The sequence below is a fragment of the Nipponia nippon genome, unplaced genomic scaffold (assembly GCF_047370975.1).
Source record: "Nipponia nippon isolate SJK-2023a ecotype South Korea unplaced genomic scaffold, ASM4737097v1 scaffold_85, whole genome shotgun sequence".
Classification (NCBI taxonomy): domain Eukaryota; kingdom Metazoa; phylum Chordata; class Aves; order Pelecaniformes; family Threskiornithidae; genus Nipponia; species Nipponia nippon.
Window position 1 is genome coordinate 1 of NW_028262408.1, and position 70,872 is coordinate 70,872.

Sequence of the window (70,872 nt, forward strand, 5' to 3'; positions counted from 1 at the left end):
TAAGCAGATAGACCAGCATGGATATAATTCTTTGGGGTGAGCAAAAAATGGGAGATGCATAAAAAGAGGAGGCTGCAGTTTTTAGAGCAGGCAGTAACTTGCTAAGTTTCATACGATGTGGTAGTAGGCAGGAGAGGATAGCAAGGGATGGAGCCCGGAGATTTTGCACGGCAATGGAACAAAGGTAGTTTGATTTATGAGATAACAACAGATAACTGAATATAATAAACTTGTAGAGCTTTCTTACACTGGAAGGTCTGATCAGAAGTGCTGTAGCATCCCCTTATTCAACGCCGTTAGAAAAGTCATGCTTCCCTGGCTAAGTGTTAGTAATTACCGTCGCGCTTTAACCCCAGCAGAACCTAGTGAGGATCTAAAAAGAGCAGTGCTAGCCCATTGCTGTGAGTCTTTGAAGTTCCCTAATCAGACAGGCTCTTCCTTCAGAGGCTGCAAATTCCCACCCAGCTACCGTTAGGATTCCGTATCTTGAGGGAAAAGTGATTTACTGAGTCGTGAATTCAGAGGAGGGGTTTATAACCCTGTGGGAGGTAGTCCTGAAAACTTCGGGGAGCTTTCCTAAGGTGATTTGTGTGCTGCTTGAGTAGGCTTTTACGTGGTAAAGAAGATCTAGTGCCACCTGTGCCTATCTGCGCATCCCTAAAAGCGTAATGTAAAGTTGCCGAAAATCTCCCCTTCCCCCAGGAGCTTGCGGGGAGAGGGGTTTGCCCTGGAGTATGTCTCCACCTCTGGTGTTCACTTTGTTTTCACCTGGCAGTTGGTGAATTTTAAGAGGATTTTTTTTAAAATAAAAAAACTGAACTGACCTTCTAGATCTCAAGCCCCAGGCTGATGCTCTGCTACTGTTCCCTGCCTTCCCGCCTACATCCTCTACATGTGCATCAGACACGCGGATTACATCAACGACGACCAGAAAGTGCACTCCTTGCTCACCTCCACCATCAACGCAGCATTAAGAAAGTGCTGAAGGTAGGCGTCCGCTTTCTCTTGTGATGGGGTTGAGATGGTGTAAGATGGTTATAACCACGTCAAAGTGTGTGATATTCAACACTTGCAGTGATTTTCAAACCCAATCACTCTTACAGTTTCCGCTTTTTAGAAGAACAAGGAGAGATTATGGTATTAGCAGTAAAATTGTTTGCATTTACAGATAAAAAACGTTTGCAGGTTTCAAATGGCTAATACTGCCCGTCTGCAGAGAGGGAGCTTCCTGATCTAGGTAAGGGGCAGCTCCCAAATCACTTTATTCCTGCTGTGCCAGCTTCCCTTGCCACCTGAAGGAGGGGTCTCACGTGTTTTAATTTTGCTCCTCCAGAAACACAACGATGATTTTCAGATGACGTCGTTTTGGCTGGCAAATACCTGTCGCCTCCTGCACTGTTTAAAGCGATACAGTGGAGATGCGAGTAAGAAACTTCGTTGCTGATCTTGAGTACGTTGGCCTTCCTCCAGGAAGGGTCTTCAGGCCTCTCCTGGAGCCTGGTGGCTTCCCTCTGGCTATGACATGGGGTCATCTCTGACGTTCCTCCTTCACGTTCATTTGGATATAACATGAGGCAGCTCCTCCCAGAGGTTCAGCTGGGGCGTTGCACCCGAGACAAAGACATTTGAGAGCTGAAAAGGGCTTCCAGGACCCTTGCAGCACAACGTGCCACAGAGATATTTTTGAATTTCGTAAGCCAACCATGCACTTTGATTTGCCTGAACGAGGGATTTCCTTCTGGTAGGCTGTTTTGAAGGCTGTTCCCCTGGTTTTAGTAGGTCCCACAGCTTTTCATTAAGCGAGATTTTTAGATGGGGAAAACTGTTCCAAATCTTGAGATTTTTATTCTGAATGTTTCTACTGATTTTTTTCCTATTCTGTTCAACTAGTTCAGAATAACCCACGCTTTGCAGAGAGCAAAAATGCATACTCATAATGTAAGATTTCAGAAGGAATTCCTCTCATTTCTTGCCACCTCAGTAATATTTCATAACTTGAAGTAAGTTCTGGCATTATAGCTTATCCCCTCTGACAAAAAAGTTCAGATCCATCTTACAGTCCTCTTAGTACATTACATGCTGCCATCCTTACAGTCATATGTTCTGGGTATTAAAAATGTTCAACAGAAATAAATCTCTATGTTGTTTCTCATTTAGTCATTGTAATTTGTGTTAGAGTATGATTGTGCAAATCAAGCTTGTAAGAATAAATAAAAATTTCCATGGAATCAAATTAACCATTCAAGGTCATTCACAGGATAATGACCCTGGATACTTGGTAAAACCTCAGTGTTGGACTTTCAAAGATTTTAAATGAGAAAAGAAAAAAGAAAAATAATTTAGATACTGCTTACTAATAGTTATGCTCCTGTTTGCCCTCTTCTGCATTTAAAAAAATCACTCCCCAGAGAAAACCGGCAGGGTAAAAAAAAAAAAAAAAACAAACTTAAATTTCACATTCTTTGCCATGATTTAGCTGTGTTAAAGGAACACAGCTATTTGCAAATTCAGTTGATCATTTGATGCAGAAAAACAGAGGGGAAAAATCATTCTGAGCAGTTTCCATTATCTTCAGTTTAAAATCTCAACCCTGTTTTTAAGAAAAGAGGTTTAAAAAGAAAAAAAAAACAAACCAACAAAATTAAATGCAGTCTTGCAGTGGAAAGAGCAATTTCGACCCTTTTTTCATTAGTCAGGAAAAATGAGAAATTCTGACGTCAACTCAAACTGTACATGTTGTATTTTTGCATTTTTGCTAGTCAGCAAACAACAAAAAAAAAGTTGCATCGTTCTCATTTTGACGCCAAATTGATAAGACCGTATGAACAGGCAATTAAGGCATCTGTGTTAATTACAAAATTAAGCTAGATCACATTTTCTTCTGCCAGCAAGACTGGCAATGATGTCTGAGCCCAGAACTCAGGGCTTACAGCATCCGTTTGCAGGATCAGAGATCAGCTGCTTCTTCAGCAAAAGGCAGGGAATAAATTCAATTACTTGGAGAGAATTCCAAACTTCAGATCAGTTTAAAATGTTGTCAGAGGATAGAGCATGTGGTTATCTTATTTTTTTTCCATTTTCTAATATCTTAATCTCAAAATATTTGGTTTCCCGTAAATAATTGCAACTCGCGAGGATAAACAAATAGCTAAAAAAAGTTTCTCAGGGACTGAAATGTCGTTTTCTAGTTCATATCTATATTGCAATTAATGCAAATGTTGCTCCTTGCTAAAGCTAAAATGAAAAACTTACTGCGTAGCGATGCTTTTCTTCAAAAAGCAGCCCTCTAGTAATAATTTACGAACAAATGGCTGAGTAAATCGAAGGTGATTCATGCATCTTGATCCTTTCTATAATAAAAATGTACTTTGGTAACATCTGCATATATTGTACTCTAAGGGTGGGGTTTTTTTTTAATACAGTGATTTTACTGGACTATAAATAGGTGGAATAATGAAACCAGGTGTTTTAATCTCCTCCTGTTCAGGGTTTCATGACACAAAACACGCCTAAGCAGAACGAGCACTGTCTGAAGAACTTTGACCTGACCGAGTACCGCCAGGTGCTGAGCCACCTCTCCATCCAGATCTACCAGCAGCTCATTAAGATAGCAGAGGGCATACTCCAACCCATGATCGGTAAGTTCACAGACCTTTAGCTTTTAGGAGGGTGGTTTTTTTGCTGTAGTTATCTACTCTTGAGTGTTTTTCAGACCTTTGTACGGTGCTAGCGTGACTTCTCCCCCAAAGGAAAAGCCTGCAGGTGGTGGAGAGGCATGTTTTACACAAAAAAAGTCTTGGTTTGGAGCAGGTCCTCGTGTTGGCAGTGACCTGGAGTTAGGGAGGCAGACCTGGAAGAGTTTTTATATTCCCCCATGATAGAAACTAATAGGGATGAGGTTTTTTTCCCCCCCATAATAGAAGATACCTCCTTCCTTTCTGTTGGGGAGGTAGCGACAGAGGCGAGGTGGTGCTGGTGGGTCCGTAGGAACAGCGTTCCCCTCCAGACCAGGTTCACGGTTAAGCTTTTTATGGGTGAAAAGGCGCATTATGAGGGAGGAGAGAATGGAGAAGAAGAGACTAATAAAGAACTTGCTTTGCAAAAGTGAGTCAGCACGAGAAGAGTGACCTCCTCGGCTAAATCTGTCCTCCTTGCTAAGCTAACTGAGGGTTGTTCTCAGTGCTTTATAATTTCTAGCTGCCAGTATTTTCCTTGAGCTCCCAGCGTGGACTCCTCTGTATCTGGAACTCTTTCCCTTTATCCTCCAAATGCCATTGCACAAATTCTGGCTGCATCCGACGGCATCACCTCCTGCTCCTTGCAGAAAGTTGTCCTGTTCCTCTATCAGTTAGTCAGGCTGTAAGAATTTTATTACTTTTAATCTATCTTCATTTATCCCAATCCTTTGAGCCAATTAATCACTTCAACTGCAAAATTTAAGGCTCTGTGGTGGGTATAGAGGGAGAATTGATTACAGCTCAAAGGAGAGGTGTTCCCAGTTTCTGCAGCATGGTGAATGATTTCTGTGTAGTAACACCAAGCGGAAAAAGAAGTGTGAACTTGCAGATATTCTATATGCATATCCTATCTAACTAATGTTAGCACGAGCAATTCATGGATCTGTGCTCCTTTTCAGACCTCCCACCATCCATCGCCTTGCATCACTTTGACACTGCTGCATGTTTATGGCTGCCCAAGAAGGAGCATTTCTTACCTCCAGTGACTAACAGGTGGATGCAGGCTTTTTTAGCTCATTTTTTCCCCCTTTTTCAGTGTCTGCGGTGCTGGAAAATGAGAGCATCCAGGGGCTTTCTGGTGTCAAACCGATGGGCTACAGGAATCGCTCCTCCAGCATGGCAGACGGCGACAGCTCCTACAGCTTAGAAGCAATCATTCGCCAGCTGAACGCGTTCCACAGCATCATGTGTGACCAGGGTCTGGACCCAGAGATCGTGCAGCAGGTCTTCAAGCAGCTCTTCTACATGATCAACGCGGTCGCCCTGAACAACCTCCTGCTGAGGAAGGATGTCTGCTCGTGGAGCACGGGCATGCAGCTGAGGTGGGATGGGGGCTTGGGGCAGGGATGTGCTTAAGGAAGTTTTGTTCCTTTTATAGGGTGGTGGAAAATAGGAAAATGAAATGCAGTGGTGTAAGTAAGGGGAGAAATAGTTTGGATTCAGCAGGAGACCGATACAGTGGCAGTTAAAGCTGACCCCCATTGAGTAATGCCTGTGCAACGCAGTTTGCTGTGCTGTTTGTGAATTAAATGCGCCTTGCAGTAATTCTCTCTGGGGTGGGCTTTCTCCGCCCTTGCCTCACCCGCCCTGAGCAGGAAGGCTGCGCAGCCCAAAGATTACACCAGCTGATGTAGGATGGATTGAACGTCGGGATGGAGACGTCTCCGTGGTTCCCTCCTCCTGCCGTGTCTGCTGGTAGTAACGTAACAAGTGGTGTAGTGTCGAAGGCTCTGATTCTGCAGGTGGATCTTAAAGACAAACCCCTGGTGCTGTGTGAAGCGCCTCTGGTGAGCTGCAGGCAAGCGGCGGCACGGATGTCTGCTGGGCTGGGGTCAGGGGCCCACGTGCCCCGTCGCTGTCTTAGCGTAGTGTTGTAATAAGGATTGAAATTTGAAAGGACAGCTAGTGCAAACCTGCCGGAAAGGGGTGATGGCTATTTATCAGCCCTGGCATAAAACTATCAACTTATTTCTTGGTGTAAATGATTTAAACCTTCCTTTTGCTACCCTCTCCCCTTCCCGTGGTGGATCCTTTGCGTGTTCCCCTTGAGCCTGGGAGCGGGGCACAGGCAAAGGCATTTTTTGTGTAGATATTTTCAAAGCTACGCAGGTGCCTTGCAGGATTTTGTTAGCATTTAAAAGCTTGTTAAAAGCTTAATTTTAATTGACTTTTGAAACTTGAACGTATCGGAATGCTGTAGAAAAGCACATCCCTTGTGCTGTTCAGCTGTTACACGGCTCATCTATTTCTAAGGTACACGGAGTATAAATTTTGCTTTGAGTTGTTGAGTATTAAGCTTTGGTCTGGTTGTCTCTTGCCATGTGTATCACAAATATGCATCACAAAAAGCCACGTACACCAGCACTGCAACATACCTTGAGTCTCGTAGAGGATTTTTTTGAGATGCTACGTCTTATCTCGCGGCTCTCAGCGCACGTCTTATCTTGGCTGCTTACCCAGGTTTAACATAAGCCAGCTGGAGGGAATGGCTGCGTGGGAAAAATCTGCAGCAGAGTGGAGCGGCACAAACTTTGGAGCCCTTGATTCAGGCGGCACAGCTTCTGCAGCTGAAAAAGAAAACCTCAGAAGATGCGGAGGCCATCTGCTCCTTGTGCACGTCGCTCACGACGCAGCAGGTAGGGAGCAGGGCAGAGATTTACACCAGAGGGTACTCATAATTAAAGGAGTGGGAAAGGGTGGTCTCCCGGTGGCAGCTCTTCTGTGCCCAGACTCAGTGTGCCGTTCCCATGGTGGGGACAACTCGTCCTTTTCAGGACTGACGTTTGGTATTGACCCCTGTCAGAGGCGGTCGTCGTGGCCGCTCCTCTTACAGTGCTGCTGATGGTGCTGGAGCTCCAGCAGAAACGTTCAAAGGTGAAACCCAGCCCTGAGGAGTTCATGGTATAAGTCAGACACTTGGGATTTTCATAGAATCATAGAATCACAGAATTGTTAAGGTTGGAAAAGACCCTTAACATCATTGAGACCAACCGTTAACCCAGCACTGCCAAGGCCACCACTAAACCATGTCGTCAAGCACATCTCCCCGGCTTTTAAATACCTCCAGGGATGGGGACTCAGCCCCTGCCCTGGGCAGCCTGGGCCAGGGCCTGACAGCCCTTTGGGTGAAGAAGTTTTTCCTACCATCCAACCTAAAACCTCCCCTGAGCGCAGCTTGAGGGCATTTCCTCTTGTCCTAAATTTTAAATTTTAAACCCACCTGTTGTCTTTTGCCAGGGTCTAACCTGGCTAGGTCTGCAGGATGCCCAGCAAGGACTCCTATTTGGGGCAGGAGGTTGAGAACTGCCCACCTAGGCTGGCTGGATCCGACCTTGAACTTTGAAACTCTGCTCCAGGAGGATATAAACCCATGTTCTTTGCTGCTGGATTGCCTGGCCTTAATTTGATGATGTCATAGCAAGGGAGAAGCAAGAGGTGTGAGCTGGTCTCCAGTGATTCTTGAGGATCCCTTCTCCTCTATCTCCATCTCCCCGTCTAGAACGTGTTCTTGAGGGGTGGTAGGGGAGGAGCAGGAGTGAGGTAGCATGAGGAGCAGTGTTGTAGAGGTGACGTCAGAAGTACTGGGAAGTGGTCAGCCATGTCACCATGTGCCAACCAAGCGGAGTCCCAGTACAAATTTGATGTTCGAGTCTATTCCCAGTTTACAAATGTTGCCGTAAGTGGCTTTGACAGGTCCATAGATGTTTACCATACCTTACAGCAGGCAAAGGAACACCAGGATGATATTGGTGCCACTTCTGCTTCTCAGTAGCGTCACAGGAGACTTGTAGCCATATCAAGACAAAACGTTAGCGGTGCTTTGCATTCTGGAGAAGTCTGGCTTGTCGTGACTGTCTGCAATCCTGTTTTGTTTTCAACAGATTGTAAAGATACTTAATCTCTACACTCCTGTGAATGAGTTTGAAGAACGTGTGACAGTAGCTTTCATAAGAGACATACAGGTAAATTAAAGGGCTGTAAAGTGGAGGAAAGTACTAATGACATCTGTATTAAATCATTACTAACCCAGGCATTTTTGTAATAGGCATGCTGCTGCATGTTGTCCTGAATTCAGTGCTCTGCGTGTGCACACGCTTGCTTGCGGCGTGCAGCTGCAGAGATAACCGGGCTGTTCATCGCAAAGAGCAAGAAGCCGCTAAGTTCCCAGCTCAGCTAACGCAACGCTCTTTAGTAGCAACGCGGCTCCAAAGTAAGGTTGCAGGAGTCAGCGAAGCATCGGTGAAATGGAGTTAACTTCTGAGGTGCGAGGCAGAAATTGGCAACTAAAGGAAAAATTAAATAAATGAAAACCCAAACTTCTTTTAATGCTCGCAAGGAGGAGGCAGGAAATGGAAACAGAAAGGTGTTCAACTGCTCCTAGAATGCGTCCCCATCACTGAGCAGCTGAATCAAAAGTGGTCTGCCGGTATCATGCAGTGCTGCTTTTGCCATGCAAGGGGGTCATGTTGTTTCCGAGTCCTGTGTCTTGCTTCGTGGTCATGTAGAAAATGTAGCCAGGTTTTTCTGAAGCAGTGTTTCCTAGAGTCTGTTTAGAAGTTCCTGTAAATATTTGCTCAGAGGAAGGCTGCTGCAATAGAGAACAAAATAGTTCTCACCGCTTTTTGCAATATCTCTAAAACTGCGTACATTCTCAAACCTTTGATGATGATAAACGTGAGAAATGCAAAGGAAAGGCAACAACTGATAGTGAATTTGTTTTCTTCTCCCGCACCTCACAGACGCACTTGCAAGAGCGAAATGACCCTCCGCAGCTGCTGTTAGACTTCAAGCACATGTTCCCGGTTTTGTTTCCGTTCAACCCCTCCTCCATAACCATGGACTCGATTCATCTCCCTGCTTCTCTCAACTTGGAATTCCTCAATAAAGTCTGAAGAAAGTATAATTGAGCCCACCGCTCCTACCCAGAGACCTCCAGCGAAGAAAGAAAAATCACAAAAGGAATTTAAGGAGCTCTTTAAATATGGACCAAACAGGTTTATGGAAGAACCAACACACAGTAATAAATGGATGCTAAACTGTACAGTAAAAAAGAGACTGATCTGTATGTGATTTTTTTGTTAATTTGCAGCTCAGAATAAGGATACTTGAAATGTAGATTTATTTTTTACTGCTTGATTTTACGTTGACGTAGTTCAAAGCCCATAATCATCTCCAAAAGCCACTAACAAAAAAAGAATGGTGAGTGGGAGACAACTTACTCCGATCTTCATAGGTGTCCATGAAGAAATGAGAGTTAAAAACAAAATCTGAGACACTTACGCTGCCTTGAAGGACATGTAATTTGTCTAGTAGCTAGGTGGTTTTGTATGTATTAACAACGGGAGATGCCATTCTGCCTCTTGTTCTTGCTAGCAGCTGTCACGATAGCGAGTTCAGAAAGTAAATTGCAGAAGGTGCAATACGGATTTATCGTGCCGGTTAAGGTAACGGGCTTGGACGCTGCCTGTTTCCACTGATGTGGAATTTGCCACAAACTCTGTGTTTGAGAAATGCTCTTGCTCCTCCTAACTACATCCAGTTCATCTGCTTCATGGGAATTCAAATAAATTGGCAGTTTGGGCTTTCTTCCATTACCAAATTTACATTATAGCGACTTGCAAAGGTTTTGTCCTAGCGAAATAATCTCGAGACAAGGGACTGCCTTAGGCCTCCCGCTTCTAGTATAGACGAGCATCGTCCTCATCCCTACTGTTGGCTTTCCCTGTGCTTTTAAAAGTCAAAAACTTCCATGCAGTGGCTATCGAGGTTCTTCTGACCTCTTACGTGGCCTGTATCAGAATCTCACGCAGAGATAAGACGTGCTAAGGCAGCCCAGTTTAATCATCGGGTCCCCAGTCCTACTTACATTCAGTGGGTTAGTCCTAGCAGTCCATGGAAAAATTCTCTTCAGTTCAATAGCCATCCGAAATTTTACCGGTCGTGCAAATACAGGGCTTAGACAAATGAAGAATACTTTAAAAAAAAGAAAAAAAAAAAAAAGAAAAAAAAAGTTTAAAACAAAAGGGAATGGATAAGGAAGGAAATGTTTTAACACAAAAAAACGGTAAGATAGCATGTGAGTAACGTAAGCCATTTCTTTAAGAGTGAACGCAAACTCTTTCTCTACAACAACCTTAAACGAATAATTGCAATCAATTCAAATTCTGTTAGGATTTTTTTTTTTTTTACCTAACTTATAAATTAAAACAAACCAACCCTCTGACCTCACCAGGTAGATGTTGAAAGGGGCCAGCCACTTCCAAAAGCGGCCATTGACTTTTCTCGGCTGCTCTCCTTGCTGAGAAAGGGAAAAGGTGGGTTCCCGAGGCTGAGCCGTGCAACGATCCCGGCGGTGATCGCTCTGCAAACCGTTCGGAGCGGCGACGCTTCTGCCGTAGCTCAGCGTGCCGAAACGCGGCGAGGACGTTTGGCAGCAGCGAAAGCCTCGCTCATCCTAGCGCCGTCAGCGTTGTTTTGGCCTTTCCGCTTCCCTAACGGTCTTGTCTACGTCGATCTTAACCTGCTTTTGCGGTCGCGGTTCCTGAAGTCTCAACAATTCCGTGATGCTTTCCGAAAACCTCTCTGCATCTGACTCCTTTGAGTGGGTGTAAATCATACCCAAACAGCAAATTTATCATCAGGTACCCTGGCTGCTCAGAGGATTGAAATAGAATGCGAAGCCTCTTAAAGATACACTAAATCCCGCCATGCTGCAGTCACCTTTTTAGATAAGGAGTGTGTTTTGATCTACACATCCTGTATATAATCTGTGTATATACAAACTGTATTAGTCCTGTATGTACTATATATGTATATTACTATCCAAAAGCACATTTTTAAAGGAAAAGTTGAGTGCTGTGAAGAATTATATTGGTCTGTGCCGGTGGGTAAATACCTTGTTTCAAACGGACGATGGTTTAGTACGGCTGTTACCAGCGGAGGACAGACTTAAGGCCATTCCCTAGGGAGAATTTCTCTTTTCCTCTAACCGTCACCTAACTAATTAGAGAAGAAAATGCATTGCTTGTATAGTACCGGCGCTGCCTCCAAACTACAGTCCTTGAGCATTTGCATCTACTGCGTATATTCAGTAGTGCCTTCATCTCCCCTTCGTATACGCTGAGGGTAACGCCGCCATTTTGCTGTCTCTGCCCAGCAAGCTCTTCTGTCACCTGCTCATCTACAATATTTTTATTTATTGTACCTACCTCTTGTCACGTTTTGCGACTGAATGTTTTTGCAGTGCTCGGAATTAAATTTTTTAATTGTATCTTATCCCCTTTTTTCCACGCTATATAGGAGTCATCGCAGTTTAAAAATAAAAAAATGATTCCAAGCGGAAATCAGTCTTTCTGTAAGGCGGTTTTAACATAGAGCTATTCCTCAGAATTCGTCTTAGGGCAGCGGTTTCCTCTCAGGCTCTTCAGGTCTCTACCTCTCTCTGATGTAAATTATTCAGAGTACAATTCCCAACAGATCGATCGAACCAACGCTTATCGTTCAGGCTAAGTGACAGGTTGCTGCAGACTCCTCTTCCGCAACGGTTTTGTTGCCGATCGCGATGATAAAACGTGGTTAACGGTCTTCTAGGGGATAATGGTCTTTCACTGGCATTTTCAGGGTCATAATTTATACGTACAACAAAGACTTTCTTAAAAACTCTTGGCATGTATAGATGGGAACTGGGATTTAATGTCTCAATCTGTGGTAATGTAGTTTATCCACTAAAATCCATCTGGAAGAGGACTCTGTATGAAATATCTTTAATATGTGTTATCTTTTCTGTTAGCAATTTTTTAAAATTTGGTTTTAAATGTTGATTTTGTTAAACGGCTGTGCTCAAGCATGCCTTTCTTTCCTCAGATTGGCACTTCTTTATTTAGAAAGCAAATTGAACACAAAGCATGGCTTTGAGAAAGCTGGCTCTTTTCCAGATCTGTCTTTATTTTTAAATATTGATTATTAAGTTGCGCATTATCCTACTGCGTGCCTTTAGCTGTTACTAAGGTAACTGACTTCTCAACCGCTGTTCCTCTGAAACAAGCGTTAAAACGTGGGAATATTTTTATTGTTCTGTCATAAAAAGTTGTCTGTAGATTTGTAAGTCTGCTTATAAAATCTCACTCTGAGGTCTGCAAAAACACTTTGAAATTCCTAGGTAAAAACCAATACTAACCCATACTGATTTTTGCATGTATAATGTATCTCAGAAAAGCACTATTGGGAATAAAAAAAAAACCAAACCAAAAATACCCCCCCCCCCCCCAAAAACAACCAAATCACACAAACCAACACTTCAAACGCGAGTTCAGGCATATGCTGACCTACGAAAAGCATCCAGGACAACGTACCCGCTTCATTTTCACCAAAAACTTGCTTCTTTTTTTTTCTTCTTTTTTCTTTTATTGGCATTTTGTAGCTGAGGTTGCTTATCTTTTGGCTGGTAAAGCTGTTGTAGTAGTTGCCTGTAGAAAAGAACATTAGACCTCAAGGCTGAATTTATGCAATCCTACATCGTAAACATTTTTTTGCTCATACAACTTATTCCGCTGTTATCTAAAAGGATTTCTTGTGTGAGTGAAAGAGTAACGCGATGCGGGCGTGTTGCGGAATTTAAGCGTTCATAGTGGCTACCTTTCCCGACACCGCAACTTCAACACCGAAATCACAACGCTACTTAAAGTCTTTGCAAGATATGACCCTCCATTTTGTGCGAGTTGCAAAAGATACCCGTGACAAAGACGCGCTTGAAACAACAGGTCCTTTTCCTCCATTTTCCACAGTAAATGACCAAAACTGTACAAACTTACTCTTTCAGACCATATTTAACTGAAAAATTAGCATTTTGCCATTGCATATAACCTCATTGAAATGAATTGCATGAACTGCCATGAACCATTTCCTCCAACTTTATTGATGCACATATATTACAGACATAAATTGATTTATTTTTTTCCTGAAAGAAGCTGCAGCGATGTAGATGTTAAGTAAAACAAACCAGAGGGCATATTCCCCAGTGAGCATACAATTTATTTCAAAATGTAAATGCCAGTGGACAAAACTTTTCAAATTCAGTTGAAATTAGAAAAAAAATATCAAAAAACGTGCTGCTACAGTGCAATGTCTATTTTGTTTTGCGGTTTTTTTTTGGGAGGGGGCTGAAGTCTCATTACCTTAACAAGCAGAAGGTATAGCTGCTCTCAAAGAAGTGGAATGATATACAGGAGTGAATACTGTAGATGAAATACTACTGCTTATAAAATATTTTTCCATTTTGAACAAATCTGTAAACTACACCTTTGTTTATAGGAAAATGCTTGTAATAGTCACTGTAATATTCAGCTGTGGATAAAAAAAAAAAATTTGTGAAATAAACACTTTTGAAGAAATTGTGAGTTTTGGTCAAACACAGGAATGTAAAAAATACACTTTTCAATATTTTCTTCTATATATTAGAAACCTTTCTATTTAAAAGTTACGAAGTACTCCACAAACACAAATGAACAGTCTCAAAAGCTTTTACTTAAGACTTTGAAAGGTTTAGAAGTTACAACTTCATTTCAGAGGTGCTTGAATAGTGTGAGCTAATTAAAAATCCATTGAGTGTAGAATCTTACAGCCTTGCAGACCGTTGCAAATGAACGCAGTGCCAGCCCTCGTGCATGTGCTTAAATGAGATAAGGTTAAATCAATGGCAGAGAGAGAAAAAATAGAGGAATAGTGCTTTTTTGAAATACAAAGTTGCGTGTCGCTGCCCATTCGCTCATCTCTAGATTCATGGGATCGTTGGAGTTATGGAGGGAAAGCAGTTGAGAGATTTTTCGAATCAAAGATGGGCTTCTTCACAGAAAAACATTTTTTCTTCTAGAAAATTTCTAAAACTTAAATTGCATCAACGGAGGGAGACGGCAATTTTTATTTGTACACGAAATATTTTTCCCGATCCCCCCATCTTCTGCCTGAAGAACTGAAAACCTACAGTTTTTATGCACGTAAACCGTACCTCAACATGCATTTTTCAACCACCAAAACTCTGAAAGGTGTTTTTTGGGGATCCCAGCCGGGAGGTTGCAAGGGGCAGGGGACGTGGGGGGCAAGTCCCGAAAGGATAAAGCTTGGAAAGAGGGGCAGCGCCGGGTCAGCCACGGACCGCCAGGCCCCTCAGGCCTGCAGGCCGCCATTAGAACCCCAGGCGAGGCGCTCAGCGGGGTGGCTGCGCCCCGGGAGGGCGGGGAGCTGCCCTCCGGGCTCCCGGGGCCGCCCCTCTCCGCCGCCCGCGGGTCCCGGGTACCTTCCCCAGCACAAGTTTCCTCAGCGGTGCCGCGGGACCCGGGGTGCGGGGCGGCAGCGGAGCGCGGCGGGGCGGCCCCGGGCCGGGCCGGGCCTGGCGGGGGGGAGCGGGGAGGAGCGGGGAGGAGCGGGCCCGCTCCGCCCGCCGCCGCTGTTGCCGAGGCAACGCCGTTTCCTCCGCCGCCGATTCGCCAAACCCGCGCCGCCCTTTTCCAGGGGCGGACAGCGAGGAAGGAGAAATCAAACGAAGTAGAAACAAAATTAAAAAAAAAAAAAAAGCAAAACCAGGAATTTTTAAATAAATTTAAAAGCGCCGCCTGCGCGTGCCTCCGCCCCCAGCGTGGCGAATGTGCGGCGGGTGAGGCGCAGGCGAGGGGCCGGGCGCGGCAGGCGGCGGCGCGGCGCGGCGCGGAGCGGAGCGGGGCGGCCATGGCGCTCCTGCGGGGTGAGGCTCCTGCCAGCCCGCGGCGGGGCGGGCGGCCCCATGCCCCCGTGTGGGAGGATAGCGGGTCCCTGGCTCTGCAGCGGGGGTGGCGCGGCCGCCGGTCCCCGAGGGAGAGCGGGGCCCGGGAAGGGTTCGTGAGGGCGGGCCGGTCTGGCGGGAAGGCTGGGCCGCGTCTGAGGCAAAGGTGACCGGGGGTGCCGCGGCCGTCCCGCCCGGGCTGGCGGGATGGGCCTCGCCGGGGCCCGGCCCTGGCCCCAGGGCGGCCCGGTTGTAGGGGCCGGTAGCCCGGCGGCGGCTCGCCTTGTCCGTCAGAAAATCCAAAATGGAGCCTCCGAGCCCCTTCCCCTCCCTGCGGGGGGATCGTTCCTCCCCGCCGTCTTGTCCGTGCCCTGCCAGCTGGATAACGGCTGGACAGAAACGCCACCTTTCCGCAAACTGGGTTGCAAACCCTTTGTAGGACGGAATATACCGTGTTCGACTTTCTGCAGTGCTTTAGCCAGTTATGGTCCGAACAAACCTAGAGCCAAGGGTGCGTATCTGTGTCTGATAACTGGCCACATCGACGTGCGGTGACTAGAAGTGACGCTTGAGGTACCAGTGACGGCAAGTTTCTTTTGTCGCATCCAGCCCCTGCCTGTGTTAGCAGTAACGGCGCAGGATAAACCCCGTTTTGTAAGCGCCAGCAGTTCCTACAAGTGTTCTGTGTAAAGGAGTACTTTATGCTCTACGTGGTTTAAATGTTGTGTCTCTTAAAATGAGGTAAATATGCCCTTTAATACCTGCTCTTGTTTAAAAACAACGTGGAAATTTACTGCAGTAGGGCTTTTTGGCTATTTGACAGTGCGTTGCTACTGGACAGACTGGACCTAAATAATAATATACATATAAGTCATGGCTTGAGGTTTCAGTGCTGAAAGCCCATCTAGTCAGTGTTGCAGTAATTCTGTATTTCTCTACTGAACTGGATATACCTGTTTGATGTTAGTTTTCTGGGCCTGTCTCAGGATCCTATCGCTTGCAACAATATTTTTCATACACTGTTCTTGCTCATTGGTGTTTTTTGAGGCTAATTGTTTTTTAGGCCTTCAAAATAGCATCCGACAAATATTTTCATACCAAGCGCACTTGAGAAATGTTGGAGGGGTAGAGAATGCTTCAGACCTATAATAGCAGATCCCCATTTGGCAGCAAGTGGTTAACAAAACCAGATTAAAAGATGTCTTGAATTGAGCGTTCGATAAGGATTCAGAGTGACCTTTGCTTTCTCGCCCCAAAAGTTTCCAGATCCCTATGCACTGGGATCCGATGTTTATCACCTTGGAAAACTGCGGAGGCTCTGGAAATCTTGTCACGGTAATGGAGCACATTAATGGGAACTTGGGAAGAGCTGACAAAGGCGGTAGAGTCCTTTCTCACTCAGGACTTCAGCCGCCCCTTGTTGTCCCTCCTGAAGTTTTGTGGAGGGAGTAGCATTTGTAGATGTCTCTCCAATCAAGCAAAATTAGGCAGGTTCTGGAGCAGTACACCCTTAGGGGAATGGCTCCGCGGTCAGTTTAATTCCGCATAGCTCAACACAAGGTTGTGCTTCTTCCCTTCCTGATTCAGGCCAGCCGTCGTCTCACGTAGTCTGGAATTACTGTTTTATTGAGTAGCCAGAAGGTGAACTCAGCCACAGAACTGATCCAAATGAAAATCAGCCCCTCGTTTTCTGCCGACTCTGGGTTAGTTTTCGGCTACCGCGGTTGTGCGATCTGGTCTGGTTTATGCTTTGGCCCCGCGGTGCGGTTGTGAAGAAGTGGGCAGCAGTGAGCAGCCTCTGCGAAAGAAGAGAGATGTTGTTATTCTTGTGAAAGGCAGGTTTAAGGGCAAAGTTCCACCTTTGCCCCCGGACTGCTTGTTTGTAAGGTAACACGGCGTATGTGGTTCAGCAAATAATGTGGATAACCAACAACCTGGCGAAAAGGGAGGAGAACAAGTTCTTTTAGCATGGTCGGGTCCCTGGGCTGGTCCGCGGCAAAGCCCTGTAACCAGCTATCGCTGGGACAATTTTGGAGGAGGCAGAGGGACAGGAATCAGTGGGCAGGAGGAGTGGGGGCGAGATGAGTGTCTGGGCCTGCTTTGCTGCAGGGAAGATAAGCTTAGCAACATGAGATCGTCCTTAAAAGAGCTAAGGGTCTTTTTTTACAAGCATTCTTAACGTGTGATGCGGACCCAATCTTAGCATTCAATACATTATTGTTAATACAATACATTTTGGATAGTTAAATGAAAACTGCTGGTCTAAATTTAAATCTGTCACCTGAATACTTAGAGAGTCCAGAGACTCATTCTGCAGTGGCTGGATTGAACACACCCGTTTTCCATAAACACAAATCAGTTAAAGCATCCTCACCTTTGTTAAAACAACTTGTAGGGGTTCACATGTTGTGTCTGTTAGTAGTTTTCAGCTTTTTTGGGAGGGAAAAAAACCCCTACACCCAAAGTAAAAAATGTTCAGCCAATGGATTAAGAATTGTTTCGGATTAAATTGAATTACTTGCTGGTATTACTTGAATTATGATTAAATGAAGAGTGAAGAACAATGATGAATACAGCAGTTCTGATAATTTGTTCCAAACCTGGGTATAGGACCTTCCCCGCAGTACCAGCTTTGGTACTTTTTAGACCTCTGTATACACAGAGGCCTCTTGAGATACGTATTTTTAGTGACTGTGCTGTTCCCTCTACACTTAAAAACCTGAAGAGTGGGCTTTTTGGATGTATAATCGTTAGCAGCTATTTATTCTTTTGAGGAAATAAATTCTGCTTCTCACGGGTTTTGAATAGTTACTGTGTCAGCACTCCATGTTAAGGGAGCAGCAGTCGTGTGCTTAGCGAAGGCTTCTTTTTAAGGTCTTCTGGGTACCCCAGAAAGAAGCCCATGGGCAGCATCAGGCTGTGAGGGTGTTACTCTCTTTTGCTCTGTTCGCGGCTTTGAAAGCCACGTTGGTTTTGGCATTTATCCCTGTCCTTCAACCTGCGGTTCTTGCTTAGTCTGCTTCAGGGTATTTCCCAGATGATCTTCTGAGCGTGGTCATTGCCTGGTTCAGATCCCAACATTGCCTTCAAGTCCTTGTCAGCGGAGCAGGCTTGACCTTGACCAGTTTGGAAAGTCCTTTTCTGTGAATCACGCAGCTTGGGATCCAAATACATGAGAGACAGAGCAACACCCTCCCTCTGACAAACCAGCCTAAGATCATGGATCCCACGGGCTCTAACCAAAGGCCTGAAAACAGCGTTCATGAGCAGCTTAATGAACAGGCATTTTCTTTGCCTTCGTTCTTATATTTTTATATATCCTTCTAGTGTCACTGAAAATAACTTCTGGCAGCTGTAGAAAAGGGGGGTGTGAGCTCTGCCGTTCAACTGGGGGAAAGTTCATAGGCTGCACGTGGGAGCAGAGAGCCGCTGCGACAGGCAAACGGTAGATGTTGGGTTTGGTTCAGAGACAGCTTCTCCCAAGCTGAAATTCATAAAGACTTCTTCTGGCCAATGCATTGGTACACACGCGCTTGCACACACTCTCCTGTCTATTGAAAACTGGATTTTCTTCCCAGAAACTGGAAGGTTGATGCTGTTTAGATGACCTATATAATTCTGGAAATATCATGAAGGTTTTGATTAGGGAATATTTTTCCTCTTAAGTTAAAGGAATCAAAGTTAAAATGCATATAAAAAGTCTTTTTGTTTTGCTTTATTGTTTTTTTTAGGTTGGTTTTTTTTTTTCAGAGAATAAGCCAAAAACCTGCTGATTTTTCTAGGATTAGGGAATGGCCTCTGATTTTTAAAAAATCCTGATCTGATTATTTCACAGATGTTCACTATGGGATTTCATGGGTGTTACTTTTATGCTTTTAGCACTAGCATCTGATGTGGTGTGGCATCCTCCTTTGTCTGTCTGGTATCCAAACTACCTGTTTTGTGTTTTTTTTTTTTTTTCCAAATATCTTCGTGGAAAAAAGGTGTTTCTGGAATGTTCTCAGCTTTTCTTTCTGACTATTAATTCTGCTTGCCTTCCCCGTCTAAAGCATTGCTATATGCTATATTTAATTATCTTGAAGTGGTGATAATTATCTTATCATTCATATTCCCTATATCTACAAAGCTGCTTGTGAATTTAGGATGTTACCCAGTTGAGGCTGACTTGATGATTTTCTGTTTGTTAGGCTCTGCGCCTCTGGATAATTCTTGCTCCTATTGCAGGTGTGTTCATTGTTGCAGCGAAGCGAACTCCTTTCGGGTCCTACGGAGGTTTGCTGAAGGACTTCACAGCCACCGATCTGACAGAACATGCTGCTCGAGCTGCGTTGGCTGCTGGCAAGGTCTCTCCTGAGATCATTGACAGTGTCATTATCGGCAATGTCATGCAGGTTGGTAGCACGGAAGATTTGCTGGTCAGGGGTTATTTCAGTCATCCCCTTCAGTGTGGTCCTATAGATAGTTACCTCTGCTTTGCAGCCAAGAATAAACCAAAGGGGTGGAAATGAAATGGGTAAGTAGCCTTTATAGTATGGTGTTTCCTGTTTGTGTTTAAGGGACATATCCTGCATGATTTGTAATCTTATTGGGAGCAAGGCTTCAAATCATAGAATCGTTTAGGTTGGAAAAGACCCTTAAGATCATCGAGTCCAACCATTAACCCAGCACTGCCAAGCCCACCACTAAACCATGTCCCTAAGCACCACGTCTCCCCGGCTTTTAAATCCCTCCAGGGAGGGGGACTCAGCCCCTGCCCTGGGCAGCCTGGGCCAGGGCCTGACAGCCCTTTGGGGGAAGAAGTTTTTCCTAATATCCAACCCAAACCTGCCCTGGTGCAGCTTGAGGCCGTTCCCTCTCGTCCTATTGCTTGTTCCTGGGGAGAAGAGACCGACCCCCCCTGGCTCCAGCCTCCTTCCAGGCAGTTGCAGAGAGCGATGAGGGCTCCCCTCAGCCTCCTCTTCTCCAGGCTGAGCACCCCCAGCTCCCCCAGCCGCTCCTCCCCAGCCTTGTGCTCCAGCCCCTGCCCCAGCCTCGCTGCCCTGCTCTGGCCACGCTCCAGCCCCTCCATGGCCTTCTTGGGGTGAGGGGCCCAGCGCTGAGCACAGCATTCGAGGGGCGGCCTCACCAGTGCCCAGTGCAGGGGCACCATCACCTCCCTGGTCCTGCTGGCCACACTGTTCCTGATACAAGCCAGGATGCCATTGGCCCTCTTGGCTACCTGGGCACACTGCTGGCTCATATTCGAAAAAGAAAGCTTAGCTTTTTTTTTTTTTTTTTAGTATGAAAGGTAGTTTAAACTAGGACAAGCTGATCTTCTAAAAACTGTGGATTCATTAAATGATTAGTTGCTAATCCCTGGTACATTTTTCCTATTTGAATGACTTGAGGTGTGGAACTCAATGATCAGTGAGTTTTCACTGGATTGTATAAAACCCTTTCTTTCTGGAGACTGTAACTGGTTCGAGCCCATTTCCCCTGAGTTTTCTAAACAGAATTTGTTTGAGTGAATACGAGTTTACTTTGAGCTGAAGGGATACATGCCTTGATTGGCAGAGACATTTGGACAATCGTATCTTTTCCAAAGAGCTTGTGATGTCGATGCTGTTGTATGCAGGGCACCGGCATCGCAAAACTGCAGCTATCCACATATCTAGATTAGGGTCTTTGTTTTAGGCAAGGCACCAAAGAGCATTACTGGGTTTGATTTGTTTTGTATTCCGACTTCGCCGTTATTAAGGGTGGGCAGTCTTATTTTGCACTGAGTGTTTCAAGGGTGCAGAAGAAACAAATACCTGAGAACTTTCATGATAAGTGAACAAACGTGCAGTATTCCTTCTTAAGGATTTTCAGCCAAAAGAGTAGCTTTTGATTATTCTGTCTCCTACCGCTACTATCTCAGCTTCTTTTATTCAACTTTTTAGGTTTTGTAAGAACTGTTTGTGGCCTAGAAAAAAAAAAAATTGCTGCATCCAAATCTCTTGTAATGCCTTCACATAAAAAATAGGATTCTCCTAAGAAAAAAAAAGTCTTTTCATGTTGAAATTACATTTCTTTTCCTTTGCATCATGCTTCCCCATCCCAATAGATTTTCTTTTTTTAGTCCTGGGTTCCTTTTAAGTATTATGTGATTAAGTTTAAATAACGGTGAATGTATGAGCATTTAAAACGCCCCTTCTTCAGCAGAAGTGGCTTGATTAATTTTTTTTTTCTGAACTTGCACTGGCAAGTAGCATTGTGCACAGAACTGTGTCTTTATAATACACATTAGCTTAGGGCACGATCCCCAAGAGCATAAGTGTTCTTTCTGTTTGGAAAAGATCCGTTACAAACCTATAGCAGTGCTGTTGTAATTTTTTACTCTGTACCTGTGCTCGCCATCATCTGCCGACTCAGTAGGTTGAAGTGCAGAAGCCTAGCCATTTTTGTTTCATCTCATGTTGGAGCCTGGTTTATTAAAGGAGTAGGTTCTGATCAAATAGAACGGTGTGTTTCTGAAGTGAATCAAAGCGCTTCTTATGACTTGTAGGATTTCTCCTGAACATGCGCTGTCTCCTGTCAGTGACGCGTTACACCATTCTGACTTTTCATCAAGACTTCTACTTTCCAAAGAAATTAGAGTGTAACAAAACCTCCTGTTTTTTCTGCCTACAGAGCTCCGCAGACGCGATTTATATTGCAAGACATGTTGGTTTACGCGTGGGAGTTCCTGTCCCAGTTCCAGCCCTCACTGTCAACAGACTTTGTGGCTCTGGTTTCCAATCCATTGCCAGTGGGTGTCAGGTACAAAGCTCTTTTTTTCCTGTATTAGTTGTAACCTTTATCAGACTGTTAACATGAGAGAAGAGACGCGTGTAGAAACATGTATAGAATCATGGAATCGTTAAGGTTGGAAAAGACCCTTAAGATCATCAAGTCCAACCGTTAACCTATCACTGCCAAGGCCACCACTAAACCATGTCCTCGAGCACCACGTCTACCCGTCCTTTAAATACCTCCAGGGATGGGGACTCAACCACTGCCCTGGGCAACCTCGTCCAGGGCCTGACTGCCCTTTGGGTGAAGAAGTTTTTCCTAATATCCAACCTTGGGATGAGTCTTAACATGGATTTTTAGCTGCCACTGGTAGAGACTTCCTACTGTCCTGCGTGGTTTTGTGCAGAAGTTCAGCCTTCAGAGTGCCATATTTTGGGGTTGGTTTTAAAAAATCATCATTGTAGCTATTTGGAGTTTAAAATAATGAATGCAACAAGTGTTAGCCAGCGAAATAGTGCTCAGCTGTACGGTAGTTGCATTCTGTGATCCTGTTTGTATGAGCTGGAGTTACTGGGCATCAGAACCACAACAGGAGACTTTCATCTTCCGATCATTGTTTATATTCTCGCCTATGTGAGCAGCAACTTGTGTTTTTTAAGTGTGTTTTTGTTAAAAGATCCAAACCCTCTCGTGGGTTAGATAATTTATAGCGTCACTTCCTTTAAAATAGAAGAAAATCAACTTCTCTTCAAGCGGTTGGCCAAAATGACTGAGTAAGATGGTACAGTGGTGTTTATTTCATTTGTTCATACAGACCAGTGGTGTACGACTAGCAGTGGTCTAGACTGTACAAACTGAAAGGGTATTTTATGAATATTTGAGCAACCACATAGGTTTGTGTTTTGTTTTGTTTTTTTTTTTTAAATTCCCATTGGCTAGACTATTATTTTAGGTCTGATCCTCTGAGGAAAAAATGTGGAAGACAATGTAGAGTTAAGGTTACGTGTTTACAATAATATCCATCTGACTGTTTTTTCTAGTGCTTTCTGCTGTACACATGTTGGGCTACACTGAAAAAATCTGTTGGAGAATTTGACCGCTTATATCGAAAGTATGGTTGTGAGGTCTTTTCCAAAGATGGCGTTTCATCAATACAGCTCATGTTTCTGTATTTCTCTGGCACACAACAAAGCTGCAGATTCTATTCTGAGCCGCTTAAATGTACACAAAGTTTTTGGTAACTATAGGAAGCATCTCGGCACGTATCACTACAAATCAGTGATAGTAATTATTAACTAGTCATCTCAAATGCACGTCAAGAGAATTTCATCTGCTTCCATTCCAGTACACGAGTAACCTTAACTGAGTCCAGCTGAGTGAATCATTTTAAGAAAGCAGAATTTTTGACTGGTCTGATGGTGCATGTAGGAATTAGGGCTTTTAGCGCTTTGCCAATGATGAATTAGTGTGTTTTGGGGGTTTCTTTTGGCAGCTTACCTGGCTAATGTTTTCTGAAATGATGTCCCGTTTTTTTTAGAATTGTACGGCCTAGTTTCAAGCTCTGCGGTTTCATTTGTGTTCCTTTTGAGAAGACTGGGAGCTCAAAAAAAAAAAAAAAAAAAAAGCTCAGCCATCTGTGAACCTAACCACACAAGCACGCAGGTCCTTAATGGCTTTGTTCCTCCGTCCTGTCATAGGTGTGCCCCCATATTCTCTTCCTCCATCGTTGATACAATCATTCCTTGCTGAAAGGAAGAAGGAGGAGCACGTAATGAAAGGACAGACCCCAATCTTAATAGAAGAGTTAACCCTTCGTAAATATACACGTGGCTAAGCATGAATTCATTCTCTCTGTGTGGCTTTGCAGGTGACGAGGTCTTTTTCTAAGACAGTTGTTACTGGCTTACAAAACCAGCAAACTAAATCCTAGATCTGTTTTGTTTTTCTGTTAACAGGAAATTTGCCTTAATGACTCAGAAGTTGTTCTGTGTGGTGGAGCTGAAAGCATGAGCCAGGCTCCTTATGCTGTTCGAAACATTCGGTTTGGAACCAGATTAGGAGCAGAACTCAAGGTCTAGTACTTTTTTCCTACTTTTTTTTTTTTTTAATCCTGTGAATGAAGTCGTGTTAACAGAGCAACGTAAAGTATCGGGCCTGTAGACGCTATGCTCTTGCAAATGAAATTATTGGAGATTAGATCCGGATTTAATTTTTCAAAGCATTTATCCACTCTTCAGACATTATCAAAACAGTAGGTTCAAGCAATTTTGTTAAGCATGCCAGTTTTGTAACTTTTCCAAAACTTATCTTTGAACTCCTGTTCCATGTTAAACATACGAATAAACTCTCAGACACAAAACTTAGTTCACTTGATACCTCCTATCAAAGTACTGTACATAGTATAAAGAAATTCCTGATGTCAGAGGCTGTGAAATAGAGGCATACACAGTTTAGGTAAAGCTAGTGAGGCTAGCAATGGGTAGATAGGCTGGGAAAGAACATGTATACCTCCAAGTTGTAAGCATCTCTCAGTTTTAAAAATGGTCAATTGAAATTAAATCCATCGACAGAGAAATTATTTTTACATTCTCTTCTGAAGATATATCCTTAGTGAATACTGTGGGAAACTTGCAGCAGGATCCAGTTCTGCGCTGATAATTACCGTATATTCAGTGGGTCGTAACCAACATCAAAATGCTAAATTAGGATATTTCAGTGGTTCGGCCCTTTGTTTTTTCTACGCTGTTTTTCCGTTATGATGATGGTGAATATAAAGTACGCTTGACTCTGTTCTGTGAATTTTGCGTGGCACTGTGACGAAGCCTCGGTACCTACAGAGAACACCTTCACAAGGTTGCTGGTAACGCTGAGTCTCCATAGGTGCCACTGGGTTCTTACCATGAAGATAATTGAATTATACAGTTGCAGGTGAATAAGTGATTTATCTTGCTGAACTTCACTGGTGACAGAGAGATGACAAAACCCACCTGAACTGACTGGGCTTGCCTTTATTAGGTTAAGTGACGTTGGACTTGGGTATTTTCTCACCTGAGATGTTTTACCCACAGAAACCTTTGACTCAAGGTGATTTTAGCTGACAGTAGAGAAGGAGCCAAAGAATCGGTAGGCTGCTGTGCCTTTTCACAGTTCCTCACCTTTCCTTCTTGGTAACCAGGAAGACAGCTGTGTTTTCTCGTAGGTCTCTAATAAATAATTCATGCAGCAGGGAAATACGCTGAAATGCTAAGAAACACGGGCTTTTCCCAAACGTCTCAGGGCCACGTGAGGGGAAAGAACCACACTAGAGCACAACATAGAATAACTAAAATAACGCCCAAGAACTTGCATACTGTTTTGCAGTGTGTTTGTTCTAATTTAAATAAAGTATCCGTAGGTAACCAGTTAATTTTACAAAGAGACCTTAGTTTCCAAGAGGCTGCTGAATAATTAGAAACTGTCAATAATCAATGTTAATATTGCTGTGCTTCATAATTTTCTTTTCATGATGTTCCACGCAGTTGGAAGATACATTGTGGGAAGGTCTAACAGATAAGCATGTTAAAATACCTATGGCAGTTACTGCTGAAAACCTGGCTGCAAAATACAACATCACGCGAGAAGACTGTGACCGATATGCATTGAAAACGCAACAGAGATGCAAAGCCGGTTAGTAAATTTAGGAACGGAAGTGTTTGTATGATACTACTTTCAAATCTAGTTAGTTTTTAGCATTGATTCGAAGTATCTTTAAGTTTCGTGTAGCTCGTGCATCTTGGTGTAATTTGTCTTTTGATTTGCAGATACTGTAATTCATGCTTTTGTTTGCCCTGTGATACAAGTAGCCCACTCCTAGGGGGTTTGACTTGGAATATACTGAGTCGGGTGTTGTGCCTATCGGCAGGTGAAGTAACGAGCCCCTTTCCACTGGCTTCTTGCGTCTTCCCCGTGGACATTCAGTAGCCCTTCAGGCAGCAAATGCCGTTGGCCTGTCACGTGTCACCTCCTGCCTGAACAGGATTCATGTTCATCAGCGTAGCTTGTTGGTGCCCCTTTGGTGGGATGCCTTGCCCTTGTCTTCCCGGCAGCAGAGCAGCACTGTCCCAGGCACGCCTGACTCCTTTCTTTCCACTTCACTGCAGAACAGTCCTCTTGCATGTTCTGCGTGCTCAGAACATCCTTCTTGCATGCCAGCATGTGCCGTAATTGATCTAAATCCATTTTCTTCCTTTTGCAAATCATATGCTATTCTCCAACCACCTGTGCACACAGTTAGAGCAGATGGAAGCTGAAGAGGGGATATTTGTTCAGGACCTGGGTTTAAACTGTTCTCTGGGTGGTTTGCGTGGCCAAAGCCATAATTCAGAGGCGTTGGGTTACTGTGAAATTGATTGATAGTGTAAACAGGATGGTAGGCCAAAAGCCAGTAGAACATGTAGTGGTCGTCCAGGGGCTTCAACATACGTTGCAACCTAAAGGTGAACATAAGAAGCAAAGATCTTGGCGTACTTTTAGATTCTGATGATGGTGCTTTTTAACAGCTTCTGCTCTTGAAGGAAGATTTCCTATTTTTTTTTTTCAATGGGTGTAGCAATTCTTTTTGTGACTTTTCTCAATTGTGTGTTCCCTTCCCTGCTGATCCTGGTAGCCAACTCCTGCCATTCCTGGAACCTTTGCTAGAAGCTGTGCCCCTGAAGAGGCTTTTGATTCTTTCTTGTTTTTCAGGATTTTGCCTTGGTTTTTTTGTTTTTTTTTTATTTCTGCTTGTTACGACCAGTTCATCTAATTCCAGACTAAAGAGAGAGTTCTGTGGCTAATCAGGAAAGAAAAAGACTGTGTAGAATTTACTGAGAAAGCTCAGAGGTAGCTAAACAACATCAGGTCTGGCAATTTCAGCGGCTGAGTTTTAAATCCCTTAGAGTTGCATTTGCGGAATGATTTGAAGTGGCTGGGAGTCTTGGTTCAGTTTTGGGAGACAGGAGTTGTTTTGGTTGTAAATCTCTGTGTTTGTTGAAGAATTTTCACCAGAAAGTGGGCATCTCTAGGTTTGCTTTATTGACAACTCAGAGTTGGGCCATCACCTCAGTGAGTGGCAACTAAGTGTTACAATTGTCACCTTATATATGTTTCTATAACAATTACATGATTATCAAAGTCCACCTAAGGTTTCCACTGGGTTCTCAATTCTTCATTCTTCGGGTCAGCAGACAGTTCTTGATTTCCCATCAGTAAACCGGTTCTTTGCGTTCCGTTTCAGTTCTTGTTTATTGACCACGTAGACCGCTTCAACCACTGGTCCGATGCAAGATCATAAAAGTCATTTATTTCCCTTCTATGTCTAGTTTCACAATGCTCTATTTAAAACCATCTTTAAATTTTAAGAATCTGACCTCTTAACTTATATTATGAATGCTTACCTTACCCTTATTCTCATCTAATGTCTACATCAGTTAAAATGTCTTAATCAGCTGTTCAGTTACTCATCTTTTCTTACTACATCTATCTTTATCTACTGATTAACTCGGCTGGTGATTAATCCAGTTACGGGATAGGGCTGTACAGGGACAAAATGAGCAGTGTAGCATGGACTTAGATTAATATAAAACACCTGTAGTTATACAATTCACGTAATTTATCTTTTCTACATTACCCTATACAATAACTATTCTTCAATACACAGTAATATTCAAAGCCTCGATTAACTGTTTGCTAACAGTTCACACCAACATTGTGGACACAAAAGGTAGCGTTTAGTTGCCTGAATATTGGCGTCTAATGTCATCTTAGGTGATGTGTCAGATGCTCTTATGGGCATCTTAGATACCTACAATGCCTTGAATTGTCTCAGGTTGTTCAGGTAGCTGAATCCCATTCTAAGATCGTGACTTGGCTGTGACATCCTGTGGAGAAGCAGCTTGGACAGGATTTTAATCGATATACAATAGCTTATGCTGGTTATCAACAGAGAAAATGTGGCTCAGGATTTTTTCCCACGTTCCTCTCTGAGTGAGATTTACAGCTTCTTGGCCCTCTGATAAGTGACAGAGCTGTAGAATAAAGCAACTATACAGGGGGATGTGTACCAAAAATAAATCTAGTGGTTAAAAAAAAAAAAAAGAAAAGTTCCGTTGTTATAAAGCTGAAATAACACTTTAATATTTGAGAATTTCTTTGGAGAAGTTTGTAGAGTTTTTGCCCAGTTTCTAAAAAAACAAACAGTAAAACACCAGCCAGCCTATTTAAACAAAATAAAGCATAAACAGTACAGTCCCTGAACTCTTAGTTAAAATAGAGCAAAAGTTGTGTGCACATGAAAATAGGATTATTGGTCGTGCTGCGCAATCATCGTGATATTTTTGTCAGAGTCGTTTTATTGTCCTTTTTGTGGTTGCAGCTCATGATGCTGGTTACTTTAATGCTGAGATGGCACCAATTGAAGTGAAAACAAAAAAGGGGAAAGAAAGTATGCAAAAGGACGAGCATCCGAAACCCCAGACCACTCTGGAACAACTGGCAAAGCTCCCATCTGTCTTTAAAAAGGACGGAACGGTGACTGCTGGGAATGCTTCAGTGAGTACGTCAAAGCCTTGGGTTGTGAAAGTGTCACCTCAAAGGTGCTCCAAATTTATTGTCACTGCATTTATGTCTCACTGAGCCACCTTTGGCTGTCAACGGTGTCTCCTGACAAAAATGAGTTCTAATTCTGCAACTGAATGCCCCTGGTTGACTGTTCCAGCCCCAAGATGGCAGGGGATCCTTCAGTCTGCTCCTGTGTCCTAAAACCTGCTTCTGTGGATTGTCGCTCTCCTTTTAGTGAGGCATTGACACTTCCTCATCAGCCTTGAATTATGCAGCCGATGCCTGCGGTGGCTACGTAGAATTAGCCATTCTGCTTTCTTTTGAGGGCAATGATTACTGAACATTTGCCTTACAAATCGTGCATTATTTTAGCGGGCATGCTGCTGCTGCTCATTTTTGTGCCACAGTTGGTACCCTCTGTAGGCCAAACCACATCTTGCTCTTACCCAGAGTAGACTGGGTGCTTAGCAGCATGTCATTACGGACTGCTCCTCTTACAGCCATTATCTTAATCAATTGATTAATGTTCTTTGGGCCAGGAGGACCACTGTGATCATACAATCTGAATTCCTACCTAAAATAGATCATAGCCGCAGTAAGTACGGGTGTCTGTAAAGCATCTTTTATAATTAATAGTACATACTTTGTCCAATATTAATAGTGTCCTTGCAAGGCTACAGAATGATGTTTCCAGTGTAAGGGAGACTTTAAGTAGCAAAAACCTATTTTACTTTTCTAAAACATTGAAATTAATTAAACATCTATATTTAACTTTCTTTCACAGTCCACAGAATAGTGAAAGATTGTGGTTTGTTGTTTTGAATAAACACTAATACAATTGTTTGTTAAATGTTAATAATAGTGTCTTGGGCTCAAGCTTTTTTTGAGGGGCATATTTAGTTTAAAGTGTGGAGTTTTTTGTTTGTATTTTCTCCACTAAGAATGCTTTTCTCTCTTGTTGCAAGGGGGTGTGTGATGGAGCTGGTGCACTCATCATTGCCAGTGAATCAGCACTTAAAAAGCACAGTCTTACTCCTCTGGCAAGAGTAGTGGCCTATCACTCAGCTGGCTGTGACCCTTCCATAATGGGCATTGGTAAGTCGCAATAAAGCACATTATTTTATAGCATCAAGCGGCATTAAAATATTCTTGTGTTGGGCATTCTGTAGGAAAGAAAAGGAGGCTGCAGTGTGCCGAGTCTGGCAGCTCTGAAGACGTTCGTGTAGCTTACTACAGCGAGAGTCCCCGTTCCACTGCATCAGTCCATCCCTCTTATGCAGAGGGACTAACTCACTCCTCAGTTTGGCTGAAAGGGGATGTGCGGAGCCTGACCTATCGTGTTAGCACTGAACTATAGTCCCCCAGGCACCTTTTTTTTTTTTTCTTTTTTTACTCTCTGTTAGTAAGTCAAGGAAATAGGCACTCTCTCAATTTTCTTAAAACCGGTTTTCTCCTGAAATTCACTTTAGTTTCCTGTAAGCTTTAAATCCCATTATTAAATGTGTAACTATGAGTTGTCTTCCTCACCTCTTGCTGAAGGAGTATTGGCTATGTGTACCCCTTTCAGCAGTTACTCAAGCTAAGATTACAGGATACACAGCTGTTCAGGTATTAGTTTGGCAAACCAACTGCTTCTCTTTTTTTTTCAGTCCCGTATTTTATGCTTCCTAATCAAATAGCTGTTAACGCAAACAAACCCTCAAAGCCGATCCAGACACCCCAGGATTTTTCCCTTCTGTTTAGTTTGTAGACAGCGTTGTGTCCCAGCGTCGCTCGTCCTTTCTGCCATTCTGTTCAGCGAGGTCATTGTTGACTGGTTCCATGTGTCAGTAGAAATGCAAATGAAGCATTGTCAGATTTCTTTTCTTGATCGGACTATCTGACTAACACAACCTTCAAAGCAAATGTAGAGGGAGGGTTTCTTTCCCTAGACTTCTTGCTGTCATTGTGCTTTCTAAACTAGCCCATTCTTTCTAGGTCAGGCAACTCCTTTAGCTTGTTTAAAAACTTCATAAATCATATGGAGAAACAGTTAGTATCCTAACTCCTTAACACCACAGCTTGTCCGCAGCGGCTCAAAAAGACCAGATGAGATTCATCGACATGACAGCAACAGATCTGAGAACAGGAGCTCAGACTGAGCAACTGCCCTTTCACACACTGATGGTGATAGGGAGTCCTGCCTCACAATGTCTAGTGAGAGAATTCATTATTTTTTTTAAAAAAAGAGAGAGAGGGGGCAAAAAAGTCTACTTGGCTGTCATTAACGGTCTTTGTATTGTCCACACGAGACCCTCCCATTACTCTCACGCACAACAGGAATACTAAAATCCATCCGTAATCAGATGCATTTGGAGTCTAGTATTAAGCCGCCTGAGGCTTTCTAATAATCCACTGAGCTTTGAACTGGGCCCTCCTTTTAATTTTTTGTCTCTTGGGTCATTTACTTATTTTTATGGGTTTTATTCTTTGAGCTATGAGTTTTCAACACAATTTTTTGGTAGTGAGATAGCATTTAGGATCGTTAACGTTTTAGGATTGGGGTTTTTTTTGTCTAATGATCAGTTACCATCTAGCATCTCAATATCTTTGTACTATCTAATTAGTGTTTTCAAATTCTCTTTGAGTATCTCTTTCCTTAGGTAGCTGTGCTTTGAGGTTAATCTCCGCTAGTGGATTGTAGAAGCTGGTGAAAGGTCTAGAGAGCAAGTCTTACGGGGGGAGCTGGGGGTGCTCAGCCTGGAGAAGAGGAGGCTGAGGGGAGCCCTCATCGCTCTCTGCAACTGCCTGAAAGGAGGCGGGAGCCGGGGGGGGGTCGGTCTCTTCTCCCCAGGAACAAGCGATGGGACGAGAGGGAACGGCCTCAAGCTGCGCCAGGGCAGGTTTGGGTTGGATATTAGGAAAAACTTCTTCACGCAAAGGGCTGTCAGGCCCTGGCCCAGGCTGCCCAGGGCAGGGGCTGAGTCCCCATCCCTGGAGGGATTTAAAAGCCGGGGAGACGTGGTGCTTAGGGACATGGTTTAGTGGTGGGCTTGGCAGTGCTGGGTTAATGGTTGGACTCGATGATCTTAAGGGTCTTTTCCAACCTGAGCGATTCTATAGCAGGTTGTAGATATCAGCTTTCTTCCAGAGAACAGTTTTATTGCCAAACTCTGTAATGCTCTCAAAAAAATCTTCCTGTCTTCAGCTGGCTGGGACCTGCGTCCAAGGGAACATTTAATGTTAGTTTTTTTGACTAGAAGATTTTCAGATAAATTATATTACAACAATACCCATAACTAAACACATAACTAGCACTCTAGAACGGCCTGCCTTTTTCTTTTTTGTGTACCCGGAGGCTGCAAGTTGTGAGGAAAGAATAAGCTGAACCAAGAGTACTGGATAGGAGAATGCCTCAAAACTGTTGTGAAGTTGTTTTATTTGGCTGGGGACTGTCAGTTCTCTTGACCTGAAAGCTATGCATGTGTTTACCGACATAACTGTGCAGCAGTAGTGACTCTCCTAACTTTCCCTGGCAGTGTGTTGAGAAGGCTGCCAAATAGTTTTGAGATTCAGGAGTTCTCTTACCACCTAATAAAGCAGGTGAGTGGCATATCCAGAATTCATTGGGTGCACAGAGGCTCATGGGAGGGGATCTGATGAGGCTTTATGAAGCTCTCCTATGTATAATATGTTTATAAGCCTTTATTTATTTCTTTTTTATTTAACTAACTGTGCATACAATTTCCAAATAGGCCCTGTACCTGCAATTACCGAGGTTCTGAAGAAAACAGGATTGACCCTGAAGGACATGGATTTGGTAGAGGTAAGGAGTTTTAACATGGCCGGTGAGGTTACTCCTGATCTTTTTAGCAGAAGCATTCCACTCATCCACGTAGCCCCTCATCACAAGGTAGGTGTTTCTGCATGTCTGGAGCCCAGCTGTCTTAGGTTGCCTGCCTGAGCTCTAACTGTCTAGTTTCTACCGAACGGTTTCACAGTTATTACCAAAATCTCAGGCGTGTGGAAATTGAAAATGGCGGATAGCATTCCATGGAAAAAAAGAACCTCAAGTGACATGAGGTTTTACTCTGTTGGCTGGACTGTGAATGGTTTAAGTTAGTCACACTTCTCCATTTGTGAACGAGGCGATTTTTTGTCAGAGCAATAGACTCTCCGTGAACACATTGCATCAGAATATACCACGCCTTTTTTAATAAAAGATACTACATACTTGCTTTGTATCACGTCTGCCAGAAGGATTTGAATTTACGTTGGGTTTGCATGACAATTTGTGTGTTATCTGAGTACGTTTTTATAAACACAATGTTTAATATTTTTCTCAATCAAAATGACGTGAAGAAGCGCACCTCGTTTGATCTTGTGTGCGCACGTGCTGCTGAAAGCTTGTGTGGAAAGTCAGACGTGAACAGTTGTATTGTTTCTCTGATGTTTTAGGTGAATGAGGCATTTGCACCTCAGTATCTAGCTGTCGAAAAAGCCTTGGGCCTTGACCCTGAAAAAACCAATGTCAACGGAGGTGCCATCGCTATAGGTCATCCTTTGGGAGCTTCGGGATCACGGATCACAGCTCACCTGGTTCATGAATTAAGGTATGTACGTAGCCAATAGCTGCTGGTGGTGAATGCAATGCTGATGTATTTACACCTGCAAAAGATTTCTAGTATGGATACTGTGTGACTAAAATCTTCCAGTCTGCTGACTTCAAGCTCTCCACGCTAAAGCGTACTGCTTTCTGTACAAATTTGTTACCTTTGTGCTGTAGTCCGGGTCCTGCAGCTGTTGTTGTTGCAGGACTTTTTGCTTCCTCTAGATCTGATCCAAGCCCACAGTAGTTAGCGGAAGGGTTTCCTTTATTGAAGTGGCCTGGGAGCAAAGTCTCGTCTTTTCTTAACAGGGTCCATTTAAAAGGCTTTGTCGTCACCTTCTTTCTCCTTTAGGCCGTTTTCAGAGATTTTGACTCTTTCGGCTTGCTTGATATGCTTAGCACCATTTTAATCCGAATTTTCCTTCCCCTCCCCACCCCCTTAGGGCAGAGATCACTGTATCTTTTTGCTTGTACTTGCAACACTATGTTAGTGTTCAACCATAAAGCCTCGGTTAATTTGCACCTTGCAGAAAACTGTTTCTTGGGAGTGTGGCTGTAGAAATCTTAGCTTTTAAAAACTACCTCAGCAATAAAATTACATTTTACTTATGCCATTTTTATTATGGGTTGAAACCACAAGTATCCCGTCATGTCATTCCTTGCCATTTTGTATTCCTAAGAACTATTTAACGTACCATCTTGTAGGTGGTAAAACACTCAGACCTGCAACCTCTTGTTTTGCTCCAGAAATATTTCAACATCAGTTGTGGCTTCGTGATATTTTTCTAAAAAAAGAACATCGTCCACATTCTAAAACGTCATCTTTAGCAGTGCCTAGTCGATAGCTGGTTTCCTCTCATCAAATCAGGACAACGGCTACTATGGTTTCATAAATGTAATTTTCACTGTTACTTTTTCTGTGCAGGCGTCGTGGCGGGAAATATGCCGTGGGATCAGCTTGCATTGGTGGTGGACAAGGGATTGCTGTTATCATTGAGAACACAGCCTGAGAGATTACGGAGACTGCAGTGTTGCCCGAACTATTAATTCCCTGAGAAACTTCTGCCGTTTGTGACAATAAAGCGTCACTACCTGCCTTCATTTTATGCCATTCCTGCAAGGTAAAGGAACAGCTGAGAAGTCTGAATTCTGAGCAAAGAGATTCATTAATGTCTTTCTTACTAAAGGAAGTGTAACAATGTAATTTCGCACTGATGAAGTATTTTCTAAAAGCCTCTTTTCAATCAACGTTGATGTATTTCTATAGGCAAGATTCTTTTCATTTCCTGAGGAAATTGCCTGTCAAACTTTCACCAAACCTGCCTTAAAATAGCAGGCAGCGCAGGTTTTTAAGCAAGTATTGCTTCAACTATTCTTATTTCACCTACTGCTGCTGTCTGGCGCACGTGCCTCTTTTATCATCAGGAAATGTGAAAAGATAATTGGAGACCTTGTGAAGTATATACTGATTGCAGATTGATGGCTATAACCTGTACCCTGCTGTTTCGCAAGGGAAAAGAAAATGAGCGAAAGCTGAAATTGCCATTGTGCCTCCCAAAAGAACAATAAATATAACAGCAAAAAGAGCTTGGTGTTCCTTTGTTTGTTTGTTTGAAATGTAAATCACTGTGAGAATTGTTCCTTTTGGTAAGTCAGTGTTTGGTTTTGGAGAGGCTGTTTTTCCTGGCTGAGAAATAACTGGTGGTTACCAGTTACTACTGGTGGTAGTTTCTAGACAACTCTAGCAAATCTGCCAGCCTTCCGAGAAGGGAGGTAGTCGCATCTAACTGTGTCACTGCACGGTAACTGCGTACACACAGCAACTCATTTCTTAATTTCCTCTAACAGTATCATCTGTATCTCTTGTATCACTTAACGTGGGGCTGTTCTTAGCTAATTTGAGAAGTGCACATCTGAGCAAGTTGTCTTGCCTCTCGCAGGCGGTGGAGGTGAAGTTATGAATCATTTGACACGATGTAGATCACGTTTGGATGAAACGAGATCTCCGTTGACTGTGCTCACCGAAGTCCTCTAGGCTGGCTGGACTGGCAAGAGCAACTTGCAGCTTGCTCTGCTGTAGATGTCTACGTTAGATGCTCAGTTAGTTGGATGGATCCACGTCAGAGACGGCACGCGCTTCTCCATAGCCCGTACTGTGCTACGTAGGGCTAAAGTAGGAACAAAGACTTCAGCCTTTACTCTTTCTCATCCTCTGTCCGCTGTCAAAATATTGCTTATCTACAACTTCTTGCCACGCCACCGGCATGAGCTGTGACGATTGTGAAAGACGGGAGGTTATTCAAAACCTGCCTGCCTAGCCTAGCAAGAAATTCAGGTCAAGGCAAGTAGTGTTACAACTGGTGGATAACCGTTGAAGTACGCTGATCGCCGTTCCCGGGGTTTTTATGGATGCAATGTCTTTAATGACTGTAGAAATACTTCGCGCTGTTTCTATGGATTAAAAAAAAAAAAACCAGCAGCTGCCGTAAGGCAGCAAACCAGATGTTCATCTAACACAGCGTCTGTTTTCCTCTTTCTACTGTATCTTAGTAAGTTAGAGTTACAGGGGTTTCTCTGGTGAAGATACAGTTGCCACGTGGATTTTATAAAGCAGGGTGTTTTCTGTTCTTTGGTCCTTCCATAATAACCAATTCCCTCTTCCTTCGTGACTGTGGATAATCACTGAACTCGTCAGAGAACTGGCTGCAGTTTTTCCAAGATCTCATCCCTGTGTAGTAACAATTCTTTCAGAGCTCATCACTGTGTACGTACAGTAAGGAATAATCCCCTTCGTGCACTTTATTTTGCACATAATGTTTCATTTCCCCCTTTTATCACTCAGTTTTTTGAGATCCGTGTGTAATTCCAGCTGTGAGAGTTAAATTTGGTCATCCATTTTGTCTTTCTTGCAAAATGCATCACGATGGCCACCTCATTTTCCAGATAACTTCTGAACATGTTATCAGCACAGAGGATTGTACATCCTGCTAGTAACCTTTCTTTGCTGTGTGAGCCAACTGCTTATTCCCATATCATTCCGTTTTTATCCTGTTCGTTTCCTGCGAGAGCCTCTGACGAGGGGCTTTGCCACGCTGACGTGAAACAGTGAAATCCTTTCCCATGAAGTTACTGGGACTTAACGTATTGCACTTCTAATAAATGCAACTTCACAACTTCCAATTGTCTTAAAATTCAGTGTCTGCTTTCAGGGGCGGTAAGGGAAAATGCTCTTGTTTTGGAAGTCAATTTAATTTCTTTCTTTTTGCCTCTCTGCGGGCTCAGGTTGCAGTGCCTGGTGGTGTAAACCCTCCCTCTAAAGGATGACGAGTTCAGGTTGGTTAGGGAGAATGCAATCCCTTCTTTAGGTTTCAAACCAACCTAGGCATTCTAGTTAGGGTGAGTTACAGGTGGATTGTCCAAACCTGTGCTTCTGCTCTCTGTTGCCCGTTGGAAACGTGGCTGCTTTGTTAGGCTGCTGCCAAAAGCCCTCCTTTGTGTCGAATAAACCGTTGAACGGTTGAGACCACTGGCAACCGCTCTGCGTAGGCTCCCAGTCATTGAGTGCGTTGTCAGTGACGTTGTCTCCGGGGGGGGGGAAGCCTTTCTTCTGAAAGGTGCATGGATGCTCCGGGTTTTGGGGGAATATGCTGCGTTCCTCTTCTGTAGTTCCTGATTTTCACTTTTAAATCTAAAGCGTGGTATTCCCCCATGCGCAAAACCAGGTCCTGTGCTAGGTCATGCGCAAACACAGTTTGCTGTGCTTCGGAATATGGGCTTTTTCTTACCAAGTTATTATTAAAGATTAAATTAAAGTTTTGGGCCCCTCACCCCAAGAAGGCCATGGAGGGGCTGGAGCGTGGCCAGAGCAGGGCAGCGAGGCTGGGGCAGGGGCTGGAGCACAAGGCTGGGGAGGAGCGGCTGGGGGAGCTGGGGGGGCTCAGCCTGGAGAAGAGGAGGCTGAGGGGAGCCCTCATCGCTCTCTGCAACGGCCTGAAAGGAGGCTGGAGCCGGGGGGGTCGGTCTCTTCTCCCCAGGAACAAGCGATGGGACGAGAGGGAACGGCCTCAAGCTGCGCCAGGGCAGGTTTAGGTTGGATACTAGGAAAAACTTCTTCACCCAAAGGGCTGTCAGGCCCTGGCCCAGGCTGCCCAGGGCAGGGGTTGAGTCCCCATCCCTGGAGGTATTTAAAAGCCGGGGAGACGTGGTGCTTAGGGACATGGTTTAGTGGTGGGCTTGGCAGTGCTGGGTTAATGGTTGGACTTGATGATCTTAAGGCTCTTTTCCAACCTTAACGATTCTATGATTACATGATTAGCACCTGCATTGACCTTTGATTCCTGAGCCAGTCTTCCACACTATACAGGGGTGCCTGGCCTTGAGGATTTGGTCTGAGCCTGGCTTTATTAGCAAGCCCAATCATTTATTACAGAATAACAGCAGTAATAACTGATCCTCCTACATCGTTCTAAAGTATGTTCTCCAGTTTCCCATATACAACGACGGTAGAATTGCGTTTCTGCCTTTGGGAAATGAAGACGTCTTACTGAGAGCAATCTGGATTAGGGGAATTTAATAGTGTCCTGGAAGGAGCGGAAGATAGGGAAGAAATGTGTTAAGATTTTAGAGGGATAATTACGTACATTGATTGTACCAAGTGCATGCTTCTTTTTTTCTTTTTAGGCTCAGGTGTATTCTTTATTTTTGTGTGAGTAGTCTCCATTATACAGTATCGTGAAAGAAATCTTGGTTTTTGTCTTTCTTGAAATGTGTGAGAAAAGAAAGCGTTCGTGAAAAGCCTTCGTTGCCCGCGTAAAGCTGTGCGGTGTTTACTGATAAATGTCGACGTAGCTGTCTGCCACGGGGTGGTGCGTTTTAAACACCCTGCAGATCTCGCTGCGTTACAAAGGCTTTTGTCCTTCCTACGGTATTTTCTCCTCAGTGCGTGCTAGGTTAACCTTGCAACTGAACCACCCAACGTTTCGGGTCCCGTTTCTCCTTTTGTGGGTTTTAAACGGGCAGGTGCCGTGATACCAACACCTCTTTGCTCTTGTACACCCCAGCGGTTTTGGCGCCTCGATTTCAAGTGAATTAGAAAGCACCTGGTATTTTGCAGAGTGGGTTCCAACTGCGATTTGAGAGGACTGAAGTACTATAGCTGACAAAAAATGAAGAAGAGAGTAGACTGGGATTCCTTTGTCTAGAAAAAAGCTATTAAACCTTAATCCTAAGCAAGTGTATGTGAGGGAGAAGGTACAGAGACCTCTGATACAGACTTACCTGTTGCACTCCTTTCTGCATTATATATAAGCAGTTCTGTTATGCTTCTAGTGGAGCTCCAATAATTTAGATGGGATGTTGCGTAGCGTTCTATTAAAAAAAAAAAATTAATCTTGAAGCTGTCCAAGTGCACCATTTCAGGCAAGCCTCGCCTCGTTGTGAGAGTATTTCTTCCTCAATCTGTAAATCCCGACATTTTTCCATCTGGTGCGATGCTGTTAAGCTGGGCAGGGCTCTGTCTCGCCTCTCCACCCAGCAGAGTCCGTCTCTGACTGGGTCAGCTGGGTGCTACACAGGGATGCTGAGGGGGATCGGAGGGGAAATTAATCCTTCGGAGAGTTCACAGGCTAAGGGTTTAGCGACGGGGGTGCTGTTTCCCTCTCCTGAAAAACAGCTACAAGGAACTAGTGCTAGTGATGTCTTTGCCGACTTAGGTACGTTTACATGAAGAATTAAATTGAAATGAACAGGGAGGTTGGAGCATGATTGTTGGGTTTAGTTTTATAATGGATAAGTATTTCTCATGGGAGGTGAGTTAAGATAAAAAGGTAACATTTTGGAACTTCTTTTAAGGCTGCCGTTTGATAACAAATCCAGCTGCAGGACTAGTAATGCCAGGTGAAAATGCTGTAGCCATAGGAATTGCAGGGCAGATCAGGTGTAAAGTCAGGCTGCTAATCCACAGCTATTTGAAATTGTCAGCATGATAAATTCATCCTGGCAGGTATTAAGCCAGGGCAGCTATTGGTTTTTTTTTTTTTCCTTTGGTGGTCATGCTCTTACTCCGATTCAGCAGGAGCAGGGCTGTGTGTTCACACCCTACCTGGGCTGAATCTGTTTTCCGAGAGATGAGGAATTGCCCAAATGTGGCATTAATTAATTCTGAAACCACAGCTTTAATCTCTTTGAAAATCAGCGAGACAGCGAGCTGTTGCAGAGAAGCTTAAGACAGCAAACTCAGGACAGTTAACGTGCCAGTCCATGGAGAGATTGTGGTACCTGACCTAGACACCAACAGCAGGCAGACCGAACTCCTGCCTCCACTTAGATACTTCCGATTTGTTGTTGTTGTTGGTTTGGGGTTTTTTTCTTTGCTTCCGTGAGCCAAAACCTATGAACTATGGGGGTGGAAGAAGCAGGAAGAGAGGAAAGGTTTGGGGCTTTTATTTCTGATAACCTATATGTGAACCGTTTACCCTTCCTGTTGCTAACTAATCGGTTAATGGAGCTTGCCAACACCATCTGACTCCATCTCAAAGGAAGACTCACCCGGGAAGTTTTACTTTGAGAGATCTTAACATTGGCAGCAAGCTGGAGCTCAGAATTTTTTTGGTGTTGGGTTCTTCTGCAAGTTTCTTGCAGTCCTGTATCCAAACATGTTTCTTCAGTGTTGAGTGAATGTCTTCTATTTCACATATTTTCTCTAGCAGTGTATTTATTATAGCTGTTGCCAGGGAGAAAAAAAAAAAAAAAATCTGAATCCCTCTTTATGAACATCTAGCTCTAGTATAAGATACACATGATAAAATCATTGGGCTTTTTGTTTTGCTTGTAAGAATATTTTACACTTACAATGTTTTTCCCCTCTGCTGTGGTTATTTATAAACAGGGATTTTTCAGGTCTTGAGGAGGGATTTGCAAAATCTAGAAAGAGTGTGAAGCAGAAGACAACGTAATTTAAACACAGAAGGGAAAACCTAAGAGATGGCAGAGCACTGAGAAGTTGTATTTACTGGACCTCTAATCATTGAATTGACCATTAAACAACTCATTTTCAGGAGGCTTTTTTCTCAAACTCACAAGGCTAAGGTTTCTCGCCTACACAAAACAAGTTATGCTCTTTTTAAGAAAAAGTATACTCACCAGACTCCAGAAACTTCTAAACCATATTTTAAGAGTAATAATACAACTGAGATTCAGCAAATCTACAGTGGGTAGAATGGTAAAAATTTGACTCATTTGGAGAAAAGCATGTCAGGTTGTGGTGAGCAAAAAAGCAGAACTCAGCATTGACGACTACTACTCCAACAGTGGCAAGTGTCCGTCTTCAGATACTGAAGATTCAGGGGAAGGTTGTAAGGAAGTAGAGTATGGAGTAGATGACTGAGTATGGAATAGATTGAAGTTGAGGGAAAGGGCAAGTATGGATATGAACCAAGAACTCGCTGTGGCAGGTGTTGAACACAGAGCAAAACTACCCTACACAAACACCGGGATTTATTCATTACTCCTATTTCTAAAAAAAAAAAAAAAAGGTGATGTTCAGGTGCTGTACGCAAGGACGAGGGCTGTCCTGTCTCTGGCCTCCGTACCTACAGCATTACATCCTAGAGATCGGGAACCCCAGTTCCTGGTGCTCTGTGCAGAAGTGTGTGCATTGAGGCTCTTTGCTTTAGGGGAAAGCTGTGATCAGCTACGTACCTGAGCGTAAGCCTAGTTTCAGTGTGTGATTAGTCCCGTTGAATCTAATAGAATAGAATATTTCAGTTGGAAGGGACCTACAATGATCATCCCGTCCAACTGCCTGACCGCTTCAGGGCTGACCAAAAGTTAAAGCATGGTGTTAAGGGCATTGTCCAAATGCCTCTTAAACACTGCCAGGCTTGGGGCATCGACCACCTCTCCAGGAAGCCTCTTCCAGGGTTTGACCACCCTCTCCATAAAGAAAAGCTTCCTGATGTCCAGTCCGAACCTCCCCTGGCGCAGCTGTGAACCATTCCCACACGTCCTGTCCCCGGATCCCAGGGAGAAGAGCTCAGCACCTCCCTCTCCACGTCCCCTCCTCAGGAAGCTGCAGGGAGCCATGAGGTCGCCCCGCAGACTCCTCTTCTCCCAGCGAGACGAGCCCAGAGCCCTCAGCCGCTCCTCACAGGCCGTGCCTGCCAGCCCCGCACCAGCTTTGTTGCCCTCCTCTGGACGCATTCAAGGACCTTCACGTCCTTCCTAAACGGCGGGGCCCAGAACTGCGCACCGCTCGAGGTGAGGCTGCACCAACGCCGAACACAGCGGGGTCATCACCTCTTTTGACCGGCTGGTTACACGCTGTTTGATGCACGCCGGGATGCGGCTTGCCCTCTTGGCTGCCAGGGCACACTGCTGACTCCTACTGAGCCTGCTGCCGACCAGCAACCCCAGATCTCTTTCTGCAGGGCTGCTTTCCAGCTGCTCCTCTCCCAGTTTATACTTGTTCCCATTATTACTGCGTCCTAGGTGCAGAATCCGGCATTTGGACTTGTTAAATTTCATCCTGTTAATCATAGCGCAATGCTCCAATCTATCCAGATCCCTCTGCAAGGCCTCTTGTCCCTCAAGAGAGGCAACGGCACCTCCCAGTTTTGTATCATCAGCAAACTTGCTCACTGTGCATTCCACTCTTGCCTCCAGGTCATTGATCAAAACATTGAACAGAACTGGCCCTAGGATTGAACCCTGTACATTTGCTTGCCTATTATAGTTAGACATGACTTTAGAAGATCGGTGAATGCAGGTCGATGTGACCGCAGAATGAACGGCGGCCCTTGTCCTTCACTGCAGTGTCTTTCAGCCTCCCCTAGGTGCCTTCTCCTTTCCCAGCACACATGAGTTCCTCTAGGACCTTCTTCCTAAGGTTGCAGTAACATGGTGACCATGCACTAAAGCTATCAGGAGTCAGGTTCTCAAGAACTTCATGTTGCTCAATGCTTTGTGTTGCATGAGCTGATGCTCTCTTAAAATGGCTTCCAGATAGCTCAGTGGTGGACCTATGACTTCTACTTCAAAGCAGATCTGCTCCTTGCTCAAGTCTGTTTATGTTTCCCATGCTGGAGGGTTGGTCTCTGTCTTTAGCCTACAGCGGCTGCCTTTTCTTGCTCTGCCCAGTACTGGAGTGGGAGGCAGGGTGATTGAGTGCCATGGAAAAACACAATTGCAGGCCTAAAAATAGATGCCGAGAATCATTTTAGAGCCAATCAAACCCCCAAAATTTGCGGTATGTTGCTACCACCTGTGTAATTCCAGTCTAAATCACTGGCTTCTGAGATGGGAAGGATTCCACCATGACTCTCCTGGGAAGGAAGGGGGAGTGTCAGTGACTCCCATCAGTGCATGTGTGATGGAGGAGAAGTAGCTTGGGGCTCTTACCATATAGGGATGTTCTCTTTTTCCTTTCTTTTTTCCTTTACTTCCCTGTTCTCCCCTTGTTCACAGTACCTGTTGCTTAAACATTTGTGCAATTAGGTGGTACAGCTTCTGGAGACAGCAAGGTAGCTAGAGCAAAGCTAGATGTGCCACTGCTGGAATGGGCCTCTCCATGAGATTGCTACAGGTGTGCTGAGCTTAGGGTCATTCCTCAGCCTACTTCTCAAGGACTGCCAGCAGAAGGAACATTTTTGTGTGTCAGGAGATTCTCTGATTCAGCTCGGTGTTGCAAGTGGGCCCCTGTCATTCTTTCCTGTCTCCCGTCCATGGATCTGAAGAACATACTACATAAGAAAAATAAGTACAAGGGACATTTGGAAGCAAGATGCAAAACCGCAGAGCACAGCACAGGCACCCAAAGGCTGGATTCCCAAGCGCCCGCCCTTCTCGCTCCCCTTTCTTCCCACCACTTTCCTCAATGTTTTTCCTTGTGCAAAGCTTGAGCTCAAGTCAGTAGGTTGCCCTCTTTGGGTCAAGCGCTGGGTAGAATTCAGGAGCAGAGCTATTAGGTTAACTCTTGGCTAAAAGTTGAGCAGTAGAAAATTATTTTTCTGTGAAATAAAAGTGCATTCAATTTCTGAAATGACTTGCTGTGTGAGATAGCCTGTTAAAATATTTTATACCGCTGATAGTGCCAGGATAGGTGCCTGGTACAGTACTGTAGCACATTGCATAAAACGAATGTCAGAATCTGGCATATTTTAAATAATTAGTCAAAACCTGACTTTCAAATTCATAGCCCTGTACTCATTTTCCATTCCAACCCTTAAGCTTATCCTGGCACCAGGCTTGCTAGATGGCTGTTTCCCAATGTGGACCTGAGCAATTGATATCTGCTGTTGACATTGGCCAATAACAGGTTGCAGGTGGGGAGCTCCGTGGTGTGATTCAACACCTGACATTCAAATCAGTCACGTGCAGCGTCACCAGCTGAAGCAGCTTCTGAGCTGCTTGTGATAAAGGTTTCCAGGCCACCAAAGGAGATATTTAATGCCTGGGATCCTCAGCTTCCAAAAATGGGGACGTGGCTATTGCAATGCAGATTTAAGAGTGTGCGTAGGTCCTTACTGTTTTGTGCAACTGCTTGATTCATCCTGACCTGGCACTTAAGCCCTACTGTACTTCTTCTCATAGCACAACCATGGTGTGAGCACATAGTCTCAATCCCAGATGAGGTAAGATAAGGTTGTGTTGGTGTGTCCCGCATTTATCAAAGTCTGATTAAGAAATGAGTCTTCTCAGCAGTTGCTGAACAAATGTGTTTGTCCTAGGGGAATTTTTATTTCTTAGGTAAATATATGATTTGTGAGCCTGTTGAGGCCAGTACAGGGGTCAGTTTGGTATGTTTTGAAGTGACGATCAGCTGTTTAAAGCATGTATTTGATATAAATAAAATCCTTTATATTAACAACCACCATAAATATGCTGCAATTTATCAAGGTATTTGCTAAACCGCTGGAAAACTTGCAAGTGGAGCTCCCCCTGCCCCTCTCTAGCCACAGGAGTTTGTGGTTGAAAAACAAAGGGAGGACTTTGCCCAGGGAAAACAATGTTCTCGTGATGGCGACTGTATTTCTGAAAACGTATTATGTGATTTATAGAGCCACTTGTTGCATGCGTGTAGATGGTGCTGATAGTTTGATGGCCGCGCAGTCCATGAGCTGAGGCATCACTGGCTTTTGCAGGCTTCTTGGTAGTGTTTTCCAAGCTTTCCTTGTGCTGAGAAGGAGTAAACAAGAGCCTTTTCCTCCCATTTCAAGTCTCAATGCCTGGATGATAGAAGCATGATTATGCATATACAGAAATGTAGTTGCTAAACATGGTGGGACTCATCCAGTCTCAACCTGAAGGTTACACGGTAGGAGTGCAGTTTAGTGCTAGAGTAAGGAAAACTATGCATGATTTTAAAGGACAGTTGGTCAACAACTGAGCAAGCTGTCTTCTTCCTTGCCCTCCAGGGAGATGTCAGAGATGGTGATTGTACTGCTTGCAGTGTGCCTTAGGATGCAAACCCTTCCAGCACAATGCCTCTCTGTGGGCTAGGGATAAACCTGCTCATCTTCCTGTGAGACAGCCAAAAAAACACAAGTACTGAAGCTTGTACCCTTCCTGAGGAATGGGGAGAGAAAGGCTTACTTCTGCCTTTCTCATGAGACGCAGAACTACGCCGCCGTCAGTACTCAGAGCTGGCTTTGCGGTAGTCCCCTCTCACCTATGTATGAATACTAAAGACCATCAGAGCAAATATGCAGGGCTCAAGATCAGTCTGTGATATAAGGCGTGGCCATCCTCCTGGGTTTGACCTCTTCGTTCCGTTTTTAGATGTGCTTAAAACTCGTGAGCGTGCACCCTTCAAAATGGCAGAGGTGCCTGTCCAGACGGTGTTACTCTGCTGTAATGCAGTTGAGGTTTCAACAGCGTGACCTGGACAAGCTGTTCCTCAGAAAAGTGGATTCTCCCGTTGGTTATTTTGGACCGTATTTGGGCTTGGTCTTTGGTTTTACTCAGCGGCAAGCTCTCTGGCAGGGGGTGTGTGCTGGTTATACCTGCTCCATCACCACCTGCGGCTCCTTTACTTGCCAGCTGGTGTGAGGTCGTCTTCAGGCTGAATGGCTGTGGGGTGATCGTCAGACTGAACACTCTGGGGCTGTTGCCTTCAGCCACGCAGAGCATCAAGGGGAGGTCAGGATGTGCTATCGTATTTTCACAGCCAGCAGAGGTTCTTTGGGATGATCTAGAAGAGGCGAGACCTCAGTTTTATCCCTTAAGATGCTCTAAATTGCCACTGTAGCTACTCCTACAGGGGTGTTCATGTGGGCTACCGAGGCTAGGCTGTTCATAGCCATCATTTGTCCACATTAGCACTCTCAAAGCTGCCTCTGAAAAAGCCCAGCTGGCATTTGCAGAGGAGATAAGTATCTCAAGTGTACTTTGTGCTCAGGAACGTGCCATATCTTGCATGACTGGACTGTGATAATGTGCAGCACCCATGAAACCTGAGTGTCCCTGCAGTCACATCACGTGGCTGATCATGGGCAGACACGATGGCCTGAGACCCCACTTCGGAGGGCTCCAGCACCTCCTCCTACAAAGAAATGGGATCAGTGGTGGGCCGAGCTTTGCCCAAGGTCTTGCTGATGCCTTCCACTGGGCTGGCAGAGAGCAGAAGGGCTCTGCTTTGGGACAGCCAGGTGCCATGCAGAAAACTAGCCTTGGATGAGGCCATCCACCACCTGAAGGCAAGGGATGGGGGTACCTGGCAAATACAGTTTATGAACTGTGGGTTTGCAGTGTCCGACAGCACTTGTGATCTGGAGTTAATGGGGTTTTTCCCCCACTTATTTCAATGGGACTGGGGCCAGGGCACCTATATAGGTTTTTGGATGAGTGGATGCTTGTTGAGACTTCAGGGTTCATAGGAGCTTATTGTCATCCAAGAGATGTATTTACATTCATGTTCAACTTAGGTTGTGCGAGTTATGCAACCAATTCTGCAAATTTCGTTTCCACTCATCGGGGTTCTCAAGAAGTGGAAGTGAGGGTGACAAGCAGATGTGGAGGGGCAGCGCTGTTAGGAGCTGGGAGACAGCATGGGAATGTTGCGAGCAACAGTTGTGAGGGGTCTGGCACAAAACAAGGCGATAAAGGATTTTTACTCAGTGAAAAACTGTGCTGTACAAATCTGTTTCAAATTTTGTTGAATTGGGATCAGGTAATACTTTTAACAACCCTTATAATGGCACTTATTTTAGTATTCATGTTATTTATGCTGCAATTCCCTTGCTTGTAGTTAGCGCAAAATCTCAGGGTGGGGAGGAGGAGAAAACATGTGGATGTGGCAAAGATAGAGTAAACGTAAAGCTTAAAGGGTTTTATGGATCTTCTCAGTACCACAAAGTTTCTCTGCTAAATTGTACTTAAAGCTTTAGGCATCAAAGGAAAACACGCTACAGCCAGCTCCTTCCAGCTGGTTTGCTGTGCTCGAGCAGTGACACATCTGTCCAGAGCGGGATTTTTTGTGGGTTACACCTCTCAGAAGACTCGACTGTGGTATTGCTGTCTGGCTTGGATTTTCTCCATCTAGGGAAGATATGTCTGAGTTGTGGATTCGGCTCTGGCTCCTTGCAGCATGCAGCCAGCTCTCAGCAAGCCTGTCACTTTTGGTATGATTTTAATTTAACCGGGTTTCTTCTGGAACACTGGCTTACAGAAAGGGTTTCCCTTTATGCTGCTGGTTCTATTGCACCAAGCTCAACCTGGGCTGGGAAATTCAATGCTGGTGTCGTAAAACAGCTTCCACTTGCCCCTGATTACAACAGAAGATAAACCACCCAGCAACAGGAAACACAAAACTCTCGTAACTGGGTGAAGAAAAGCAAAAACAAGTACAAGCCACCAAGAAATGTGAAAAAAGAGAGGAATGCTCAGCTGAACAGCATCCCCCCAAGGTGCAGGAGGACTGGGCTGTGGTGCCACGCATCTGGTGCAACTGAGGTCAGGCTCGCTGGAGCTGCGCTTACGCAGTCCAGCAGCGCGCTCTCTCATTTGGGATGTGTGCATACCTCGCCTCCCGCCGGCATCATCTGCAGCCTCCGACTGAGATTGGCTGCTGCGGAGTCAGCCCATATCTTACTAGAGGGAAACTTGAGACCCACCAAGCCCAAATGTCAAATGCTGCTTAGTCAGATGAATACCAGCAGTCACCAGCAGCCAGCCCAGGCTCTTTCCACATTTCATCAGGCGCAGTGTTTTGCGTCTAAGCTTTGTTTCTCAATGTAATGTGTTTTTAAAAAAAAAAAAAAAAAAAAAAGTTTGTGTGGAGCTGGCAGCGTGCATGGAAAACCAGCATCTGCCGTGTAAAAAAAAAAAAAAAAAAAGTGGGTGAGCTTCTTCCCTACTCTGCTCCCTGCGCACCTTCCCCTGATGGCTGGATGCTAAATACGCGACCGATAAATGGCAAAGCACTTGCTTGCGAGCATTATATTGGGTTTTGCAGTGTAAGGCTTCAGCAATAAAAATGGGGGCTCCTTTCCAGGACTTCTCCTTCCCAGGTATTAACCCTGCAGCCCCCCTTAGATCTCTAAATGTCTCCCGGTCACGCTCACTCATCCAGGAAGGCTTTTCTGGCAGCCGGGGGCTTGTATTGCTGCTACCACAGTCCCCCGAGCACACTGCTCGAACGTACACTACCACACTGTACTTCTGGAGTGATGCTAGTGGGACACCCTTTGCCTCAGCCACCCAACTAGAAGTGCTGGGGTCGTGCTGTCAGGAGGAGAAGCTGGTTTGGTCAGAGCCTGTTCTCATCTGGGTTTGTGCATGCACACATGCACACACGCACTTGCTTCCTTGCATGCGTGCATGTATGGTTATGACAGTGCAGAAGTGCCAAAAGGCAAAACACTCTCGGGCTGGAAGATCCTGTGAGGTTACAGACAAATTTAAACTTGTTTTTTCTTTTTTTTTCCTCATGGGACCTTTTTCTGGATTTGACTAAACTCCTGCATTTGAACTTCAGAGATGCTCATTCAAATGCTTTCAGAGCGTGCCTTTGCAGGGCAATGCTGCTCTGGTAGGCATCAGCAGTATCAAACAGTAAAAATATCCCAAGCAATCAATCTCAGCAGAGAGCATAAGAGTGCATGTTAGCCTTTCCTTTTGAACCAAAGCAAACGGACACTGGCATGCTGTCCTGAAGGATGCTGGGGGTGCTGCCAGGCAGCACAGCACCTCCGAGTCGTTCTCACCTCCCCAAACCTCTGGGCAACAGCAGCAGAGGACTAAAACACCCTTCCAGAATTACAGCCATGGTTTTTCCAGGGACTCCAGTGTGCTTTGGATTTGGGCCATGCATTTAGGAGTTGTGCTGAGGGTGGGATCCCTCCGATTTAATTTCATCCCTCTACTTAAGTTTGGCTCTTGAGTGCTTTCTACAGCCTCTGGGGAGAGAGCAAGGGAGACATGCACATAGCAGCTATTTTAATCTGGGTTAAAAAAGAAGCCAAGATGACTATCAGCCATTTAATTTTTAGATGGCTTATGTTAGGGGAAATGAATCCCTTCCTTTGCATCTGCCACTTGCAGAATATAGATGGTAATGTCTGCTAAATACCTTCAGCTTCTCCTCTCTCCTTTGCAGGGTTGGGAACGTGGGGCAAGCTGTGTGCTTTGGAAATGTGAAATTCTAGAGTTAAAAATGAGCTTGCTGGAGATTTTTCTTGTATCATGTCTTCTGCAGAGTTGTATGTTCCAGGATTTATTTTTTTTCTTTTTCTACATATTATTCCAATGGGGTTAATTTACTGCAAGCTCTTGTTTTGTTTCTGAAACCTTGTAGATGTGGAACATCAACTCTTAATTCTGCGGTCACGTGGTGTCTCCCTTTTTATAATGTCTGGCTCGCTTAAAGAAAAATGAGCATGGATCTTTGCAGACTCCAGTAAGTGTTTCCAGGGATAACGTCTCCCTGTAACTAGTGTTGCTCTTCTGGGGCCTCCCATTAGAAAGCAATCGGGAAGGGGCAGAGATCTGAGCAGAGCTGATACCTGCTGTAATGTGACAGACACTGAAGTCAGGGCGTTTGAGTAGGAGCAGATGGCAATATCTGATCTGTGTATTTTGGTATTTGAGCATCGGCGGTGTTTGATTATTACAACTTACCTTCCCTATGATTCCTTAACCTTTGGCCAGTTCTCCTACCCAACCATCTCCCTAGAGAATCCCGAAACACTTTCACAGGGCAGAAAACCATCAGCGAGCAATGCATTTTCTAAAAATTGAGGGCTAATCAACACATTCCTCTGGAAAATATCACAGTAAAAGTTGTGCATCAACCCTGCCACTGAGAAGCTAAAATTTTGGGGCTGCATCATGAAATCCCAGCAATTTTATCAACTTAAGCCAGCAGTGAGCATGGTATCTGTATTTAGCCTCCAGCTCTAAGAGCAGCTGGGATATTTTTCTGCCCTGCAGTTTTCTTCTTGCCTTCAGCAACTGTTTATTTAAAAAAAAAAAAAAAGGCAATGATTGGTGAAATCTAAGGGAGCTTTTACACAGAAAAAAGTGTTGCAACTAGCAATGTAAATAACACGCTGTGTTTCTGGAAATTCAAGTACAAACTGCTTGCACAGAGCTGCCCAGTGATGCATGAAGTCTCCTTGTTTCAAGAAATCAAGATGAAATAAAAATATCTCTGTTTTATTGGGAGAAAAAATAATTAAGATGTGATAGAAAAAGGTTGCAAAAAATATCCAACTCTATCATCTTTAAAAGTGAGGCATTTTATATGTGTTAGGTATATACATGAAGTTGCACTCACAGCTTTTTTGGTCTACAAATACCTTCTTTATCTCTTGATGGAAGGGACAGATATGTTGACACAAACACATTGACGCCATCAGCAGATTCAGAAATGTGGACCAAACTTTCCAAAGTGGTTTACCCCTTCCCCAAAAAGCTTTTAAGTTCTTAAACAAGTAACAAGAATTTTTTTTAAAGCACTTGGTAGCTCTAATAAATACTACATTTAATACTGTGAGATGATTTTTGAAATAATTTATATACAAGTACTTACAAGTGTGTGTGGCCTCTGATAACTGGTAGATGTGACTTCTTGAGAGTACTGGGATTCATTTACTTGAGGCAAGGTTTTTCAAATAGCTTCTGAAATCTGATTATTTCTGTTCATAGAAAAATAAATGGTCTTCAAGAAATTCTGAAATAATTTAAATATTTTTTTTTGTTTTAAAAATATTGTTCTTGAATTTGCTTCTTGGAGGATGGGGAGAACTACTTTTCATTAAAATAATACAAAGGTGACCTATTTGATGCTGTGATCCCAGGAAACATCCAGCAGCAGCTACCCTGATGGCATATGACTGTCTTGTGTCTTTTGAATGAAGGTTTTGCATACAGCAAATGCAGCTTCTGCTGAGACAGGAAACGCTGAGGAGTGCTCAGCATGAATAAATGGGAACACACAAAGGAAAAATCAGTCATTCTTTTTCCATAGGTGCTCCAGCAGGAAATCTGCAAGTTTCTTGGCATCGCTGCCATCCTGTTCTTGTCCCTGTGGTTTGGCTTCCTCTGATGTCTCTGCTACCAGGAGGTGTGGAGCATAATGCTGATGGGAAAGGGAGGAACTCGTGTGGCTTTGAGTGGTGCTAGTGGGGGAAGAGTGATAAAGTCTGAGATAGTACTAAGAAATTAGATTTTTTTAAATTGGGAGGGAGGGTAGAGGAAAATTGAGCTCTGGTTACCGACACCCAAGAACGGCTGAGTTGCACCTAAGAGCAAGAAGCCAAGTCACTGGGCTTGTGGCATTCTTGAGTATGAGCTCTTGGAGATGAAGGAGGCAGTGATGACTAAAGAGGAGCGAAGGAAAATGTCTCAGATATTGTTAGAAGCAAAGTGGAGAAGCTGCACCTGCATTTCAGTACTGAGTTCCCCTTGCTAGGAGCATCACAGCTGTTAGTCTGCAAAGGAGAAGTCTCCAGCAGTCCAGTGAATGAGGGGGAGAGGAGCTGGGAGATGCTGAATACAAAAATGGCGTGGGTAACCTTTCATTTATGTATTGCAGAGGTGTGGTACAAGAGAAAAAAGCTTGAGTCAGCGACTTTATCACTGATACTTTCATAACACTGGTATGAAGAAGAGTCGTGCAATAGAGTCTAGAATAAGTACAAGAAAGCTGAGCTAATCCCAGATGCCTTGTGCTTAGATTTGTGTCACCTGAGTTGTATTTTTGTGCGAAGGAAAGGATTAGAGAGATATAAAGACCCATAGCAGTGCTGTGCTTGTTACCCTACTCCAGTCTCACCGGGACGTGCGTGTGTTCTAACAGTGACGACTGAGGGACTGTCAGCTGAGATAAAAGCTGAGCCTAAACAAGATTTCCCAACTAAAACAAACTCAAATCACAGCTAAATGGGTAGTTATTTTGAGTGCCAGTCCCCGAAACTCAGTCTGGAAACCAAGAGCCATTCTGGGCTCTTTCCTGTTCGCTAATTAACAAGAATAATCCCATAGATGGGTCTTCATCGCTGCCTCTGGTGAGGTATGAACCACAGAGGGAAATGAGCCCGTGAATAATACAGGAATGAAAATTAGCACCGATTCCTCCCCATCGGCACAGTTACACATTGCAGTCGTACCTTTGAAGTAAGAAGTTGCTGCTTGTACCGAGATGCCTTCTTTTTCTAATCATATCCAGATTTTAGCACATGGGCTTGCTCTAACATTGGGGCAGAGCTGAACCTCATTAGTTTCAGAAAGTGCTTTGAGGCAGCCAAAACCAGGGCTCCAATAACGGTGCGGTTACAGCTTTCTTCATTTTAGATCAGGATCTAAACTGTTTAATTCCTGCTGTCTCTAACCCACCACATAAAATGCACATCAGGTTCTTGGAAACAGGCTCTATTCATGCGGAAAAGTAGGGAATAAGTATGTAAATATATATGCAATGTAGAAAATATTATGTAAAAATACCTGAGCTGGGAGAACCTCATGGCTGACACCAGCCCCGATCTGTGATGGGCTGTAATCTCATATAGCTGCATTTATGGACCTATCCAGCTGCTGGCTAGCAGTAGCTATGGGCTAACTCTTTTTGGATCTACTAACCACTCTTAAGATGCGTTTGGTCTTGCCAAAGTCTTTTTTAGGGCTTGATCATATCGCAGGATGGCAGGGTATGTGAAGTAAGCCTCGGCATGGGCTAAGACTTGCACCCATCATACCTTACACCAGTTGAACCTGCTTGTGCACCCCTCCTCCACGGGGCCAGTCAGGGACCAGTGGAGGCATATTCCCACATAAGGCAATGCGGATCGCTGGAGCGTTGTTATTGCGATGGAGGAGCTCCAGGCTATGTCAGGAATCCTCCTCTTCGGAGGCTGAAAATCTGAGGTTGCTTTCTCGATGACAGCTGATTTCCTAGTTTAAATTTAGGGACTGAGATCACTGTGGGCAGTGGGTGGAATTTTTTTTTTAATGCAGCTGCAGGGAAAAAGGCTGTGTTCTGCACTTTCCCTAGAGAACTTTACTTTGCAGAGATGGCTTTTAAATAATGTGGGTTTTATTCTGGACTCCACCAAAAGTATTGGTCCTTCTGGTGTTAATAAGTGTTGGTAAGATGAGGAACCTCGAGAGAGATCAGTTGGCGCTCTCTGACTATGAGATTTCTGTGGTTCACTTGCCTTGATCCTTACCTTCCCATTCATGAGCATTGCAACTTACGGATCTGAGGAAGAACCTCTGCCCAGAGAGGCCGTACAGCCTCCATCCTTGGAGACTTTTGTGACTCAGCTGGATAAAGCCCTGAGCAACCTGGTGTGACTCCATAGCTGACCCTGCTTGGAGCAGGGGTTAGGGCTGGAGACCTCCTGAGGCACATTCCGACCTGAATCAGCCTATGAGCCTAATGTTGAAGTTGCTAGATAAGCTTGGCAATTAGCTCTGGGTCTTTCTCTGGTGAACAGTTGCTCATTTCAAATCTGTATGGTTTGGAAACTAGTTTTCTATTTCTTCTATGTTGTCCAAAAGAGAGGAAAAACCCACGTTCCTGTGAGCATTGCAACTAGGAAGCCTGATTTCCTGTGGTTTTGTGTCTTGAGGTTGATTGACTTTGGAGTTTAAAAAAGTATGAACTCTGATTGAAAGCTTTCTGGTGGACAATACTCTCTGGTATGTGCTTCTCCAATACTTACTAGGACATGGACCCACAGACTGATTCTTACTCTGAGTGGATACACTTACAGGGTCTTTCTATCTCTCTGTTTTCCCCAATACAAACTTTCAGAAACCTTGCAGAAAAACTAATTCTTTGAGACCACTCTTTCTTTGTCCTATTTTCTTAAAAACTTGCCAACATGAGGCATGGTGGAGGGAGAGGGATCCTAAACTGCTTGTCTACATTCACATGGAAAGCAGAGCTGCAGATGAACCCCAGATCTTTTGGGCCCTCTTATGTCCTCGGTTTAGGATATAACAGACACCAACCTCTTTGAAAATATGACCCTTATTCACGTTTGTATGTGAGAGCTGATATCTGCGAATATCTGGTATTGTATTTCTTTCGGTCAAGAAAACAAGTCATAATATGGCCTGTGACTGTACAAAAGTGGGATGGACCTTCTTGATCAAGGACAAGATCAAAAAGAAAGCGAAGTGCTTTGTACAAGGCTCTGGGTGCCCTTTAGCCTCTGATCCTCCTCCCCCCTCTGCCTCCTTCTCTTCCTTTTTTCTTTCCTTTGCTTTCTTTGTTGCCTTTTAGCCCTCGTATTTGCTACTAAAAGCAAAAAATAATGATGTGCAGTGCTACAGGGGCCACGTAGAACAAAATCCCACCCTGTTTTTCCTTTTGGTGGCTCCGCTCAACTGATTTCTGTTATGGGATAGTGTTGCAAGAAGAAGACTCTTAGTCGCTAAAGCACCATGGCATGAAAGCCTGTGATCTGTCTTGGAGCTCCCTTCCTGCATGTGCAAAAGATTTCCATGTCCCTCAGTCAAACCTTGATTTTTGTGTTTATTGACTAGGTTGTCCAAAACATGGGACAAGTCCTGGGCTTGAAGTGACAGGGTTCTGTGAATGAGGGTCTGAGTGTCCTGCTCCTGGGTCCCAGTGTGAACCTGATGGTACCAGTCAGTGTCTGAAAAAAGTATTTTACCATTGACAGGAAAGATAGGGTGAATGAGGCTACTTTCACCCTTTTCTCCCATCTCGGACAACAGGAGGTGTCTAAACATCAGCTCAGTGCCCCAAAGCATGATGAGATAATGAAGTCCTGTGAGTAGTGCTACCGTCTTGTGAAGGTTTCCAGTCCGTTGACAGTTAGTGTCACCACACTGTGTAAAGGTAAAGGACAAAGGAACATCAGGAAAACAAGGACAAGGAGCAACAAGAGTCGTTAGGGTCTGGAGGTACTGCCATCTTGCCCTGTGGGGTGTTGTGCCGTGTTCAGGATCCCTAATCTAGCTGAGTGACAGTAATCTGGCAGCAAGGAGAGATGGCATGAAAACCCTGTGCCTCCTGGAAAGGATGAAGGGCGTTCTTGCCCTGCAAAATATCACAAGTTTGGTTGTTTTCTTTTAGGCAGTCAGGTTTCTCTGCTGGGATGGAGGAATGCAGCTTGTTTCACACACAAACATGGGCTCGTTACGCTCTGGCTTCTGCCGCTCAAGGAAGGTCCATACCTGCTGATGGTTCTGAGAGTTTGAACAGTAACCTGCCCCATTTACATACATTAAAATAAGTATTTTAACAAAGAACGCTGTGTTCTGGCTAATTCTCTGTTCAGTGCCCTGGTCAGCTCTGAAATGCCATCAAGGAGAAGACTGGCCTTGCCAGGGAGAGGTCATGACTACAAAGAGGCAGAGGCAAGGGAGAGGGAGCAAGCACAACAGGATTTTTCTGAGGGCTGTAGATCAATGGGCTGGTCCCTCCACGCTTCCCACACTCTTTGTTGAATTCCCAGAGGAAATATGGTGTAGGAGAGTGGTGTGAGTTGAACAACATGGCCTGAAACAGCGGTGGTGTGAGCAGGACTCCCTGTGGTTGTGCTCCACCTCCTGCAAACCAGCAGAGGAAGGTCTCAGCAGAGAATAAAAAGCCACATTCAATAAGGGAAACCGTTATAATTACATTGCAATGATACCTCGGTCTCACACGTGGTATTAGTTTCACTGAGAGACCTAAAAACACTGCTAGATAAGTGCTGCTGGGCTCCTGTAGCAGGTACACTGCTAGATAAGTGCTGCTGGGCTCCTGTAGCAGGTAGGGAAACTGAGGCACACAGCTTTGGTCCTCACTCGAGGTGAGGAAATGACTCTCTGCTAGAGATGGAGACAGGTTTTGCTGCTCTCATGCTGGTCAGCCCTAGAGAGCAGCCCAGGCACTGGGAGAGCCAAAGCAGTTGTCCCGCTCGAGTGTGACCCACCACAAAGCTCAGGTGCCTAAGATGGGATTTAGATGGAGTTCAGACCTGAACTTTACAATTTTAAACCCTCCCTAACCTGTTGCTGAGAGCTGTCTTCTGGATCCTTGCTCTCCATCCCACCTTGCTCCAGGCAGGGTCCCTGCTCAAGTGCATGGGGATGCCTGGAGCCCCTTCAGAGGTATTTCAAACCCAGGCCATGACAAAGCTCTGTCTCCAGACTGGGTCTGCAGGAAGCTTTTTGTTCCTGGCAGCAAGCCCAGGCTAAGATCTGAGCGCCTCCGAGCTAAACCCAGTGTAACTCGTGCTTCTTCCTGGGCTGAACTCGCACTCAAGCTGGATTTTTCCTTTGGTTTTATGGGCTTGCTCAAATTTTATTGCAAACAGAATGACTGGAAAACGGCAGTCACCAAGGTCTCTTGCAGCAGGTGGTGGCTCTCTAAAGAGGCCAGGAATCAGCCACACCTGCAGAGCAAATAAACATATGGCTCACAGAACAAGGGTGCCAGTCATGGGGGAGATAAAAGGGCCCATCTGGCATCTCCTACCTTGGGGGGGGTTGGCTTTTCCAACCTGAATCCCATCAGAGTTTTCCTAAGGTTTTTCCTAGGAAACTGGATGACCAGTCTGAGTCAACAGGGAGACCTCAGGCCAGACGGCATGGGTCCTAAGCCTCTGGGCTGGAAGATCTATACCTGCTGCTGTCCTGACAAAGAAACCATCTGTACGTCTTACGGCTAGCTTGATTGCTGCTTCTAAATTTGACCCTGGCGCATGGAAAAACTTGTCATCTAATAACGCAGCCGGCTGGAGAAGCTAGTTGGCAGGCTGCAGCAGGGAGCAGCGTCCAGCATGCATCATGTTTTGGCATGTCCATCTCTGTTTCTAGCCACCTTGGAAGATTTCCTAAGATATTAGCTCTTTATGAAAAAAAAAAAACAAAAAAACAAAAAACAAAAAACAAAAACCCACCCCACCAACCCAATGCCTCTTTTGCAGCACAGCACCCTATAACCATCTCCCTGCAGTTAACTGGAGGGAGGGGGCCAGAGCAGGCAAACAGCTGTACCTCGTGGTAATGCAGCACACTCGCTCTGGATTTCATCCAGCCTGCGCTTTCCTGCTCAGCGATGATTATCCCTCTCTGTCTTCTATGAACACCCTTAAATAGAGATGTTCTGACAACAAAATTACTGGAGCAGGCTTCTAGGAAAGTCTGCCATGCACGCTGCCTCGGGGAGCCCCATAGACTTACGGGGCAGGCATCCTCGAGTGCTGCAAAGCCTGACCTCAACTGGGATATATATGTGCTTCAGGTTTTCTAAAAAGCATATAGTGATACATTTGTCTACGTTATAGCTGATGTAACTCATTGAACAATTTATCTCACAGGTGAATTACAGCAAAGCCAAGCTGTGACATGGATTTGGTGAATGCAGATGTTAGCACTGGCAATCACTGATTAAGTTCGGGGTTTTCTGAGGCTTTTATGGCAGCTGGAGGCTGGGCACTTACTTTATTGTTAGGTTAGCTTTACACCTCTTTTCCGCTTCTGTCAGCTCCTAAGAAAACAGTTGGACAGTGATTTTCAGGAGCTGCACTGCTGCATTTCTTGCTCAGCATGGGATGACGGCAATGGGGGGATGTTGGCTGGGGTTCAAGGCTCTGAAACACGTGATGGATGCAGTACAGCGATGTCTCCCAGCATTGCCCAACTGCTAACCACACACAGATGACTGCAATCACAACAATTTGTAGACATGTTTGACTTCTGTGAGGTTGGGTGACAAAGAGCTTGACAGGAGGACGGGACTGACCTTAGTGTCATGATGACCAAATAACTATGTTTCTATTTAAGGCTGGGGTTTGTTTTAGTCTTTTAACAGATGAAATCTGCTAATCTGTGGTAATTAAGGATTTTCTTCAGTTCATGAGTATGGTGGAAAAATATGCGTGTATTGTTTAGCTCTGCTGACATCTCAAATAATTTAATGTGCTTTTTAAAGCCCTTTCAATGAAGCAGGTGTTTGCAAAAGATGTCAACATTGGATTGGAGTTTGCCAATATTGACGTGGTCATGGCTCACTGAGAAGTCACGTATGTTGTGCAATTACAGAATGGAAATAGAAGATGATGTGAGTGACCTTTCCTATGTGATAGGAAGTCTATAGTATTGCGAGTAGGCTATCGTGTCCAAAGCAGATAGCTAGAGAAGAGACATCCTTTCATTCCCCATCCTTGGGACTTTCCACTCCTCTTTGACCCCTAGTACTAACTTCCTTGCAGAGGAGGGAGGAAAAATACTCAGTAAACATGTTTGCTCTGGAAAAAAATATATTGGTAACTTGAGTAATCAGCATGATACACCAGGATGCTGAAGGCTTTTGAGAAGCATGTAAAAAAAAAAAAAGTTTTGCTTTTAAAGTAAGATTTTACTATGCTTCAGAGCTCAACAGTGCTTTTAATTCAGCCTTTCAGTATGGCTGGAATAAATTGGGGGTGGGAATAATTGCCTATCAAAAAAAGGAGAGTTACCTAATACAATCTAACATAGTCTTATTTAGGGAACACCCTGGGGATGTGTAATTGGAAGGTAAAATTACCATGTATATAATGTTATGGTAGGCTGTCAACAAGCGGCTATGTTCCACACAGACATCCAAGACATTTTCTTTGATGTGCGAGCCAATGCTCAGTTTGGGGAGAACAAGCCATGGTGGTGTTTGCTTTTTATTATGTCCTGTTCCTCAGAGAAGCGCCATGCCTTGGAGAAGTAATTTATGAATGTGTTTACCTCTCACGTGTCTGCTTTGCTCTGAATTTTCTAATAAGGCAGTTTAACTGGTGTAAATGTATTACTGAAAAGAGCTGGTCCGGATTTTGGGGATGATTTCTGCTCCACTGGAATGGTAACCTGGGAGGTTACCTGAAGAGCAGGCCTGGTCCTGGTGGGAGATAGTCCATATAGTGCTATGAATGCAGATGTATAAATAAACATGTACAAAGCAGACACCCCTCTAGGCTCACGTACACAGTGAACTTGAAAAACAGATGCTTGTTAAGAAGGTCAAATCTATATGTCTCTATATGCCCCCCCCGTGAATAGTTTCCTCTTTAGCAGCTGAGCCTGTCACCTGTGTTCAGAGCTTGAATTTGACACCTCTGCCAAGTTTGACATTTCCTGGCTCTTTTTAACCAGGAAATTTCTCCTTTCTGTTTTTCTGGGCTAGGAGAGATATGTGATGATATTCATGAGCCTCTAATCTGCTCTGTGACTTATGTGTGCAAAACACTGCCCGTGAGCCTCATCTGCGATCCTCCATCCATCTACAGCTCTGGGAGAGGCAGAAGAGCAGGAATGTGAGAGATCTTTGTACAATGCAGCAATTCAATAAGTTTTAATATTGGAGGAACCCTGGCTCACCCTAAGTTGCTGGTGCTGAACTGTACAGCATCCATATGTATCAGCTTTCTTCTTTATGAATCACTTGCAAAGCCCATATTTGGCTCTATAAATGTTACTAAAATTCATTCACCTCTAGCTGTACTGCATTTATCTCCAGGTCAGAAACAAGTTCCTAAGTCGAGTCTGATACTGATTCAAAACATACTGAGGCTTGTCATCAAAATCCTTTTCCTGAAGTGCACCGTGGCAAATCTGGATTTTTAATACATTTGAGGAGAAAAATAACTTATTTTCAGTCTTGCAGGTAGTCTTACTCTAAAACACGTTGGCTGCAAAAGCAGGAAGTGTGTCTGTACAAAGGGGAATTTCTGCGAGGGTTTTTGCTGAAGAAGTCAGTATTGTCAGGCTGCTTGAGGATGAATGAATGAGTATAAAATCATGTGAGACCAGTATCTGGGGTTACTTCGAGTCAGTGAACTTCATTTGCAGCATAGGTAACACCTCAGGCTCTCTCTTCCAATAGGAAAAGGACTTTTACAGGGCGAAATCAGGAGAGTTTGTCGACCAATGAACGTTTGGTCTGGGAGTGAGTCACATTCATACGAGTTTCAAGTTTGTGGTCTGGCAGATCCTGAGACATGATTAAACCCACATAAAAGACCATTATTAATGCAGTTACTATAGTTCTGCACCCGCGTTTTGTGCAGATGGGGCAGGGGAAGAAGTACAGAGGGGGAGGGAAAAAAGGAATTACTTTACCAAGCATGAGTCACTGCTATCCTGGGTGAAATACAATCCTGTAAATGCTCTGTGGGCTCCGCATACCTGCTGGCAGTCTCACCACGAAATTCCTATCTGGGACAAAGACAGAAACTTTGGGAGCTGCAGAGCAATTGGCCCAGAGGATTTTTAGCTGCGGTGTTTATCTGAGGTTGCTTTGAAGCATATTTGTACCTCCTGCTCGGGGCTGCTCCCCGCTGTCCTGCCTGCTGCCCCCAGCAGTGCTGCCTGGCTGGGATGGTGACCCCAGGACCCCGTCACTATTCGGCACGGGGGTAAAACAGAGGGATCGGTCAGCCCCCAACAGCTTAGCTAGGGTTTTCCTGGAGTGGTACCCACCTCTGCATGGCCTCCCAACAAGATGCTTGTTGCTCCTCTCCTTCTACCGCCGGGACCAATTCACAGATTTATATAATCCTTGTCTTGGGCTGGAATAATTTGTCTTGATTTTTAACATTAAGATGATTTCTTAATGTTTCTATCCCTGGAAGCCTTCTGTTAGAGAAAATGTTTCTCATTATCGGCTATGAGGTTGCCAGGTCTGGGAAATATTTCTGGTTTTTATTACTCTCTACGTTCCTCTTGGTGTGCCTGAGACATCCCAGACCCAAAGATGATGAGATCCCTATTTTATCCGTAGGAAAAAGATGTCACAGGGGGCTGCAGCCCCATCCGTGGTAATTCCACCAAAATGCCATAGTCCTGGCTCTGCCATCAGACCTTCACCCCCCTTGGACAGCAAGCACAGGGATGCCTGAGGATGCCTGTCCCTGCAGCCCGTGCTCCGCCACCCTCCTTACCTGCATACCTTATTGCGGGAGAGAAATGGGTGCAGTTCTGACAAACCTTTGCTACTGCAACAGCAGCTGCCAGGGAAAGTGCAAGAGTAATGGTGGGGAGGATGGGAAGAGGGGCAAATTACACAGTGGCAACCTCCTGACATCAGATCAGAAGTGGATTAATAGAAAAGAAAAGGAGAGAGGGACCCATACACTGTTTGGCTGAAGCAGGCGACTTCTGGGGGTGGGAGCTGCCTCCCTTGCCTTGGGAAAACTGCTTAAGACAATTTCCCCACAGAATTTGGTCAAAACTCTGTCAGGGAGTGAAAGCATTCAGTAAGGCTCAGCCCAGTCCCTCTGTGTGTTCAGGGGGCTGCAACACAGATCTGATCTTCAGATGGATTCTTCTCCACCTAATGCAGATACCCAGCAGACAGGAGATGTCTATGGTTCTAATACACTCCTGTTAAAGAGTTGAGTAGGACGGTGATTTTTCTCTTCCATAGCCTTTGACCTTCTAACAACCCTTGCCTTTGCTTGAAATAGGTGTTTGTCCCCTAATCCCCCATGATCTATCCCACCATAGGCTGAGTAGCACAAAACTACCTTCATCTTCGTCTTCTCACCCTGCTTGGGGTCTCTGCAAAGAGACATAACAGCTTTCACCTTGCATCCTCCTCCCGGACAGGATGGAAAAGGACTTTTTTAACATCTGGCCCCACAGGCAGCTCTGCCAGGCCGGTTGTTTGACCGGTGACTGGATCAGATCCTGGCTTAGGTCACACTATTCCTATCTGATTACGCCCTGTGATTTTTCTGCCTAGGTAAATAATCCCACACTGGCTTCAGGAAGGGCAGTCCCAGACTGAACTAAATATTTCTATAAGCAAATACTGTTCTAGTATTCTTGGAATGAGACTTAAAAACAAAAATAAAATTTGCTGTTCCTCAGGACCTAAAAGACCTCGTCCACCTCTCTTCTGCTGCTGTGCCAGGCAGGATGCTATCCTGAGCTTTATCAACAGTAAACTAAGTAATTTCCCATCAAATATACACGTTGGAAAGGCTGTTCTCATCCTGCTGAAGAAATAAAGTGCAGCTGGTCTCAGCCCTACCAACTGGTTCATTGACATTTTTAGGGCTTTTCGTATAGAAAGGAGGTAGAAGATAATTTTCTCAGATCTGCCTTAAAGGGAGAGCTGGTAGTAATGACTGCTCATGGCTGTGTTCCAAAGAATGGTACAATCCTGCCTGTCCTGTGTCCAGGGGGAGCTCTGAGCTGGTACTCTTCAAGGTACATGATCTCCTCCCCAGGCTGGGCGTCTCCTGCCAAATAGCTCCTTGGATAGAGCCAAACTGGTTGATGTAGCTCAGCATCAAAGCAAATGATACATCCAGGTCCGCTGCATACCGCACAGGTGGGGAAAACCCTCTCTAATTACAGTTCGTGAATAATAAGAGCAAGATTTGGGCCGAGTGTGTTCTGCTCTGAAGGTATTGCTGCAGCTGGGGCAGCTTTGGTTTGTGTACCAAGGAGAGACGAAATGGGATTCAACTCATGACAGCTTCCCTGGATGGCTGGGGGAGCTGGGAGCACTTATCTGGACATGGTTCAGCCAGCAGATTTAGCTAATCTCCCTGTTGTTACCTCTTCCTGTTATTTATCACTCTCTAGCCGTTGCATGTGTTTCACATTAGCTGGTAAAGGCTTGGGGCAGGGACTCAAAGTACCTGGCTTTTATGTGCAGGGTTAGCGGGAAGGAGCCTTGGTTAGAAATGACAACCAGGCACGTCACCGTCAGGATCTCTCTGATGAAAGCCTCATTCTATGGTCCATGGACAAATAACTCCCCATGGCCAAAAATCGCCATGTATGTGTGCTGCCTGTCTTCCAGGGAAGAAACAGGTTGCCCAGAGAGGTGGTAGATGCTTCATCCCTGGAAGCATTCAAGGTCAGGTTGGACGGGGCTCAGAGCAACCTGATCGAGTTGAAGATGTCCCTGCTGATGGCAGGGGGGTTGGACTAGAACAACCCAAACCATTCTATGGCTCTAGAAATGAGGGTGGCTGTTGAGAGACCCCACCATGCCCCGCAGGGTGGGAAGGGTCCCAGTGAGACCGTGAACCAAATGTGCCTCTTGAAAGCCAGGAACTGCCCATCCTTGAGCTGGGCTGAGCGGTGTTTTACCTGATGGGTTGTTGCTGTTTGCATAAGATGGGTGTTATGGGAATGCATCAGCCTGTAAAAGCACTAGGTACCATTGAAGCATCCCATCCTGCAAGCTGGGAAGGGTTGGTGGGGGTCCCTGCTCCCTCTCCAGATCTTTGACTGGAGAAGGGAAATCCTATCATTGCACAAGTATTTAAAAGGAAACACAACTATGAAGGCTTTCCTTAAGTAAATTCTGCAAAGCTATTTTTTTTTTTTTTCCCGGCAAATTTATGCTTCTGACAGACACAGAAATTTCTCGCTACAGAGAAATTCATGGGGTTTCATCTTCTGAGAAAGTTTCAGAGCACTTACTCGAGAGGGGGATTTTTGCAGAGTTAATTCAGCGGATATGCTCACGCTACACAGTGACAGAAGAAGCTTTCAACACTGGCTGAGGCACTTCTCACTTCCTTGAAATGTTAGCTGGGGAACTTGGTTTGCTGCCATCAGTTGCTGCCGTTCAAAGAAAACCCCCAGTGCAATCTCATATCAGTAAAACATAAAAAAAAAAGCTCTGCTGAGCCCTAGTCCTGTGCTTGGATTGCTTGCTGTAACCTGGGAGGTATGACTTTGGGAAGAATCAAATATGTCAGTCCTGCATGTAAATGTTCATAAGACACCTTTTTAAAAACCTATTAATGAATGTCAGTCAATTTTGCTGACTGAAGCTTATTAATACTCAGCTTTATTTTTGCCATTCTGAAGAAATCCACATCCTCAGTCATTATTTTTCCCTTTTTTTTTCTTTCCCTTCAAACCAATTTCTATAGATGGACTGCGTTCCTCGGTAGATGCTTGTTGCTTTTCACGTGTAGCTGATGTTCATGATATAAATGATATAATCTCACAATAACAAAATAGTCCCTTCTATAACAATCTACCTTGAAACTACTCCATTGTCTGATTTCAGCATCTCTGCAGCCTAATCCTCAGATAACACAGTATCGGGAGCTAATAATTTTGCTGAAATAGACACTTTGCAACTTTCCCCCCCTGCCAAAATCTGGATTTGCAGAATCATTCCTGGCTGCTGGTGCTATTAGTTTCTCATTTTTGTAGTTATCAAAATTCAGGCTTAAAAAAAATCTCTAAGAAAAAGTTCTGTTGACCCCAATTTGTTGGCCAGTTACTTCCCAGGGAAGTAACTGTTGCGTGATAGAGTTCAAAAGATAAACGGAAAATTTTGCTTCCCAATAGCTCCTTCCAGTTTTAAATGATAATATTATGGGGAAAATACAGTAGAAGTAGTACTTAGAGATCTTGAACTCAACCAGGAGCATTTCCAGAAATTAAGGTGTCTCCTGAAACAGTCCCTCCTCACTTCTGTCGTATAGGAGCATTTGAATTCAGTGTCAGATTTAGCCTTGGCTGTCTCACTTATTATATTAATTAAGAGTTAATCACTTCCCTATCTCTTCTTTGCAACACAGAAAATTGATTGAAATCACAGTGGCTTGTTTGAAATAACATATTCAGTGAGGTTTGTTTACCTTTTAATTTTTGAGCTTTTTGATCATTGGTTTTGCAGCATCCACAAGAAACAGTTTTTGGTTTTATGTTGGCGACAGCTAAATTTTTCCTGTAAGCACAGAAGCCCAGGAGCTAAGATTTTAAAGAAACCACTAAATACCATGAACCTCAGGGGGTGGTAAGAGTGAAGAAGAGTGAGGCAGCTCTGATTTAATTTATTATCCCATCATGAAAGGTACCAGTCTGCTTTGGACATGCAAGGCTCAGCTTTTGTGTAATTCTGCCATTTGGCTGTGCTTTTAGTTTATAAAGAAGATGTACAATGGAAACAGTGATGTCTTTTCTGCTGTTTGATGCCTGCTAAATGATTGTGAAGGTTCTTTGGGCATGTTTCCAACTCTGTGAAGGGATAAGATGGTGCTGCTGATTTTTAGTACATGAAGCTATAACGTGTGGTTTCCATGTGGAACTGAAAGCTTGTGCTAACATCCTCCCCGGGAGGGAAAAACTTCAGCCCCATGCAGAGCAGCTATTCAGTAGTCTTGTACCACCTTTGTTGAATAAATATGGAAGCATTTTGGTTTTCAGTACATTTTCTTCCTTTCTAAAGTGCCCCAGACTATTATTCAGCTATAATTTGACTTCCAGAGGATACTGAAAAGGTTAACATGTAAAATCACTTTTTCCCCAGTCAGGACTCAAGGAATAATTTTATTCTCTCACAACTCACTGATTGATGCAGCCTCAACCCAACTGTTGAAAAAAGAGTATCAAGGAATGAAGATATCTGACATGAGGTGGCTTATTGCTTATGAAGCTCTGAAGAACATGGAGCAATTTGGAAACAGACTATTGACATCTGAGTATGCTCAGCCCCATTTTGTACTCTTGAGCCCGATTAGTAAACAGAAATTATGAGGAGTAGATTGCTGCCCTGAGCTGTAGTTGTTGAAGACTAAGGGATGTTTCTGGGCAGGAAATAAAGGAATAGACCCATGAGGCGACTTCCTAAGAGCATGCTGCTTCACAAAGTTGCGTTTGAAAATGCAATGGTTTTTGACTGTATGATAAATTAGGGGTTTATCCGCAAAGTTGTCCGTTGTGGCTTGGTGGAGCTGAAAGGCCTTTTGTGTGGTAGATGGCTCACATCGAGACAGATGGCAGTGGGGGAGCTAAAACAAAAATAGCATTTAAAAGCTGAAGAACACTTCTGAATAGCATCAGCTGGTGCCACACAACATAGGCTGTTATTTGACTTAGACACAAACGTTTCAGTGAGGTACTTGGGCCAAGGAGCATGTCAAAGCATAGGTGAGTGATGATGATGTTCCTGCTGAGTAATATGCAGATATTAGGTGGAAAGCACTGCATATTTCTTAGGGACTATGAGTTCATGCATGCGTCTAACTACCTTGCTGCAGGTCAGAGACCTTTCTTGAGTTTTTTTGGCCACTGGAGACACCTTTTTCCCTCCCACACCTGACCATCAGCAGCTCATGACCCAAGTAGTGTCTGACCTGAAGCAAACCTCAATGCCCATAGAAGCAGTGCTTTGGGGAGGCAGCGCTGGGAGATCTTGTCCCTGTATGGCGGTTTGAAGAGTCACCAACCCCAGGGGAGGAGAACACCTTGTTGTGTCTCAGCTCATGCTCACCCAGCTGTACCACTAGACAGGACAGACAGATGAAAGAGTACATGAGGCTAAAAACATAGATTTGCAGTAAAGGAACAAAGATAAAAGAAGATAAACCAAGAAAATACCTTCTTACAGTTATGCTTAATTACAGAGATGGTGCTTAGCTGGCTCAGTACTTTAACTGTGACATGTTGCTCTTTCTCCTGGAAAGAAGCTGGAATTGCCCTCTCTTTCCTCCAGATCCTGCATCTTTGTTTCCTCTCCTCTGTAAGAGGAAAAGGTCCAGAGGAAAATCTGTGACCCTTCCAGGTAACAAGCCCAAGCTCAAGTACACCTAGTTGTGTGTGTCTGTTCAAGACAGCGCCAGACCTTGTTCTCTGTGACTGGGTGGTGGGACAGTGCATGGACTTGGGAGAGGTGAAGTCCTGTCCTCCTGAAGCCTTCTGTGAAGGTTTGCATCTTAGCACTTCACTGGCCTCTGGCTGCTTTCTCCCTATTCAGCTGTCTAAAGATGCATCAGTAAAACTCTTTATGTTGAGAATACCCTAACTTCTCTAGCTGAGATTATAACTTTTTTTGACTCGAAGCACTGTATGATGAAGTCCATGGGTACTTTGTTGGGGGTCTGTGCAAGGTAACCAAGGAAAGGAAACATGCTGCCAATAGGTGTTCCCATACATGAGGCCAAACCTTCCATGGGAAAAAGTCAGAGGTCCAGTAAAGAATAAGAGTTGAAAATGCTGGCTGTAGCGTTCAGACCCATTATGTTAAAAATTAATGGAGACATGTGAAAGCCTCAACCCACATCTGTGGTTTGTAAGTGAAGGTTTACAGTTGAACAAATTACTGCTGAAGTCTATTGACTCATTGAATTCACTGGACTTCTTGTAGGTCTTTTAAAGGCTGCATTTTGCTTTTCAGCACTTCTCCACATTATGTGAGACAAGTAACAACATCAGTGTTCTGTGGAAATCCAGTCTTGCCCTCTCTTGACATCTTCATGGCTTGCAAAATATATGGTGCAGCCAGCCAGATAGCTAAGGCAAGCACTGTGAGTGTAAACTCCTTTTATTAAAGAGTAATGAGGTTTAAGATGGAAAACAAGTGCTGGTTATGAGGGCAAATACCAGCACCGAAACAGAAGTGCCTAGGATAGTCTCCTGATAATTACTGTGTGCATCTGCTTGTGTTTACTTTGCATCCAAAAGCAAGTGAGCACTTGGTGGCTGCACGCTAAACGCCGTGTAATCCCAGGAGATGGCCCCTCAGCTGTCAGGTGGCAATGCTGTGAAAAAATACGAGCTTGTTTATAAGGCCTCATTTGAAGTTTTGCCAGCAGAGTAAATGAAGACAGGATGTCCTCAGAGGTCTTGACCCAGCCATCTCCAAGATCTGTGCCTTTGGGATGGCTGAACTGAAGGCCACAGTGCTAAAAGCAGCAGTGCTGGGGATGATTTGGGGAGAACCATGGCACTAGAACCGATTTTTTCCAGATAAGAGGGAGTGTTTCACCCTTCCAACTTTCCGGTCGTTAATCTGAAGAGGAACTTTCTTGTACCACCTGAATTTCTAGGGAATTCCCAAAAGAATTTTAGTTTGCTGCAATCTGCTCAGCACCCAGAGCTGTTCTCATGTTGCGCTAGCTTCATTCTTTCGTCCTGCCATCCATTATCCTGTACGTGCCTAGCTGCCTTCATGCTTTGCCTCCCAATGTAATTTACATAAGAGTAAAATTAGCAGCTTGAGTAATTACAAATAAGTCACATTAGAGAAAGAGGCCTTTAGGCTGAATGTAGGAAGCCGAAATGTCTGGCATCGCAAACCTTCAACGCAGCAAACTGCAGAGAAAGGATCCGTTTTCTCTCTTTTGGAGTTTCCCAGAAACACCAAGGGGTTTAGGAACTGAAATCCCATTGGTGCTCAGGGGGAGGCTGCTGCAGACACAGGCGATGCTTGGCGTGCAAATGTTCAAGGTGCCTAAGCTGTTGCCTTCAGTCTGGCTCAACTTTGTAGACCTCGTCTCTGTAGGCTGGCCATGTGCAGTGCCCAGCCATGAGCACCACTGCCCATCTACATCCCCGCAGGTAATTCTGCTACCGATGCAATGCTGCGGTGCCAAACATCACCGAGCTGTTTCTGAGAGCAAGAGGCTGGAATCGGGCCCCACTCATCCTGGTTGAGGGCTGGGCAAGGAAAGCTGCACCTGATTTAAAAGATAAAAGAAAAAAGATCAGAGTCTGGGTTGGTGTTTTCCAGATTGAAGGGCTTACCAGCCACATGTAATGAGGAGAACGGGTGCTGCTGAGTTGAGTCCAGGACAACAGCTGTTGCTAGTAAAAATAATGATTGTTTTTACTAGGAAAAAACTATTCAATGACAGCAGAAAAAGAGTTTTACTTGAGTAGAAACTGCAGGGTCTGTCTCCTCATAGCCATATATAAAAAAACCTTAAAAGGACAGCCTGTAAAGAGCTAGTGTTGCTGTCTCCAAGGCCTGATGAAAATAAAGGAATCTATTTCAACTTTTGCGTGTATTTGCACACTTAGTTGCCTAAAAAGCAGCTTGCTTTTGTTTAGAAAATATTAAAATACATGTAAAAAACCATTAGGCTTATAGACAATTTTCCAAAGGGTACATGACAATCGCCCCAGGACTAGCCGTACCTGTGTTGTGGCAAACTCTTGTGCTGAAAACCCCAGAATAACAGAGCTAATCTGTTTTTTCTAGGTTTTGAGTTAAGCACCGGAGGTTGTCTTTTGAAACGCAAAACCCAGAGATCACATCAGGACATGCACGCTGGTCGGTAAAGAGTCATTGTCAGGGGTCCCAGCAGAGCCAGATGGATACAAGCATGCATCTGACCATCAGATTTTAATTGGAGGCAAAGATAATCTTTTTTTTTTTTTTTTTTTTTTTTTGTTCCATGCCAGAAAAAGAATGAAGTGCTTCTCCCATCAATTATGTATGGAAAAAGTCTGGTTCTGAAATTGTGCACTTCCCACTTGGAAACAGATGACTGCTTTACAGCTCACTGGTTTTCAGTATTACTCCCCCAAAACGTGTCATGAGATGATACATTTCAAAAGGGTGATTTTTTTCCTGTACAACAAGACCTATTTGCATTTCATTTTTTCAATTCTGGCCTCTGATCATTTCCCAGTCCCGCAATTTTTTTTTTTTCTGTTACTGTTTTCTATCATTTTGATATATTCGCTCTGCCAGAATTTCTGTTTTATTCCAGCTGTCACATTTCTTTGGGATTTTGGTCAGTGTGGCCGGCTACAACATGTAAAGCTTTCTTTGGCAGAGGTGTTGAATAGCTTTTCGGCAAGCACAGTTTACTGTACACAAGGACCTTGGGGAGGTGTAATTTCCTTCTGTCTTTCTCTTTTTTTTTTTTTTTTTTTTTTTTAATTCAGCTTCTTCTTGCTTTAGCTCTGGTATCCCAGTGCTGCTGCTTAATGTGAATTTGCTTAAAGATTCATTTTACAGTCTTTAATCCCCTGATTCTTCCAACCTTTCACGGGCTTGCTTCTTAACAAAAGAGGGTTTGAAACTTTTTTCTTTGGTTTTTTTATTGTTGCTAAGAAAGTGAAGGGGGTCACAGTCTTTCAGCTCCATTGCTTCATTTTTAATGGCTGATTTGAGATGATATCACAGGGCCGGGAGTTCCCCAGGTATGCTTCACATTGTCTGAAATCACTGCTGAACCCTTTGACTCACTTTTATTTTGCCCTTCAATATTCCCACTTGATCACTGTGAATTTTGCTGGCCTCGGTACCAGCTTCATAAAGACACCAAAAAATCTCTTCTTATAATGTCTTGGCTTCTTAACAACTAGTCATTTGTCTGCTGTAAATCCTTTGGTATATTTTACATTGTTTTCCCTGCAAAGATAATTTTAAGAAAAGTTGCAGTATTGCAGATACTGAAAGGTCATGGGAACCTCTTGCTAAGATTAGTCCAACTTCTTCCTATCAATAGCTGTAAGTGGCGTTAGCCTTTTAAAAGGAGTACTGTGTGAGCATTAAAAGACATTTTTTTTCCCAAGTACACATTGAAAAGCACTTTTATCCCCTGTCTAGGGCTGGGTGCTAACTGGAGCTCTATCACTATGGGCTGATGTTTTCTATTCAGGGGCTCACAGAGAATGCATTGTTCGAAGGAGAGCTGAGCTGCAGAGGTTGGAACAATTTCATAAGCATAAAATTATTGCAAGGTGTCTATGAGGACCCTTCAGATGGAAGGAAAACCCTACAATGCAGGCTGTTAAGCAAATGAGCTTTACACTGTACAACTCTAAGAATGGAAAAAAAAACACAAAACAACAAAAAAACCACCACAAAAGTTGGTGCATCCCTTCACTTTGCTCAATTTATCATTACCAGGAGCTGGACAGAAAACATCGTGTTGTACATAGGCAAAGAGTTTATCCTGAATTTCTCCAAGGATTTACTAACAAGGCAACACCTTCCAGCACAGAGCATCCCTCTCCAGCATGGTGGCCGTTGGCAGCTGGCCATGGCAGTGATGCTGTAAGGACAGAGACACGTTTTTCTAAACCCTGAGAGATACGACTCTAATTTGAGCCCCCTACCCAAATGGATTTAATTTCTCAAATGGCCGCTTCTCTCTTTTCTTTGCAGCATGTGGAGTCTTTACAGAGGGAGCATTGTAGGCTGGGAGCCCTCATCTCCATGGCCTGCATCCCTTGTTTTGAGGAGTGGCTGGAGACCACCTTTTGGAAATACCATGGGTTGTCCTTGGCACAGACACTCCTGGCTGATCAACCTGAGTCCTGCCGAGCATCCCTGGCAGATTATTCAAATTAAGTGCATTTCTACTGGTTTTGAGGGCTAAACATGTTATTTGGTGGCTTTTCTGCTCCCCCTAAGGCTGCTCTCACGCTTCCTCAGCCCTTAGCAAGAGGAGGAGAAATCAACTTGGAAGGACACCGACTTCTGCAGGGGTAGGATTAAAACATCAGGCAAATACTGAAAACTCTCCTGTGCAGTGATGACAAATATCCTGATGCAACTGGAGAAATACAAAGCCATCCCCTGAGTAAGATCAGGGTTGGCTAGCACAGCAGGAAGAGCAAGAGGTGATTTCGGAGCTTTTTCTCACTCTGAAAAGGAGAGACCATGCTTCAGAGAATCCTCCTTGTATTGCTTACTACGTGGCACATCCCACTGAAAGGCTGATTCATGGTGCCAAAGGCTTCTTCAGCAAAGGGAAATTATCCAGTTCCTCCTTGTATTCCCTCCATTATTCACAATAACTTGTGTTTGGCTAAAGTATGCTATTGAGAAAGGCACTGTCTGGAACTGAAGATAAGAAACGCAGATCTATCATCTCCCATGACACTTGTCCCATGCAGTTAATCAATCAAACATTCTGGAAAAAGGCACTTTATTCTTAATTTGCAGTTGTCTGGCTTCAGCTGCGGGGGGTCCATTAGTACCCATTTATTTTTTTTCCCGATCCAGGCTCTCATACAGAGTGATCAAGCCACCCTTCAACCCTCCTTTTACTAAACCAGAGAGAAGGGTGCCCTTGGACACCAAGATGGATGGAGTCTGCTGTGAGACCTTCCAGCAGGCAAGGCTCTCAGCCTGCAAATGCCCATAGCTCAGTGCAATATCCAAAAATCTTACCAGCTCAGCTATTGATTTAATAACCCCTTTCCTTAGCTAGCTGGCTAGCCTAGACCAAACCTGTTAGCTTAGAGGGCATGCACAGCTATCCTGCTTCAACTCTGAGCAGTCCTGACCGCAGGCAGCTCAGGAGACACCT

At 44.4% G+C, this 70,872-nt stretch overlaps 1 protein-coding gene, 1 long non-coding RNA gene and 1 pseudogene across 4 annotated transcripts; 2 read left to right on the top strand and 1 right to left on the bottom strand.

Annotated features, from left to right (window-relative positions):
* The first annotated feature begins 3,493 nt into the window (after positions 1-3,493).
* LOC148050398 (unconventional myosin-Vb-like) lies at positions 3,494-8,778 on the top strand (annotated as a pseudogene).
* A 5,597-nt stretch (positions 8,779-14,375) lies between these two features.
* Positions 14,376-33,993, top strand: LOC148050399 (3-ketoacyl-CoA thiolase, mitochondrial-like). Its single transcript, XM_087742849.1, has 10 exons — positions 14,376-14,472; positions 18,715-18,881; positions 21,142-21,270; positions 23,199-23,315; positions 24,762-24,909; positions 27,635-27,810; positions 28,785-28,914; positions 31,554-31,624; positions 32,257-32,411; positions 33,333-33,993. Exons 1-10 carry the CDS (start codon positions 14,457-14,459, stop codon positions 33,415-33,417), a joined length of 1,194 nt encoding a protein of 397 aa, XP_087598975.1. The 5' UTR covers positions 14,376-14,456; the 3' UTR covers positions 33,418-33,993.
* On the bottom strand, positions 30,900-39,356 carry LOC148050400 (uncharacterized). 3 transcript variants are annotated; one of them, XR_015701165.1, is made up of 4 exons: positions 39,257-39,356; positions 38,954-39,128; positions 37,685-37,774; positions 30,900-31,017 (listed from the first exon to the last, which is right to left on the bottom strand). It is a non-coding gene; the product is annotated as an uncharacterized LOC148050400 (long non-coding RNA). The 3 variants fall into 3 exon arrangements; XR_015701167.1 differs by lacking the exon at positions 30,900-31,017 and adding an exon at positions 36,714-36,987; XR_015701166.1 differs by lacking the exon at positions 30,900-31,017 and adding an exon at positions 36,714-37,562.
* Between the last annotated feature and the right edge of the window lie 31,516 nt (positions 39,357-70,872).

What these genes read in the sequence shown, in the direction of transcription:
- LOC148050399 (XM_087742849.1), top strand. An exon ending in GCAACAGAGATGCAAAGCCG is followed by an intron (nt 24,910 to 27,634) that starts GTTAGTAAATTT and finishes TTGTGGTTGCAG; the next exon opens with CTCATGATGCTGGTTACTTT. An exon ending in AGGACATGGATTTGGTAGAG is followed by an intron (nt 31,625 to 32,256) that starts GTAAGGAGTTTT and finishes CTGATGTTTTAG; the next exon opens with GTGAATGAGGCATTTGCACC.